General features: G+C 43.1%; 5 protein-coding genes across 8 annotated transcripts; 2 read left to right on the top strand and 3 right to left on the bottom strand.

The window, feature by feature from the left end:
• Window positions 1-16,403: 16,403 nt before the first annotated feature.
• LOC115685029 (uncharacterized) lies at window positions 16,404-18,467 on the top strand. The gene is made up of 8 exons (XM_030610007.2): window positions 16,404-16,595; window positions 16,711-16,776; window positions 16,910-17,007; window positions 17,151-17,188; window positions 17,315-17,402; window positions 17,499-17,708; window positions 17,819-17,884; window positions 18,274-18,467. The coding sequence occupies exons 1-8, from the start codon at window positions 16,535-16,537 to the stop codon at window positions 18,445-18,447; spliced, it is 801 nt and encodes a 266-aa protein (XP_030465867.1). The 5' UTR covers window positions 16,404-16,534; the 3' UTR covers window positions 18,448-18,467.
• Window positions 18,468-24,051: 5,584 nt separating this feature from the next.
• Window positions 24,052-25,080, bottom strand: LOC115685030 (photosystem I reaction center subunit II, chloroplastic-like). Its single transcript, XM_030610009.2, has 2 exons — window positions 24,640-25,080; window positions 24,052-24,514 (listed from the first exon to the last, which is right to left on the bottom strand). Exons 1-2 carry the CDS (start codon window positions 24,931-24,933, stop codon window positions 24,167-24,169), a joined length of 642 nt encoding a protein of 213 aa, XP_030465869.1. The 5' UTR covers window positions 24,934-25,080; the 3' UTR covers window positions 24,052-24,166.
• Window positions 25,081-25,355: 275 nt separating this feature from the next.
• LOC115685028 (probable linoleate 9S-lipoxygenase 5) lies at window positions 25,356-30,623 on the bottom strand. Its single transcript, XM_030610005.2, has 9 exons — window positions 30,144-30,623; window positions 29,158-29,447; window positions 28,249-28,489; window positions 27,818-28,156; window positions 27,639-27,724; window positions 27,457-27,564; window positions 26,735-27,039; window positions 26,382-26,645; window positions 25,356-26,282 (listed from the first exon to the last, which is right to left on the bottom strand). The coding sequence occupies exons 1-9, from the start codon at window positions 30,415-30,417 to the stop codon at window positions 25,511-25,513; spliced, it is 2,679 nt and encodes an 892-aa protein (XP_030465865.1). The 5' UTR covers window positions 30,418-30,623; the 3' UTR covers window positions 25,356-25,510.
• Window positions 30,624-45,320: 14,697 nt separating this feature from the next.
• On the top strand, window positions 45,321-50,968 carry LOC115685064 (vacuole membrane protein KMS1-like). Its single transcript, XM_030610062.2, has 8 exons — window positions 45,321-45,502; window positions 46,864-47,075; window positions 47,645-47,723; window positions 47,907-48,206; window positions 49,207-49,364; window positions 49,618-49,734; window positions 49,957-50,136; window positions 50,407-50,968. The coding sequence occupies exons 1-8, from the start codon at window positions 45,481-45,483 to the stop codon at window positions 50,575-50,577; spliced, it is 1,239 nt and encodes a 412-aa protein (XP_030465922.1). The 5' UTR covers window positions 45,321-45,480; the 3' UTR covers window positions 50,578-50,968.
• Window positions 50,969-61,402: 10,434 nt separating this feature from the next.
• LOC115685041 (protein TIME FOR COFFEE) lies at window positions 61,403-68,589 on the bottom strand. 4 transcript variants are annotated; one of them, XM_030610029.2, is made up of 13 exons: window positions 68,155-68,589; window positions 67,619-68,047; window positions 67,311-67,480; window positions 66,891-67,200; window positions 66,327-66,738; window positions 66,168-66,228; window positions 65,978-66,070; window positions 65,580-65,856; window positions 65,305-65,374; window positions 65,121-65,190; window positions 64,671-65,033; window positions 62,222-64,574; window positions 61,403-62,012 (listed from the first exon to the last, which is right to left on the bottom strand). In XM_030610029.2, the coding sequence occupies exons 1-13, from the start codon at window positions 68,246-68,248 to the stop codon at window positions 61,996-61,998; spliced, it is 4,719 nt and encodes a 1,572-aa protein (XP_030465889.1). In that variant the 5' UTR covers window positions 68,249-68,589; the 3' UTR covers window positions 61,403-61,995. The 4 variants fall into 4 exon arrangements, with proteins under 4 accessions (XP_030465889.1, XP_056176272.1, XP_030465891.1 ...); XM_056320297.1 differs by having other exon boundaries at window positions 67,362-67,480; XM_030610031.2 differs by having other exon boundaries at window positions 61,403-62,043; window positions 68,155-68,588.
• Between the last annotated feature and the right edge of the window lie 1,384 nt (window positions 68,590-69,973).

The raw sequence follows: 69,973 nt of genomic DNA, 5'->3' as shown, positions 1-69,973 counted from the left end.
AAGCAATGAACTAACAAGATGAGAATGGGTGGCAATTGCCAATGAGTGTTTTGTGTTTCCGTGATAGAATTTTTTGTTACATACTTCGGCTATGCAGTGTGGTGTCTTTATATAATACAAGCTAGGGGTACAGAATTAATGAGGGACACAATCATGATCTATTCTCTTTGGAAAGAATTGATCTTGCCTGATGAGCAAGTAGTGGAGAGATTGTAGCTGAATCAAGACACGTCATAGTGATCTTTTCTCTTTGAAAAGAATTGATCTTGCTTGATGTGCATGTGGTGGAGAGATTGTAGCTGAATCAGGACACGTCATCGTTTCCTTTGACAAAAACAAAGCCAAATCCAAAAAACAAGGAGGATCAAAATAGCACCAACAGGATTAAGCACATACTCATTCCATAAAAATGGATCTGTCAAGCAAAATAATCGGCGGCCGATCACTAGATCTTGAATCATCATCAATGAGGAGCATACGCCGGAAAGTCCTTCTCCAATAACTACGGCGTTGATGTTGCATGTTGGCAGTGCACGCCTAGGTTCAGCTTCCTTTGCACCATCGCTGGACGGAGACAACCAAAACTGATTGAGAAAACACATATCTAACTTTCGGAAGAGCAAATCTTCGTGGTTCAGCGAGACGCCAAAGCTCCTACGATCATTAATGAAATTGGAGGCAGAGAACACAAAGCAAGGGTTTTCGAATCCCAAAAAATATTATTAAACTCACAAATCTAAATCGAGAAAGAAAAACTCCTAGATCTATAACTAAATTAGGAGTGTTCAAACTCTTAGATCTAGAATTAGACCGAAAAAAGAGAGCTTCCAGATTTAAATCGGGAGAGAAGAAAAACAAGAAAGAATAAAAAGATTCAAATAAAATCAAAGGGAGGGGAGGGTGAGAGCAGCTCAAACCCTCCCCCATGTCTGAAGCTTGAAAAAGACGATGGAGAGAAGAGAGAGAAAAAATTTTCGGCTTCTGATTCTTCAGGTTATAGTACTCTACATTTGATAATCATTTCTCTATTTTTCATTACAATTCCTAACTTCGGTATTAGAGCACGTAGGACTTGTTGTCAAGCAATATTGTACAATATTTCAACATCCTCTCTCACATGTAAGCGGGATTTGGAGCGGTACTTGAAATTTGACTGATGGGTGTAGACACACATACGCGAAAGAGATAGCACTGGCTCTAATATTATGTCAGAAACCCAGAAGGGGTGGACAATATTACATTTCTCTCTTTTTCATCACAATTCTCAACTATACCTTAGCTCTATCATGGCCCATAATTGTCGGCTGAAATGGTCGATCAATCCATTTGCACGCCTAGTAAGAGAGCATGAAATATGGCTTATTTTGAGGAGTTAGACTTGTTTGTGCATGTGTCCACATGAATCGGGTCAATTACAATCAGTAATCATGTAAAGGCTACGTGAGTCCTATATGAGTCTCACTAAAGCCAATGTCGTTCTAATTGCACATGGTCCATTGATTGTGGTCCATACAAGTACTTTGGCCCACAAAAGAAAATAATTTCAAGGTCTCTAGTTTCTTCAAATGGCTATTAAATTGTTAAGTGAAAATAAGGTAAAACATACTTAAGTTTTTCCCCATAACCATTTTAAACCTTCAACTTAAAAAAAAAAAAAAAAAGAATCCATTTCGCACCTCGAATTTTCAATTTAGACTCACGCGAGTTACCATTGTGACTTCATCTACAAAATCACCATACTCTTTCAAAAAAGCCCATGTCACAATCTAAATCCAAACTCCCAAAACCTAGACCAGCTACCACCGGTGACACACCTGCCGCCAAGGAACTCGTTGCCTCTTCTCCTAAGAGACTCCGTCCATCGCCAACGACAAGCAACAGTACCCAATGACTCGTCGCGCGCTGCCTCTATTTACGTTGCCGCCGCTAATATGCCACTCTCTATCTCTCTTTAGGCCACCACAGCAACCTCGGATCGATGTTGCACTATTTTAGGTTATGACGGCCGTGGCAAGGTGGTGACAACCACGGCAACCTTAATCTGAGGTCGCCGTGGCTGCCTAGGAAGAGAGAGAGAGAGATAGAGAGTTGTGCAGGCGGTTTGGCTCCATAGGAGGGCCAAACAGAACCTCAATCCCTAATAAGATCCAAATCATGGGCTGCATGTCACGTCCCGACTCGGAATCACGATCGATATTTAGTGACCGAATATAACCCGAACGGACCCGTGACTCGCGAAAATATATTAGTTCGTCCCGTTTATTTTAAAACAATCATATGCGCACGCGGAAGCAAGTAATAAACAAGACAAACAGGAGTGATATAAGCAAACGACGCACTTTGTATTTACAAGATAAGTGCTTATTTTGTCGAGCCCTTCTTTACGGGCCCTTACAAACCACGTACATATTTTACACGCCCATTCCAAGGGCGGATCCGACACAAGCCACTATCAAATAACAAAACTTGGCTTGGGTTCCTAACTTCGCTATAGCTTATCGTCCTCTCGCTCCTCCCGCTCCTCCCGCTCCTCGTCCGGCTGGCCATCTCAAGCTCCAGCCCCAGTTTGCCCCGGAAACGACCCACCCGGTCCTCCAAATGGCCCGTTGAACCCGCGAAGGGGTCCAACCCATTCTCCGTTCGCTAGGCGGTACCACGCCTCGTACGGGTTAGCGACCAGCTCGTCGCGGCCTTCGTCGACCATCACGTAGGTTATGATTCGACGGTAAGCGCGGTTCTCCCGGGCATTGATCACGGTGAGGAGTTCGGCTCGCATCTCGATGGGGTTTCCGAAGTGGGTCGGAGGAGATGCCATATCATGGACCTGAAAAGAGAAAAACAACGAGAGTGAGTCGGGGAATTCAGTAAGTAAAAACTCTAATATCAAGCGAGGACGAGACAATCGTCGTTCACCCAAGTCAACTCTTATCGTACTGGCATCGATGGCAATTCAAATAGCAAAGTCATGCTACGAAACCAACAAGAATAAACATCAATCGTGAGTATCACACATGAACATCATTAGATGAGAAAGAACAAATAACTATGAAACTAGAAAACGAGCCAAGTAAATCAACCACGAAACCAAGAAACGGGCCAAGCGACCCACGTTACAACGCATTGCAACTTCCTTTCCCGATATTAGGGAATTTACTTACTCAACAACTAACAAACTAGAAAACGGACTAGAAACGGGTGAGCTCGGGAAAATTTCGGGCTTCCTCCTTGCGTGGCCGAGAAAGCCTAGGCCTACAAGGGCCAAGCCGTGGGCTCTTTGGTAGGAAACGAGATGAAACACGGGCCGGTTCGAGGTTGATTTGGGCGTGAGCTTCTCGGGCCGAAAGTGAGAAAACGAGAAACAAAAGAAAAGGAAGAGGATGATGAAGTTGGCGTGAGGTGATGGTGGCGTGAGAAGAGAGGGAAGGGGGGGTGTCTCACTTTTTAAAGAACTCTTGGAAGACACTAGAAAACCCTAGTCTTGAGCCAATAATGGAGGGCTTCTTAGTCAAATTTCATGATGGCCTTTGCTTGGGTCATGGCTTAGGTCATCAAGGGATTGGGTCATTGCTTAGGTCATCAAGGGATAAGGTCATTTATGTTCATTTATGGACTATGGCCAAAAGAAATGATGCATGGCCAAAGCTTATCCCTTCCTCATTGGCTCTCTCTCTCTCTCTCTCTCTCTCTCTCTCTCTCTCTCTCTCTCTCTCTCTCTCTCCTCTTGGCCGAATGGCCTTCTTGTTCGGTTCCCTTGGCTTGGCCAATTATTGGCCTTGCCTTGAGCTCTATTATTGGTGACCAATGAGTCACCAAGGGGCCTTAATGAGCCATAATTGGAGGGGGCACAGCTCAGCTTGGAGACAATAATGGAGGGGGACACCTCATGGGGGGTCCAATAATGGAAGCTTAAATGGCAATAATTGCACCTTTGACCAAGTCAACCCTTTTTGTCTCTTTTCTTTAGCCAGGAGTAAGTACAGTGCAAGTGTCATAACTTTTGTATGGAGGACACTTAAGTGCCATAACTTTTTTGGCTCACTTGAGTGTCATAACTTTCAAAAAAAAGATCACTTAAGTGCCACTTACGAGCTGGTTGTGAGGGCCCGAAACCGCGGCTTTTCCAGCCGAACGGTGACCTTCCCGGTGAGGCGAGCACCACCAGCTTGAAGAGGGGGTGTCGGTGAATCATTTCATGGCCTCCGTTCGTCTCGAAATTTCCGTTTTAGCCTCCGTTGATGAAGGTAAAAATGCTTCGTAGTCACACATTTATCAAGCCGATTTGTGTGACTACGAAGCATTTTTACCTTCGTCAACGGAGGCTAAAACGGCAATTTCGAGACGAACGGAGGCCATGAAATGATTCACCGACACCCCATCTTCAAGCTGGTGGTGCTCGCCTCACCGGGAAGGTCACCGTTTGGCTGGAAAAGCCGCGGTTTCGGGCCCTCACGACCAACCCCTCTGACAAGCTAGTCGTGAGGGCCTGAAACCGCGACTTTTCCGGTCGAACGGTGACCTTTCCGGCGAGGTGAGCACCACCAGCTTGAAGAGGGGGTGTCGGTGAATCATTCCATGGCCTCCGTTCGTCTCAAAATTTCCGTTTTAGCCTCCGTTGACAAAGGTAAAAATGTTTCGTAGTCACACAAATCGGTTCGATAAATTGTGTGGCTACAAAGCATTTTTACCTTCGTCAACGGAGGCTAAAACGGAAATTTCGAGATGAACGGAAGCCATGAAATGATTCACCGACACCCCCTCTTCAAGCTGGTGGTGCTCGCCTCGCCTGGAAGGTCACCGTTCGACTAGAAAAGCCGCAGTTTTGGGCCCTCACGACCAACTCGTAAGTGGCACTTAAGTGATCTTTTTTTTGGAAGTTATGGCACTCAAGTGAGCCAAAAAAAAGTTATAGCACTTAAGTGTCCTCCGTACAAAAGTTATGGCACTTGCGCTGTACTTACCACTCTTCAGTCAAAACCCGAACCGTGGGAGGCCTACAAACTAGTTGGTTCCACTCAAAACCTCTCGGGCCAATCGGTTTACTCGAAATTGGCCAACGGCGCTAAAATCGCAACCCCGCATCATATTAAGTCTCATAATTTTCCGAGGGTTTTCTCGCAACAAATAATTCTAATAATTCCATTTAAAATGAGGTTTAATGTGGAAAAGCCCCCGCAAGTGACCAAACATAGCCCTACAAAAATCAAAGCCAAACTAGGCCAAATTAGGCTTCTTGGGTGGCCTAGGCGCGTGGCCGGGTCACCGGGCAAATGGCCGGATACGTCGCCGGCCCACACGGGCACATGACCGGGCGCGAGGCTGGGCCGCACGGGCAACGTGCCGAGCGGCTTGCCTGGCCGCACAGGCGATGTGCCTAGTGCCTTGCCGGCCGTATGGGCAGCGTAACGAGCACCATGCCGGGTCATACGAACGAGGGGTCGGTTCACGGTCAAGCACGCACAACGGCCCGTGAATGGCACGTTGTACGACTCATGGTCATATTTCTTGGGCACGAGACGAGACCGGAACCGGATCTTATGGGCACAACTCGTGGCACAAGGGTAGGGGACAATGGCCGGTGCACGACCGGGCACGTAGCCGGTCTGTGACCTGGCTGACAGGCACGATGGCCGGTCATGACCGGGCACATGGCCTTAGCCGTCGCAACCGGAAATTTTGCCGGGCCGGGACTAAGCCACTTGGCACATGTCTCGTCCATGGCCTACCCGACTCGACGCAACAATCTGTGGCCGATTCGTGATCGAGCCACGTTCGAGTATCCACGTCCCGTGGTCGACCCTCGGTTGTCATGTAGCCTCGTGGAATCTAGTACCCCGGAATTAACTCATGGTCACCCGGGACTAATTCATGGCCGTGCGGTATTACCCGCGACCGACACATGCCGACACCAGACTGATCCACAGTTATCCCGGACCGTTCCACTAACGGCCCTTATGGTCGAAGGGTCGTTCCACGGTCATCTTACTCTAATCATTTGCGTAGTCATGGGTCATTCCACTGTCGATCCCTAGGCCAATTCATGGACAATCTTTCGATCGAACCATGACCAACCCTCAGTACACTCATTACGATCATGCTGCCCATTCCATTACCGACCCTCGACTCGACTTACCCGCTCATCCATGTCTTACTAGCCCTTGGCTTCCTAAGCCCGAAATCGGGGATGTCACACTGCAATGCGAAAGCACATCCCCCTAACACATTCAATCAAGAATATAAAAATGATTTTATGATATGACATCAGAGTGTTCGGTTCCAATTTATTAGATTTGTGACCTTATAAAGTCAGTTCCATGTGTCCAAAATTCAAGATGGACCCACCCAAGAACCGTTACCCCTTATTTAATCATCAACACCTATGGAGAATTACATTTTGCTGCCCAAGTTTATGAGATTGTGGCAAGTTTCCCACCAAGTTTCAATTTTTGCAATATGCCTCCCCCCTAACTTTTTTAAATTGGTGGCAATATGCGCCCTAGCACTGACTCTGACCAAATTTTATGGCAGGTATGCTATCCCACAAAGAGGTACTAAGATGCAAATTAGAGAAGACGAAGATAAGGCTTGTGGCAGGTATGCTATCCCACACACAAACGGCTTTTCAGGCCTTTATAAAAGGGACTGCCTTTTAGCCACCAAGCCCTTCTTCAAATTTGGGTTTGCACCTTAGAACTGCTTTATAGTAGCAAAATTCTGATGCACAGGTTCTATACCATGGCAAGTGCAAAGCATACTACCAAGACTAATCAGCACACGTTTGTTTAGAGAATCGTACCAGGCACAAAGGTAGATACAGCCCCCAAATTTTACAAGCTTGGCCTTTTATAGGCTCGGACAATTATACAAACGAACAATTATTGGTGAGGTTCTGGAAGTCACCAATAATTTAACACTCTAAGACTGACTCTAAAGACTTTTACAACGACATATGACTTGTTCAACCTACATATGACTAACAAACACATAAAAAGCTTTTGGACGACATTTTTCTTTATTGCTACAATGCCACTATAGTACTGCTACAGTGTCAAACAGTGCTTGAACAGAGCACTATAGTGATGAATAGTGCATGACCAGTGCATGTGACTAGTGCATGAACAGTATTTTTTAGGACTGATTTTTCAAACGCGCTTGTCACGATTTCAGAAGTCATATTTATGGATAGTTTCTTCGGTATTGCCATCATCAGAGCTGTCCGACCTACCTCCGTCCTTTTGTCTCCTGTAATTTCTGAGGATTCGTTCAGTTTCCACAGTTTCGATGTCCACATCTTCATGAAGTTTCGAAGACTTTTGCTTTTTTCGTGAAGACTCTGGAACGTCTACAGAACTTGAGGCGATATCAACGGAACTTGATGGCATACATGGCTGAGGAAAATTCTCTAATTACAGTGACAAATTATCTTTATCATCGCCTAGACTGAGTGTTAGTTATAGCTCACTGTAATCATATGGGTTTTGCAATAATAGTCCTCCCCATGGATCTTGTGACTAAGAGGCTTGGGATGGGGACGAGGCCTCTTGAGATGAGGATGAGGCAGATTTATCTGAAGCAGCAACAGCATCCATATCTGCTTGCATATTTATGCCATAATATTGTCCCAATGCTATATCAATTATCGCTTAGTAGCTGTGATCAGCTAGATGATCCCAAGACACGCTGGTAGAACTGGCTAGCCATACTTCTGGTGGTATCACATGGTTATTCAGATGAATTTGATTCCATGTCTTGTTCTAGTGGATCAGTCATGAAAATTGGAATCTCTGGAGTTCTCTATATTCCTGGGGAAGTGCCGAGATTTTGCATTGAAGGGTTTTGTAGAACTTTTCTGGAACTGGCTGAGGTTTGTAGGTAGTTACTCCTACATCAGATGGAGTTTTGCTCACATCTCCATTTAGACGAATAAAAACCCATGGCCTGCTAAACAAAATTGTTGTATGCAACTCTGAATTGGGTCTACAGGCTCTAAGCTACTCCTGAAACATGCATTTCCAAGCTCCCAATGGTTTGAACCAATTAAGTATGTCACCCAAATGCTTAAACTTCTTTTCTCCCAAGAGAATTCTGCCAATAATGAAAATAATTTTAGTTGTTGGAAATTCAATGGCTATGGTATAAAGATTGAACAAATACCAACAAAACCACTTGAATTCCTCTGAGAATTAGTCTTCAAGATTGAGGGAGATAGGATGAATGAAAGGATATTCTGGATACAGCCCGCTGGGTCTGAGACTTAATCCTCCGAACCTGCTAAAAATTAGCAGTTGATATTTCCACATTAATGCTAGCAGATTTTCATAAAGGGTGTTGTTCTTGATGTATTCAGGAACTTCTGGCGGGTACTGCCTGCTTGGCCAAGAAGGTTTCATCTTGGTGAGTTTGAATCCACCAAATGGATTTCGAGATACATACATATTTATAAATGAAACTGGTGAAGCAAATTCTTTTGGCCTGGATAAGAAATCAGCAAGTACATTCTTTTTTCCTATTATATGCTTGGTTTCAAAGGAATATTTTGAAAACCATTCCGCCCATCTTAGGAGTTGAGGATGAGGAATTTGTTTTTGTTTGAACTTCAACATATGGAAAAATGAGGACATATCTAGTTCCACTAGAAAATGATGTCCAATAAGGTGAAATTCAAACTTCTTGATGCCATATCTTACCGCTAAGATTTTCTTGAAGGTTGAGTGATAATGCATTTCACTTGGCGTAAATCTTCCACTTTTATGTCCACAGATTTTACGCTTGCCATCAATTTCTTCAAATAGGACAGTAGCCCAATATTCATCGCTTACATCTGTTTGCAAGACTCTTTTCCCAGTAGAAGAGATTTGCAGAGGAGAGAGATGTTGCAAAATTTCTTTAAGGCATTTAACTGATTTAGTCTGCTGAGGTCCCCATGAAGGGGTATCCTTTTTTAGCATTTGCTGTAGTGGACTCACCAAGTTAGTGATTTTTGGAACAAAGTCTCTGAGACAATTGACTATCCCATGAAACTGTTGGATCTGTTTGAGAGAAAGATTTTCATCAGGAAATTTCTGCAATTCTTCAGCAATATGGGGACCGGGATAATATGTCTCATCCTTAAGATGCATTCCGAGAAATTCAATTTCGTGTTGGGTAATAATCATCTTCTTTTGAGATAGCATGAGGTCATATTTCTGGACCAGTTGAACAATTTGGCTTAGCAATTTACAATGAGAATCCTCATCACGGCTGTAGAGGAGGATGTCATCAATGTAAATTTGGGCATTGGCAAGAATAGGCTGAAAGATTCTGCACATAGCTTTCTGGAATAATGAATGAGCTGTTTTAAGACCAAAAGGAAGTACCGTACACTGGAAGTGCTGATTGGGGATGCAAAATCCAGTTTTCTGTCATGAATTTCCAATTGCCAGAATCCAGCTTTGAGGTCAATTTTGGAATAGACCTTAGCTTGAGTAAGGCTGGAGAATAACGAATTATGGTGGGGTAATAGGAACTTATCATCTTGCAGGAATTGGTTGAGTGGCTAGTAATTGATGACCAGCCTCATTTTTCCTCTGTTCTGCTCAAAACGCTTATTCACATAGAATGCTTCACAAGACCACTGAGAATCGGATGGCTCGATTAATCTTTGGTGAAGTAAGTCTGAGCATTCCCTTTGGGCTAAGATCAAATGATTTGGATTCATTTCCAAACGAGTTGCTTTGATGGGATTGATATCTTCATTTTTCTTGAAAGGTAAATGGATGAAAAAGTCAGGATTTTTCCACAAAGGGTTTGGACATTTTAGGACAAAGTCTGAATGAGATTCTGCACGTGCTCCAAAAAGGGTTTGGATGATGGGATCTAGTATATGCATATGGATGGCAAAAAATTGTTGGATATCCACAAACTCTTTGAATTGTCCTTTGAACCGAAGTCCATTAGACAAAATTCTAAGTTTGGGAATTTGGGTTAGAATATCACATCCAATGATGATAGCTTTGCCTGGTGAACTAGAACCAAGGATTTTAGTGGTGAGGGAACACTGTAGGAAGAACTTAAGGGTAATGGGTTTGCTTCGAACTCTTGTAGCGAAAGTGTCTCCAGAAGCAGAATTAAAATACCGAGTGTATGAAGTCCAGTATTCTTCTGAAAGAATTTTTGTGTCAAGAATCGAAGCATTAGCTCCAGTATCTACAAGGGCTATAAGAGAAATGGGTTTAGCATATTTTGAAAGATAGATTTTGATGGGAAAATAGGGAAGGGTGGAAGGTGTGTATACACAAAGGTCTTGGATTGTGGGGGGTTTTGGATTTTAGGAAGAAAAGGAGTAAATTGCCTTTTCTATTTCATCAAATGAGTCTTCAGAGTCACTAGACTGAGACCATATTTGGATTGCGCATATGGTGTGCGTTGTAGGTTCATCTTCTAAAGAGAAAACAAATTCGACATCATCATCCTGAAGAGAAACTCCAACTTCTTTTTCAAGTTCCTAGATCAAATGAGAATTTCTTTTTCGGGCTTTCGAACAATTCTTTGCAAAGTGACCTTTTTTGTTGTAGATATAACACCTGTCGGATTTCTTGCGTCTTCCGAACTGGTCTCGTTTGGATCATCTTCTTCTTAAGAAACGTCATTTGCGCTTTCTTCTTAAACCAAAGGAGAAACGTTTGAAGTGCTTTTTTCTTTTTGCACCTATCTCCGCAAGAAGGGTCATCACATGACTCTTTATTTGCACACTTGATTCTTAACTCTGGCCTTCAGCAAGCTCGATCGAGTTCTTTGTTGCTTTTAAGATAACTTCTCAATGCCTTTCAGCGTATACAGAGGTCATCAAGAGCTAAATGTATCTCCTGTTGCAATTCTCCTATTGGGACATTAGCAATTCTTCTCTACTTATTTTGAAGGGATCTTTCCACAACTTGACCAATATCCTTCGAAATAGAAGAGAGAAATACTTGCTTCAGGTTTGGATCAGCTTCAAGGGCGTAGAATAATTTAAGCATTTCATGAAAATGCTTATTCAAATGTTTTCGGCGCAAAGAGCAGTACTCTCTGTCAAAGAACTCTCTTCTTTTTAGCTCAAGAAGGTCTTCTGGCTTACTAATAAAGAACTGGTGGCTGACTCGAATTAAGTGATGAAAATCTATTTGAAGTAAGAACGTCATCTGATCTTGATTAGAAACAGTTTTCCATCAATCCCTGAGGCTACCAGTAAATCTGCTGACGAACTTGGTCAGTATATTATACCGACTTTCAACAGTGAGAGTTCTAGTGCTGAGCCAAGCATGGAACTCCTGTAATCTTTCTGGCCATTTTGAACATGGAATATCATCAAGAGTGAAATAGTATTTGGAGGTCGAAGATTCAGAACGAAAGTTCTGATTATGGATGTTTACTACTTCTGGCTCAGATGTTTGTGATTCCATATCTACCTCAGGGGGATCGGCCATAAGAATAATAGGTTTGGGGAAATTTGATGTTTCAAGGTTAGAAGGTAAGGTTCTTTATGAAGAAAATGAGGCTGTTTCAGAGCTGGAAGGAGTATTTTGCTGGGATGGATCAATTGTAGCAATAACTGGCAGCTTTTGTTGGCATTGATCTCGCAAAAAGGCCTCTAATGGATTTGAAACCGTGTGGGAAGAAGGAGGTTCCTAAGAAGTATTGAGGAAAACTCCTAATGAATTTTGAAGCTGACAAAACTCTCTATGTTTATCTTGTAAATCTGACATGCACTCCGTTCCAGGTTAATATATTCTGAAAGTTCAGAAGGAAATATTAGATTTTACAAGTTTTCTGAAAGTTCAGACTCAGAACTAAAAGTTTAGACTCAGATCTTAAAGTTCAGACTCAGACTTAAGATATTCAGACTTTACCATAAAAGTCTTTCAGACTCTAAATATTCAGATTTTACTGAAGACCTATGCTAACTCAAGTTCTGAATTAGAAATTCTTCAGACACAGTAGTTATGCAGACGCAGACGCTGAAGTTTTTCAGACGCAGAAGCAAAACTCATTAAGAAGGAATCACAACAACTAGTGATCTGGCATGGATTTCACAAAAGGAAGGTTTTGATTGACTCAATCTCAGTCTAATTGATTGACAATCAAACATTATGACAAGTATGCATTACAACGGATAAAGCTCTACTTATAGAAACCAAGATTCTGATTGTATGGGCGACCAGAATCAGCGGGATTCAAATTTTGTCAACCAACGGCTACTCAATCCATTTTATACAAATCTATCCAAGATGAAGATTGGAAGATGATCCTCTGAAAACTATCCAACGGCTAGTTTGGTAGTGGAGGAGTATAAAAGGAGATCTACGAGGAGCAGAAGGTAGAACGAAATTAAGAATCAACAAGTCCAAAGTCTGAGCATACTCCGATCCTTTCTCTTGTCTTTCTTGAGCGAAACATTAAGATCTTGAGGGACACTTTGTAAAAGTGATTGTGTGAAATAGAGAGTCATATCATACACAAGAGTGCTGTCACTCAGAAGCTGTAATTCCTCTTGATTACATAGTGAAATCCAGTCGGTAGGCTGTCAGCGTAGGAGAGTGGACGTAGGCTTGCTATAAGCCGAACCACTATAAACTTATGTGCAGTTTTTCTATCCCTTATCACTTACTTTACATACTGCACATCAAGAGAAACTGTTTTGAATCTGAATTAAATTCAGACTCAACTGTGATCATTCATTTCCGCTTAAATATATAAAAATTGTTTAAGATCACCTATTCACCCCCCCTCTAGGTGATCCTTGCTAGCTACATCAAGAAGGCTCGGGAACATTTGACTTCTTCTCCTGCTGCATCTTCTTTTGTTTTTCTATTTCGCGGATACGATTTCAAAGTGTAACAATATCACTCCGACTTTATTTTGGGGCTTTCGCAATGATTGAGGCAATTGAAATAAATTTTGGAGGAGAGATTTCCATTCGAGTTGGATACAAAGGTTGAAAAAATGGATCTAACGTAGGAACAAATTTTCCTTCTTGAAGGAGTTTAATTTGCCTATGTAACTTTTCCATCTTAGCAGTTTGATCTTCCAAACAGTGATGGGAAATATATTTACCCGTTTCCATTTGCTACAATTTTTTCTGGAATGTCTCAAGCAATTTGTTTGTGACCAAAGCCGTTTGATCAACCTTCTTATCCACATGATCAAGACGGGCTTGGACAGTTGAAAGTCTTGTATCAATTGTCTTGAGAACATTATTTTGCGCCAGAGCATTTTCTAACTGCCAATTCAGAACAGCTTCTGCGGCAGTAACTTTCTTTTGTCTCCCATGATCATCGATATCCGTAGTGTCTGGAATTTTTGGCATTTGTCAAAACTGATGATGTGCGTCTGTAAATTCTTCTAATGCCGAGAAAGAGGCACTAGAATTGGTCATTTCCAAAAGCGAAAAGTCCGAGGGTTGGAACATGCAAATAGTTGGGAGTACTGGCGATGGTTCAGGCTTTGAAACACATGAAAGCTGGGGTGCTTTAGGTAATTACAAAGGATATGAATTTTTCCTAATCCATTTTTGGATAAGTTTATAGAAGGGTGAAACAACTGGCTTTTGTAGTGGAGCTTTTCTGGGTGATGATTGTGGTGGTGAAGGAGGCTCACAAGATTCAGGAATTGGAGGAGTCTGTGACCGGAGTGGTCCTTAAGAAACCATGAATTGGTATTTTCCTCCATCTTCACCAAGGGTTCCCACAGTAGGATCCCCATCAAGATATCTCTGGTAGAGAATATCTTTGGATTGTTTCTTTTTCTTTTTGGATGGTCTGTCATCTTCTTCATCATCAGGAGGGTTTGTACAGAGGGAACATTGACAATCAAGATCCCAGAAACAGTGGCCTATTCGTGGATGCTTGTAATAATGAATGGGTCATCCCTCTTGATCAAAAAACTCGATCATAGTCTTCGGATCTGAGTCACCTTCCTCAATTGGAATATCGGCATGACAGGGTTGCATCATAAAAATAGTAGGAAAAATAGAAGAAGAAGCTTCCTCCTTTTCCTTACTAAATTTAATGACAACTGTACCAACTTTCTTTTTTGTGAACTGGGATTTCATATACTGGATAGGCCTGGAATTCTAGTTGAGCTTTTCATAGTTAGTTACCCAAGTTTTAGGGAGTAACTTAACTAGTTGATCTCGAGGAATTTGTCCGGGTAAATGGATACAGGAAGTCTGATCATTGTCCACTGAGATAAAAAGGGCGTCCTTTGTACCTGAAAAGTTGAGATCAATAGCATGGTTATGGACTCGGTAGACCATCTGGTAGTGTAAAGTTGCAGCTATAGAATCAAGAGTCTGAGGAGCTCCGGTGAGTTGTAGCTAAACTTTAAGAGCAAAAAGGAGTCTCGGATCCAAAAGGGCCATATTAAAATTTGGAAACAGTGTAACAAACACTGTTCTGGCATTTAGGGTGGTTTAGATTGTACCAATGCAAGCATGTTGGTAATCCAAGAAATGAGTGTCTAAAAAGGCCATGCGAGCAACAACAGGTAATCATTTTCGACCATGGAAAGAGAGAGCAAGGCGGATAGCACCAAAGTGGAGATGCGTATACCCTTGTTGTGCCCATTGACGTGGAAAGTCAGAAGGTATCTGGAGGGTAACGAAATGTTCTTGCTGAGTAGCAGGAATAGGATGCTGGTCAAACCGGGATGACTGAATATATTCTTTAACTTCCCGGGATGTGTGTTTGATAAGTTGTTTGATGGAACGGAGAAAAGAAAAATAAGGTGGTTTGGAGAAAACAGAGTAGGGATTAATAAGGGGGAGATGAGTTTCCGAAATCTTACTATCTTCATTAAGGTATGAAACCTCATAAAGATAGTCAATTTTAGAAACATTTGAAGTACGAAGATCTAAAGGGGCATTTACAGTGACTGGTGGAGTAGAATCAGTAGAATCACTCATGATGGAATAAATCTACCTTTTCCACCTGGTATTTCATCCAAAAACAAACAAGTAGGCTGAATAGAACGCTAGCTCTGATACCATAAAGAGGTACTAAGATGTAAATCAAGGAAGACGAAGACAAGGCTTGTGGCAGGTATGTGACTGCACATGATAAGTTTTAGAAGGCAAGTTAGTCATATATCATCTCTATGAGTGAGGAAAAAAAGAGAACTACTACTTTATAACTATATTTCATAACTATATATGGATGTGCATTTGACATTAACTCTGGTCAAATTTTACCCGAAACTATAGTCACATGCTCTCACATGCAATACATACTTGAAAAGTTCATCTACTCTTTTTATATGTATATACTTATATAATCAATCACGTACTGTCACGTGGTTGGAGCTTTGAGTAAAATTTGGTAAGAGTCCATGCCAGGGGACAAATTATAACCGATTTCTAAAATTTAGGGTGGCAAATAGCAAAAATTGTAACGTGGGGAAGTACTTTGCAACAATCTTAAAAACTTTGGAGGCAATTTGTATCTTTGCTGTCAAAACCTGTGTAGTTGACTATAGGATTTGACTTTTGTACAACTGATCAACTGAGGAACTGATCATCAATCCATGTAATTGTCTTTAACTGAGTTCCCTCTACTTCAATCACATCTCTCTCTCTCTCTCTCTCTCTCTCTCTCTCTCTCTCTCTCTCTCTCTCTCTCTCTCTCTCTCTCTCTCTCCAAGTGTTGCGTGGTGATGAAGTCGCGCTCGGCTCTGACACCGTGCCGCCTTCAGGCCGAGCCACCACCATTCCTCTAAGCCGTGGGGCTACCGCCGCCTCCCCATGCCTCTCCATGTTCGTGCTCCCGTATCCTCGCCACCATCACGTTACCCTCAACATCTTTTGTGGCCATCAAGATCTCGACCTCACGGTATATAGCCTCAGGGCCGTGCAAAGAGGTGCCTCATGCCTCCAAATCTAGAGGTCGTCTATCAAGTTCACGGAGAGAGATTAATTTTTAATTTGTCCTATCTCTAACTCTCATCACTCTCTAATTTTTGTTCTACCGGGCAGAAGTCGAACCCTGCATTTGTGATATTAGTATCTCCACTCCTCAATTCCTATACCAACATAACCGCATGCCTATTGGCGTTCTTCGTCCCTGTGGAGTAGTGATAAAATTGCCAAATCTTCTGCAATTGGCACGTTGCAAAATTGGGGGGGGGGGGGGGAGTCAATGTTCGGACATCTCCTCGAAATCTACCCTCAAGCGTGTTCCGTACTCTCTGCTTTTAATTTTTTTAAGCTTCATATATTTCGGAACCGTGAAGCACATGAGCATATATGATCATCTGGTCTTTTTTTGGCTATCCCCAAGCGCGTGGGGCCCACTGTCTACTCGGCTCGCGGTCCCGCCTCGTTTTGATCGTGCAAATTTTGCAAGTCTGACTCGGACACACCCGACACCCTCCTCCTCCTCCTCCTCTCTCCCTATAAATATCTGCGTCCCACCATCCGAACTCCGCCTTCGGACATCCTTCCGTGATCGATCATAGCATTCGGACAACTTCCTCAGCATCTCTCTCCCTCTCCCTCCCTCTTCGCCTTGCTCCATCGCAAGCGCTCATGGATTCCTGCAGCAAGTCAGCCCGCGAGCCGTCTTCCCCCTTCGACTCCCTCATCTTCGGTAAACGCATCAATTTTAACATCAACTCCGTGATTCTTTTCTCTTGAATTAGCGAACATCTCTCGCCTTACTCAAATTCGTGTGTTCCGGTTCGCTTTTGGCTGTCTGTCTGCAGACTTGGACGACACCCTGTACTCTTCCAAGACCGGGATCGGCGCGGCCCTCAAGCAGAACATCGACGGTGCGGCCCATCATTTTTATTCTTTTTAAGCCGGAACCGCGAAAAAAGCTCGCATTTTCGAGCTCTTCGCGCTACGCGAATGGTCGCTGATCCTCTTGCTCTCTGTGTGTGTGTTTGCTGATCCCCTGTGCAGATTTCCTCATCGAGAGATGCGGGTTCGCGCCGGACCAGGCGTCGAGCCTCCGGGTCGAGCTCTTCAAGACTTACGGCAGCTCCCTCGCCGGCTTGCGAGTAATCAATCGACCCCTCTCTCTCTCTCTCTCTCTCTCTCTCTATCTCTCTCGTGCCATTTCGGATTCTCGAAGACTTCTTGTTGAATTTGGAGCAGTTGATCGAATGACTGACTTCTCTGTCTTGCTCTGTGATGCTCGCAGGCGTTAGGCTACGACGTCGACGCCGATGATTACCACAGGTGTCCTACTTCTCTCTCTTTCTCTCTCTCTCTCGCGCTTTCCCTATCTTATTTTGTGAATATTCTTGGAAACAAACACAAGTTGAATGTTCTAAGCCAAACTGTTCTTCGTCGATCATCAAGCAGTGTCGTGCACGGAAGACTGCCGTACCACTTGATCAAGCCCGACTCGCAGCTGCGCAATCTCCTGCGCAGCATCACGCAAAGGAAAATCGTGAGTTCCAATGTTCAGAAAGTTTTCCTCCATTGGTTGAGAAAATCTCGGCTTTCCCTGAACTGGTGCGCGTTTTTTTTTTTGACTTTGCGGCAGATTTTCACGAACTCGGACAGGACACACGCGATGAGGGCGCTGAGGAGGCTGGGGCTGGAGGACTGCTTCGACCAGATCGTGTGCTTCGAGACCATGAACCCGAACCTCGCCGAGTCCTCCCGACCCGGCGAGTTCCCGGTGGTCCTGAAGCCGTCGCCGGAGGCCATGAGGATCGCCCTCCGCGAGACCAGCGTCGATGCCCGTCGAACGGTAACCGCCGCACTTTCATCTTCCGATCAAACTAATTCGAAATTTCGCGTTCAAGTATGTCAATTAGAATAGAATATCGGCTAAACCCGCGTTTGTTTGGTGCTGAGCAGCTGTTTCTTGACGACAATGTCCGCAACATTGCTGCGGGCAAAGCTGTGGGACTTCGTACCGTTCTGGTAAGACTCGCCTTTTCGTCTAGGACATTGTTTTTTATTACACCAATCGGACGAATTTGTCGTGGCCTTTTATCGCGACGGTTCGAAAACATCGACTTCGCCAATCGATTTAACAAACTTTCGTTAGGTAATTTGTACTTCTAATTAGGAATACGTTACACTATTTAGTGTACCGACTTAACGAACGAAACTTCTCGCGCTAAAAAGGTTATCATGTGACAATCAGTTCGTGGTAGTTACTAGTTACTTACGCTTGAAAATATCCAGCAATAATGTTATGTGAATAATTGAGAATGATTGGATGGTTTGGTTTCGAAGAGATTTCAGGACAAAAGCTTGCTTCGTTACTTTGACGAATTGGGTTTTGACTTTTGTTTTATCTCCTGAAGGTTGGGAAGACTGCGAAGACCAAGGAAGCCGACTACACGCTGGACGCCGTGAACAACCTGCCGAACGTCGTCCCGGGAATTTGGGTCAACCCCGCCGCCGCCGGCAGCGGCGATCAGGTCATCGGCGGCGCCCGGAGCGAGATCGACTCCATCCTCACCCCGGTTGGAGCGTGAACCGTCCACACCACGTCACCCCATGTACAAAACCAACCGCGCAATGTTCCCTTAGGAAATGTGAATTAAGTCTTCTCAATTATGTGAAGGAGATATGTACAGTTTGGGTCAATAAATAAATATCCAAAGGGAGTTATCCCGTGTCCCCGTCAGTCGAATAATACAAAACACGGAGCATCACGATGTCGTAACGCTCGTGGTGGTGGGTACGAAGGTTCGGTTTTGCTGTGACGTCCAACCCGACCCATCCGGGAAGTTTTCGGATTTGACCTGTAATTGCGTCTTGGAGCAACGAAACGTTAAATCAAATCGGACGATTGATATTCCAAAGTGGGTACACGCATGCACATCTTATCTTCGGGGTGATCCCAGCTCACGAAGGCATCGATCCCGTACGCACTGTTCTTCTTTTTTAATTCAAACCTCCTCTTTTTAAATTCTTTAAATTTTGGGTTGGCGATAAATAAGGGAAAATTTCAATTAAGGACCCTAAGTGGGGTCAAATTCTCAAAAAGGGGTTCAAAGTGAATATTGTGTCGAATAAGGGCGCGAAGTCTTCAATCGATCCGAATAAGGCCAGAAGTCAAAATGTCTCAAATAAGGACCTAGGTCCCTAGCAAAATACTGCTTGGCGTGAGAAGTCTTGTTCCGACCTAACAGTAACTTTAAATTTTTATTATTTTCTTTCTTTTTTCCTTTTCTGTTTTTGTTCTTTTCCTTTTCCTTTTCCTTTTCCTTTTCTTTTTCTTTTTTTTTTATTTTCTTCCTCCGCTAGGCCATAGCCGCCGTGAGGTCGCCGGCCTCGAGCGAGACCGCCCTCGCCGGCGTCGGGCGAGGGCCGCCTCGCTGGGGCGGGCGAGCCCGGCCTCGCCGGCGTCGGGCGAGGCCCGGCCTCGCCGGTTGTCGGGCGAGCCGGCCTCGTCCGGTTGCGAGGCGAGGTCGAGCCTCGCCCGGATCTGGCTAAGGTCGACCTCGCCCGACGCCGGCGAGGCTTGACCTCGCACGCAGGCCCAGCGAGGCCCGGCGAGGTCGAGCCTCGCCCGGCCGGCGAGGCCGAGCCTCGCCGGATCCGGCGAGGCTCGACCTCGCCTGCAACTGGCGAGGCCGGCCTCGCCGACAACGGCGAGGCTCGACCTCGCCCGCAATTGGCGAGGCCGGCCTCGCCCAGACAACGGCGAGGCTCGACCTCGCCCGCAACCGGGCGAGGCCGGCCTCGCCCGCAATCTGGCGAGGCCGCGAGGTCGAGCCTCGCCCGGCGGCCGGCGAGGCCGAGCCCTCGCCGAGATCGGCGAGGCTCGACCTCGCCGCAACCGGCGAGGCCGCCTCGCGCCTCGCGGCGAGGCGGGCCTCGCCCGGCCCAAGCGAGGGCGGCCCTCGCCCGACGCCGGCGAGGGCGGCCTTGCCTGAGGCCGGCGACCTCCGCCAACCCCGGCTATGGCCGGCGGAGAAAGAAAATAAAAAAAAAAGAAAAGGAAAAGGAAAAGAACAAAAACAGAAAAGGAAAAAAGAAAGAAAATAATAAAAAAATTAAAAAGTTATCGTTCGGCTTGCCGAACAAGATTTATCTCACCGTGGCAGTATTTTGGCCTACGGATCCAGTCCTTATTCGAGCATTTTGTGCACTTCTCGGCCCTTATTTGAGACGATCGGACAGCACTTCGCCCTTATTTAACACAACGTTCACTTCTGACCCCCTTTTGCACTGACCCCACTGATCCTTAATTGAAATTTTCCCGATAAATAATGTTGGCGAGGGCAAAGATACAGCGAGGAGGACACGCGTAAGCATGCTCGTGCACCTTGTAGCCGATGGTGGTTGTGCGAGCGTTGGCGTTGTCTGTGTCTTTCGTTCAAATTATGAAGAAAAATCTCAAATCGATAAATCTGTAGCTAAACCTTTAAATTCATATAATTATGATAAATTTATCTTAAAATAATTTTTTAACTATAAAAAATCTCAAATTAATATATTTATAATAAATTTATTCTTTATTAGTTTCCGTTAAATTAGATTAGTATCATGGCAAACCACAAATTATTACACATATAACAAACGGAAGGTAAATGCTCAAATTGGTGCATCCATAAATTGACACGTATCATCTAACTCAGTAATTTGATGGTAAAATTTAATGAAAACTAACATATACTAAAATTTATCTCAAATATATCAGTTCAGGATTTTTCGTGATATTAATTCAATCTCGAAACTCGAGCAAACATAAACATAACCGCCCACCGAAAACCGTTTTAAAGAAATCAGGCGATGGGGATGCCTTTTGCTTCCCGGGAGGAGTCCCGGTCGGCCGCCATCGTCCGGAATCATGCAAAACTCATCAGCCCATCGAAAGCGCTCATCTTACTCTCTAGCCATACGTGACACGCACCATATACTATGATTAGTGTTATCGCGTCGAGCGGGACCATCCAATTATCATAATGTCGCATCGTATCGTCATCGTGCACATCCACATCCACATCCAGATGCTACAGCACGCGTCACCATCCTCGTTGCATTATGAGTGTACCCTCCTCTGTTCGCCTCAGCACCATCTTTCTGACGCAGGGACACACCACGGTTCGTTCGGATTCGTGAAATTGGACGGACGCATCGCGACGAAATAGATAATTGGACGATCGCGTAGCATCGACTTGCGCTCACGTCGGATATTTTTCGATCCTACGTTTACGGGTAAGAGACGGGAAGTAGAGATTCCTGTGCTTGTTTGGAAATGTTAGTAGGACAAAAGTTCCGCGCCTGATAATTGGCATGATAAGAAGCACTCGATGTAAATATCTAGAACTTACCCATCGAAACAGATTTCTAATTTTATGAAACGTGAAATCTACTATGCATACATTGAAACCTAAAACTTATCATGTCACAGATTTCAGGATAGATTTCAGGGTCAACCCAAGTTCACCTATATTATAAATTGAACGACTGCAGTGAATTATCACTTACAATGACCATCACTTGCTGTTACAATTTACTGACCACGACTTATATTTAGACACACGAAAAATATGAAAACATTAACAAAGCGAAAGTCTTAATCATAAAATAGAAGCCCGGACTCATGGTTCCAAACTATACACTCGTCATCGGACACCATAGAATACCGCGGGATTGCTCGAAGACATAGATCAAGAAAAACACAAAAAAAATTGTTCCAGGTTCCAAATTCTAGGCTCTAGGTTTCAGGTTCCATTTACCTAGAACCTGTAACCTATCTTGTATATCCGGACAAGTTCCCACCGCTTCGATTCTCAGGTTTTGTTCGATTTGAGAATCCGGAATTTACCCTAAAATCATGCTCACTCCTAAAATATATACTACGAGTTTGAAATTGGACTCTTTCTGCTGCTCATCCTCTCTCTCTCTTTCTCTAAATATAATAAGAAAAGCAATGAGCTTAACCTTATGGACTAGACTTTAAACAAGAAGCGGATTCGTTCAGTGGAAAGAGGAGATGCGCACCAGTTCAATCCCACGCACCATGATTATACCACCCACAAAGCTCAACTCAAATTTTGCTTAAATTATGAGGTCATAAAGGAGTTCTGTGGGCTTCCCATCCTAAGGTGGAGCTTCGCGTCGATTGTCACATCCGCTTAAATTTGTCGGAATTTGAAAAGTTTTACAAGTTTTTAATTAATTGGTTAGACAAATTAGAAATTTGAGGACCATATTGAATAATAAGTGCAAGTTCAAAAGATCAAGGCTCCATTTATTTCGCAAATAATGAATGATCCGAAAAGTATTTTTCTAAATTGATTGTCCGTATCACTTGAAATAGTTGGTCGACGAAAATATTTTTATTATTAATAACGATTTATGTATTAACATTTCCGCGTGCAATGAAAATATCTTTCGTTTATTCATTTTTATAGGCGATATGAGCAATCATTTTCTAGATAAATATTTTTCGAATCATTTGTCGCGAAACAAACGCACTCCAAATATGCATTTTTTTTCCACGAAAGTAAAGATTAGCGTTGATACTTTTCTTCTATTTTATAGAGTGTACGAACTCTCCACCAATTCTATCTTATTCTTGATCTTTTTCAAAAGGGAATTAGAAGGGGCCGCTAAAAAAATTGAAAAGCCATCGGGTGCCATTTCCAAGTCCATCCAACGTGTCGGTTCTATCTTTGTTTGTCATATGCAAAGGTTGTTTAATATGACTTTTTCGTAGCAGCTCCAGCTGGCGCCGCAACTTTTATAAGATGTTTGATAAATACCTGACAACTAGTGCTGCAATGATAACACGTATCACCAAAAATATGTGTTAAAAGCAGTTCACGGCACAATTATGTCGAACCGTAGCTACAATTCAGCCACCAGCATACCAAATGAACTCGTAATCTCGTGAAAGGTATGTATATTACGCAAGCCAAGTATAGGCAAATAGTGGATGTGGTGGCGGGCCGGCTTTATCTATCACCTTTTACGGATGTCGCTGTGGCTGGACCGACTTCAGCCTACGGTCATGGTTCCAATTTTATCTCTCATTCTGTCCAACTTCAAGAATCATACTCAAAACTCAAATACTCCCTTGGAGAAGTTGGGACATGGGCAACCTAGCCAGGCCCAACCGGGCATGCAAACGATCTTTTTGTCCGAACCCTTTTCAAGCTTCCTGTTGACACCAAAAAATGCCCGAGCGTTTAGTTGACAGTTTGATCGGCAGAAGCCAAATAAGAGGGTGACAGGGGCAAAAAAATCGCCAAGTATTGGGAGCAATTAGTCGACAAAGTATGGTTGGCAGATATGAAAAACCAGTTTTAATTGATGGAGGTGTCAGCGAAAACTAGCAAAGCACTGGAGCGAAGAGTCGATGAATGGAGACCGACTTGGTCCACTAGTTGGAAGCGCAGAAGGTAACACTCGAGTAATGGAATCCATGTAACTGTCAATTAATAGAGTGGACGATTGCGGATATTATAACCGTTTGTTGACAGGTGTTGCGACAAAGTAGGAGCCACGTAGAGCACGTTTGATTTCTTAGTAACCCCGTCTACGTAATTGTCGATTGCGGGTATAAATATTCGAATTGTAATGTTTGTAAGAGACCGCCAATCAATCCGAGAAGACCTGATATTCATTTTTACTTGCAACGTTTTTACTTTTTCAGTACCGTTTACATCACCGGCAACGATTGTCCCCAGTATCCGCACTTTGAAAGGTATTTCGCCCTTTCCGGTGCAACGCTTCTATCAGTGCTCGAGACGGTCGGGTTCCGCCTATGGAAAGAGCTCAAGCCATTTAAATTATGGGCGGGCCGATCCACGTTAAGCCCAATAGTTGCAATTGGGCCTTAGTTTGGACAGCCCATATCTGGCATGGGGGACTCAAGAGGATGCACACAACCTTAGTGTTTAGCGTGTTACGATATGCTCCAATCCGAGTTCGGTTTATAGAGCTCAACTTCAGATTAGTTTTCTTATGAATGAAACAATCGAATCAATCTGCTCGAGTCTACATGAATCATCCAATAAAGTTGAGCCTGATTCACATATTGAGCCTCCGATACTGGAGGTGGAGGCCAGCTTGACTCTATCCGGCTTGGTTAATCGGAACTTATGTAACTTACTCAAAAGTTGTAAAATGAGGACAGGTAAAATAAATTACAAGAGTTTGCAAAGTAATCTCTCAGATAACAATAACATAAAGTTTACAGCACATACACGGAACAGTTTCTTATATGCATGTGACTCACAGATCGTACGGTTGCTTCCCAGTGAACTTGACCTCGATGGGGCTAACATTTTTCCCGATGGATCTGAAGTTCAGACCCACGCCCTGGCGACCCGGGTTCACCTTCTCCGGGTACACGCCGTCCTTTGGGTGAAGGTATTGGACTTCCCCGTTCGGGAACACCCTGTAGAATTGGTACTTGATCTTGTATTTCGACCTGAGTCTCGTTCCAAGAGCCAAACACTGCTCCTTCCTCGCCAGCTTCAGCAGGTTCGGGCCTTGCCGCATGATGGCGGCGCCGCCCGTCGGCATCTCAAAGATCTGCTCCTTCGGCGAGTCCCAAGTGATCACGTAAAACTCCTCGACCTAAGCCGCAAAATCATCATTAGCTATGCTCTTTATAACTGGCATGACAAATTCGGTCAATCGCATAGGATGAAAGACTATACAAGCACCAGGCTAGCTTAGTTAGGTGATTAAAAGACTCGCACCTGTGCCTTGCGTAACAAGCCACCGGTGCTGCCACCGAAGATTGGAGACGGGGTGTTTGGGTCCAGCTCCGGCGGCGTAAACCCGACGGGCGCCTCCTCCTTGGCAGGGGCTACGGCTTTTCCCTCCGCCGCAGCAGCTCTTATGGTCGTTCTTGGAGAGAACTTGAGCTCCTTAGGGTTCGGGAAGGACAGAGACGACGAGGCGGATTGTTTCCATGCAAGAGCGCTGCGGTCGCCGGATCTCGGGCCGGTGAGGGTTGGGGTGAAGAGGGAGGCTTGAGTTGCCATGGCCATTATTGGTGTAACACTTGGGCTTATGGATTATGTCACAGAAGAAGAAGAAGCGAAGAAGAGCTAGGGATGTGTGAGAACAATTTGGGTGAGCGAGAGAGGATGTGGGTATGGATAAGGTGTGAGATGTGTTGGACCGATTAGAATGTGTTATTTTGATACGTAGTCTTACTCTTACCCACACATTACCTTCTTCAAAATATTTTCCTACTTGCTTTGGTGACTTTTTCTGGTTTTTTGGGTCCACTAGTTGTTGCAGTACTTATTGTTTCCAAATGTGCTTGATGGAAGCTGAATTATCTTGAAGAAACAAGAGTAATGTTTAGTTATCTTCCGAGTTTTTCTATATGAATCTTCACGAGTAGTTCATGTGATTAGTGCGGCATTTCATTAAGGGAAAAAGTGCGAGTACGTTGGACTAGATATTCCTGGAAACAAGGCTTAGGGTATGCACATTTATGCCTCTTAGTTCTGATACAAACGAAAAATTTTCATGTTACATACAGGATCCTAGCAACTGAGAAAAGCAACCACCAGAGAATGCTATTACTACTTAAAAACTTCTCACGCTTACAAAACCTCAAATTGAAATGCTGTTTGGAATTCCCTTCCCTGTCAACCCCGCCTCCTTGGAGTAATCCGAGGCATTCGGATACAGCAGTGTGTAAGGCACCTTAACTGGCCCAACTCTGTTCTTCCGACTCTTGTCCTGGTTCATATCCATGATCCTGTTCTCAATATTGATCAACCGGTCCGTGAATCTCTGGAACGCTTGTTTCGGTTCTTCGTCTGATGTCCAATCGGGAGAGTCGTCTCTTTGGCCAAGGTAGATCTCGTCCGTCGAATGCCTTGATAGGATCTCAATCAGGGACACTCCTAGGAGCGTCTGCAGCTGAGCCGTTATGGTTTTCAAGTATGCCGCGTCAGGGTTTTTCTCGAGCTCTTCATATTCGGCAGTCCCCAGCTCGGGCATGAACCGGCGGCTGACAGTTGGGCGGTTCGGGAGGTACCCGGCGTAAGGGTACTGCCCGAAATTCACGGCCGCATGAAGGGCAGAGGCCACCCAGATGATGATGGTGCATGACTGGATGAGGTCGGCACACGTCTGCATTGCGGGCCACCAGGGCTCGTCTTTCTTGTCCCCATGGCCCTCGTTGCGGACCTCTGTCCACCAGGATTGAAGCTCCGAGTCACCTCGGACCAGGTCATCATGAGAATAATAGTAAGAACAGTAATCTTTCACCCAAGTCTCTATCGCGGACCATATTTCTAGACCATCAACTGCGTACGGGTAATCCTCAATTAGGAGCCTGAGGCCGTGGGGGCATCTTGAGTCCGGGATCGCCATTCCCCTGAAATGAAGCAAAAGAAATCAGAACACTTCTGTTCTTGATGAAGACCAAGAACAGAACGAAGACATTTTTAGATAGTCTTAAACGCCATTTAAATACCTTTTGATAAGGTCAGCAGGTAGTCCCTGCTCTGTGAAAACCCATTTCTTGTAAAGTACAGCAGACATTTCCATGGAGTATTTCCCAGGAAATACGGTCAATTCGAGCACTCCACCAGCATTGATCAAAATCTGTCTCGCCAAAGCGTTTATGTTCATCGTGTCACGGAAGTGGGGATGCAAGAGCTTGTATATCGGATGGATCACACTCAGCTGCCGGTTTGTCGCAATTATGAAGGGCTCTATCACGGCATGTGTGTTCAGCCTAGTGAAGACAGAAGATTTATAGCAGTCCGTCAATCATACACGAAGAGAAAAGCTATAATGTACTCACACAACTGTATGATGTTTTACCAGTGGCTGATGAGCTGGTGGTAGCCAGAGTCATTTACAGCAACATAAGCCTTGGCAAGCTGCCAGACCGAGCCCTCAACTCCATTTTCTGCAGGAGTGAAGACCTTGCTGACGGCTCCGTGATAATCTCCTTGCGCATGCGGTAAGCTCAACTCAATCGCCAGCGGCTTCAACGTCTCGTCGTCTTGCAGTAGCAACAGTGTTCTAGTCGCATACATCTTCGTGGTGGTTGAGTTTATAAGCCTCAGGTACGGCATCAGCGCGTCATGGTGGTCCAGTATGAACATCCTGTTCCTTCGAATCGCCTTTTGCAGGGGAAAAAATGAACATGATGAATAATCACTTGCACTCTTTTTGTTTGACAGAATTAAAATGGAAAAATAAAAAAGCATGCCCAAGTTTTCATCCAATGTCAAAAACACACGTGCATCTTTCAAAACTACAGATTATCGGACGGTGTTGGCTGCGTGGTCAGAGTCGACAGAGGTGGTGGCCGATGGCGGGGGAGGATGGCTGCTGAGAAGACCAAGAGTTTGGGCATGTGAGTAGTGTGAGGTTAGTGTTTTTGAGATGTCTACACAAGGAAGAGTAATTAGGTCATTTTAATGGCGCAGAGACATGTAACCTGTAATTTTGAAAAAACAGATATGCTCTTGGCTATGGTTTGAAACTCAGGCATGTTTTCAAAAACATACATGCATCTTCCAAAGACATGCTCTTACCTCATCTACTGTGATTCCATTCATGTTCATTTCTATGTGTCCCTTTCTTATTGAACTGCGTTGGTTACCATATTTTGCAGGATCAAGCTTGCTTGTTGGCGGAAATTCCTGCACACAGTTCATGATTGTTGAGTTACATGAGGAAAAGCCAATTTGATTAATTTTTCACATGTTGCGCTTACTTGGAGACGGCTGATAATGACGGGGTTCACTCCGGCGAGCATTTCGCGCCCGAATTCTTCATCGGTTCTCCAGGCAGATTTATCCTCTACAGTCACTCAAACGGGAAAATTAAGTTGTCAACTAATGATGAGATTATTAACTCGATTTTAAGGAACCAAGAAAGTGAGAGATTATCCACCTCTGATGACATCGGGCATCGGGAACTTGAGGAGCTGCTCGCCATCATTTCGGACAAGTTCCTTGATCAACTCCCACGGGATGCGGTCCTTGAGCTTACCAAACCTTGGCCCGCTGGGCAGCTTGATGCCGCCTTCATAAAGTCTAAGCACGTCCTCAAACGAGTCGAACTCATTGAAAGTTTTGTTGCCTATGGAGGTGATCTCAGGGAGCAGCACTTGACCCAGAGACTTCAGAGCATAAGCCAGAAAGTCCGAGAACTTTATGTGGCTGAACCGTTCGTCTCTTGGAACGTAAATGTTTAAACTCAGCAGAGGCAGTCTGCTCTCGCAATTCGGATCTGTTAAGACAACATAATCTGTCTAGTGCTGGAAATCAATGGGAAAAAATGTTATGGTATCTTTGAATATAGATTGTACTAAGAAATCTGACCAGCCTTTGTTGGTTTTCGACCAGTTCGCCCTCTCCTAGGATATGGATAGTCCTCGCTTCCGCCTAGGACTTGGCGTTTGTGGTCAGGACCTTTATCGGGACTTCCTAGGTCATTGTAATAAGCATAGTCATAAACTCTGTCCCATTCCTTGAGCTCACCGGAACCACTTCCTCGTAGGTTAACAAGTTCCTCCTCCCTGTACTTGCGTAATGGCACCGGCGTCTGACACGGTAGGTAGGTCTGAATTTGAAAACGAACAAACTCATCATTAACATGTAAGTTCGATTCGCATATTATAGTATCAGCAGTATCATCAAATTCAGAACTATTAGAAATGAAATTTCAAAACCATTTTGTTCTTTGTTCCTCGTACTGTACATTCGAAACTAATCGAAGTTTGTCCTAGAGAGTTGGTATTTTGAAAGAAAAATCTCCCTTGAAGCAGTGAATAGTGGCATTTCTGAAAGTGCGGTATCTAATCTGGAAAGCACAGTAGTATGTCGATGTTCCATCAAACAAAAGTGTCTACAATCCATAAGCTTCCAATAATCAAGGACAAAGAGTATAAAAACATGATAAAAGCACTCTCGCAGCAGGACAAAAAGTGTGCTTTGATGGTAACATCAATTTTAGGCGTCATCAAACATTACTTGATAGAAGAAGTGCCATCATCGGTCATGAGCAACAAGATTGTCCAATCTGGTCCATTCACGAGCATGATCTCAGGCGGATAACCGATAGGCCCCATGCTCATGGCCGTGAATGAGATGCTACGACTTATCTATCGACAGTGAAATTTATCCCTAGCTATAGGAGATTCGTAAACTGACCGCAGTTGTTCAGGTGCAGAGTGACACTGGTAAATGGGTACTGCTTAAGCTAAATCACTTGTGATAAATGAATGTTACCTTGTTTGAGAAGAAAACTCTGTCATACTTGTATCTATGTGATGGGTAAACCCAAGAATTGCAGACGAATTTGACGGTGCCATGACCCGGGACGTCTTCTAGGGTGACCGTCTTTAGGTAGAACTGGCTGTGATGATGGTTCCTGATGATGAACGCCCCGGGAACACCCATCGACTTGTCCCACTCGAACATGACGCCAAACTCTGCCTCTCCCGCTGTCAAGGAAGTGATCTTTCTGATCCATTTCTCCAAGTATGCCACTTTTCCAAGCTTTCCTCCGACCCCGTTTGCTAAAATTGCATTAACGAGGGTAAACTTCGGTCACAATCTTTTGGCAAATCATTTTGGTGCGAACGGGAAACTAAACAAGCAAGCAGGGTCTTGGCACTCCTATCTTCCAGTTTTGTTAAAATTAAGAATTGTTCATGAGAAGACATTGTAGAACTACAAAGTTCTGTATTTGTTAATTCTTTCAGTTTTCTTAAAATCAAGCTCGTGTTCTGAGCTACTGTCAAATGAGAAATTTAGGGGAATGTGAAACGCAAGAAGCGAACGAAGTTCAGCAGACATACAACGAAAGAAAACTCCAAAAAAAAAAAAACCAGATGTGCACATTCAAGTAAACACCAAGAAAACAAATATCGGGTCCCAGCTCTTATTATAAGCCTTAGGATAACAGCTAAATTACGAGACTCTCCTAAGAAACCAGTGACGGAAACTGATTGCATTGTCGACATCACTCAAACACACTGACGTGGTAATAATTATGCAGAAACATCAATCGCAAACCAGAAAAAAAAAATGACCCTTCTTTCATTTTGCTTAGCGCCGAAGCCAACCAATGCATCGCTTTCTCTATATTGTCATGCTATCTCTGTCATCGGTACAGTACACGAAACTTCGAGTTTGAAAGAGAGTGAGAGAAGGAGAGAGAGAGGGAGAGAGAGAGAGAGAGAGAGAGAGAGAGAACAGAGAAGAAGACTAACATGGGTCGGGATGGACGGCGCTGACGAGTTGCAAGGACACTCCTCGGCCGAACAGCTCGTGGATCCGATCGAGCAACGAGGCCTTCATGTCGTTCATGTCCAACACATTCTTCTTCATCAGCTTCACGGTCCCTCTGATCTTCTTGACACTACCGTTGTTGTTACTGTTGTTGGTGGTGGTGGCGGCGGCGGCGGTGTCGGCGCCGTGATCCTCCTTCTCAATCGCTTTCCTCTTCACCTTCACGCAGCACATCTTCGTCACCCTCTGCAGCATCTTCGATCTCGAACCGAACCCCGTGAAAGCTCCCGATCAAGAACAAGAACAAGAAGAAGAAGAAGAGGGGGAACAAAAAAATTTGGAGTGGACAGAGGACTGAGGAGGAGCAAATGGATGAATATGGAGATTTGTGAATCTTGTTTTGGTTGGCTTGACTTGGGAAGGACTTGGGGGTCTTCGTCTGCATGTGTGTGGTGTCAGGAATTATTTATAGAGAGTTTGAAAGCTTGGTGAGGTGCAACCTCCATGGTGGGGGTGGGGGTGGGGATGGGGGCCTTCCTATGGAACTTCTTGCTCTCTTTATCAGCTGATGAAAAGGACCAGATTCCATAGCTGTTATTCTTTTTTCTTTTTTTTTTGATAATCGAGGTGTCCGCGCGGCCGTGCCAGAAACAGCTCAAACCAGGCGGTGATGATGCCCGATTAGTCTCGAGGGCTAGCGCAGATCCCACCGCCACGACCCCCACTTAAGTCACCGATGGGCGAGTTTTGAACCCAGGACCTCTCGTGAAAGGAACTGAGCGCAAACCAACGCGGTCACCGATGGGTGGGTTCCGTTATTCCATCCTTCAAGAACAGAATAAACATAAATTTCGATTTTTTCACGGAATTCATTTATTCCGTCCACGGCCATTCGAAGCTAAAAGTGCATCGCGACGCCGTGTGTATACGTGCCTAAATATGTTTCTCTAAAGTTCTTATGGTATCTAGATGAATGGTCTGACTTCGTCGCGTGAATTTTACCGTTCAGTCGTGAATGAATCCGGTCTTTAAGAAATGGTTTGAGTTTTTGCAAGATGAATTATAAAAATCAATTGTACCAATTCTTATGATTTTGGTGTACACATAAAAAAGAATTTTGTCATGTTTCCGTAGATTGTGTATTTCGATTTTAGGTTATATAGAAGCATGGGCTTTACTACTCTAGATTCTTAAAGCAATGCCTTTTTTGGAAATTCGAACAATTCCAAATAGTTACTCCCATCTTGTACATTATTTTTGAGTTCTTATTACAACATTATTATTTCCAATCGGACCCTTAATTTATTTTGTTGAATCCAACGAAATAGCATCGGTTAGAAATTAACCATAGTCAAATGCAATTCCTCGGCCATTCTAAGATAAATAAAAAAATTAGAAAAAATACGTATTGAGCTGTTATTCAGCGAGTATGATACTACACGCATTATTAAATCTGACGGTCCAGATATAATTCTAGTACTTATGCTCCACTCATTAATTAACTTCTCCCGAAAACGAGACCTGACAATATTGCGACCCGGAAGGTAACGTCTTCTTAGCACGATCAACAACAGAAATTGCAGGTAGCATTGAAAGCACGACAATCGGACGCTTCAACTACCTCAATCCCTCATAAATCCCTAGATATGACTGCAAGTCCTTTCTCACTAGTTACCTTGACCATTGGATCAGATGTAAATTGCCCATTTACCGGGACGGCGCTTGTGGGAAAAATATTTGACTATAACGTTAGATTGAAAACTTTTTGCTGTGAGTCTCATCCCACGGGGGTACATCTTGATTTGGTCGGACTCCTTTGTTCCTTTCTTGGGTGTTGGCTCATGCAAGAACGATTCATTTACATAAAAAATTTGCTTCTGTTCGACATCAAAAGAAGATCTACAGCTATGATGCCACCCAAACCCAATTAATTAATCACCAAACAATTTGATTAGTTTAGGGCAATCCGTGTGCTTCCGATCCAGGTCGTGCCATGTGGATATTGTAAACTATCAAAAAGGTGTTTGCAGATTCTGGAGCATTGAGCGTTTCATGTGTGGGACTGCCCAAATGGGTCAAAGCAATTTTCATTATATGCCCCTTAATCAATTGGGACTACTGCAGATAGGGTTCCCATCCCCTAGGCTGTGAGCTTAACAAAAAGATTGGTGGCCTCAAATCGATAAATTAATGCCAAACTACACAAATTCCTGTCTGTACCTTCTTGCTTTCAATAGCAATCTCGGATTTTTTTCTTATAATGTCTACTGCGGATTTCTTTTGACTTTCAAATTTACGAGTGATGTCTAAAAAAGAGGGTATTTGGGGCACGAAAATTTCTTGCAAAATAATTGCATTTTGTTCTATTAACGAGGAAATTTTCTTTTCTTTTCAAGATTGTCATTGATGCTTTTCTCTGCATAGACCAAATTTTAGGATATGATAAATGGCTCGCATCACATGCAAACAAAGATGTAGTTGTGCGAGCACATCAGTTGCTTTAAGAAATGAGATACAGGCCATCGGAAGCGACGGTCGAGACGTGAAGTTAGATGAGAAAGGAACATGTAATTACTCCGATGAAGACAGAGACATTAGGATCAAGGCTAGTGGAATGTGGGGGCTCAAGTTGGGCGGTATTCAATAAGGAAAAAAATTCAAAGGGCACGAAGCGACAACGGAAATGTACCACAATATCCTCGAATATTTTCCAAGTCCACTTTGCACCCCATTGTTTTTATCAGACTTTAGATCACGGTTTACATCAATTGATATCGTGATTTTATTTACGAAATCATTCTTTCTCTTTTGAAAAATGTTTTTACCACTCTTCTAGCTCCAATCCATGAAAAAACCCTAATTTTTTTTTCGGTCGAAATGGAAAAAACCCTAATTCACGAGTCCTAACCCTAGCAACTTTCTTTCTCTGCCCTCGCGGTCTCCGACAACAACACCGCCCCGTCACCACCCTCTACTCCTTTTTTTCATCACGCCTGTGAGATTTTATGGGAGTGCTGTCAACTATTCTAAAAGTTTAAAGCTATTAGATGAATGCACAATTTCATATTTAAATATTCTAACAACATCGCTTACAAGTAGGCTGCACTTTGGCCTAAAGCTTAAAGTGTAGAAATACGTGTAATTAGGAGGGCAATTAGGGGCCTGAAAATATTTCGATCATATGAGATTTTGTAAAACCGCAATTAACTATAACCCACGGAGGAATTATACGTTCAATTCAACCTAAGAAATGGTCGAGATCAATGAGTTGCCAAACCCCCCATGCACAGCATGGATCGGAGAGTGTAATGGCCATTGCGCTCCAGCCAGCTTGAGGGTTCCCACACACAGCATCATGGAACCCTCAAAACCAATACTTAATTTTATAGAAAGTAATGCTATTCTAACAATCACAGGACCTGTGGTCCCCATTCCGCTTTTTCTTTGATGATCGATTTTTTTAATTTCGTAGTTTTGTATTTGTTTAAGGTTTAAGAGCCACATCAAGCGCCGAAGCAGCATTTAATGGCCATTTTGGCTGTCAAATCGGCATTTCTGTCCAAACCATTTGACGGAGGGCCTAACATTGCATAAATTATAAAATTTAAAAGATCAATTGCACAAAAAAATGTTAAAGGACAACGCTGCACAAATCGAAAAATTCATGGGCCTCACATACATAACAATAGAAAAAAAAGAAAAAAGCAGGACAACGAATAAATTGGGGATACATTTTAAATTCAATAGAATGATTAAGAGCAATTTTATCTTCTTAGTGATTAGAGGTGAACTTAGTCTTAAAGGGAGCGAATGTAGCCTTGCCTTTAAATAAATAACATTGTAACATAATGCGTGATTGATCATTGAGAGAAGTAGAACTGTAGAAGTGATAAAGACGGTACCGCCAGACAACAGTCACTTTGATAATGAGACAATGGTTGTGAAATCACGTTTGCCAACCTTATGATAAACTTCCACTTAGATTAATTAGTTTAAAAGTGACATTTTAGTGACAAGGAAACCCACCATAAATGACAAGCGTGATTCATGTTTCTTTTCCTAACTTTACGAAAACTATAAAGGTAAAAAAAAAGTCAATCTGAAATCTTGGAGTCTTTGGTCGTCTCAAGAGGAATAATAACTTAGAATAAGCTAGCAACGGAGCAAGCATTATTGTGTAATTCTAATGTTTTCTTTAGAACTTCATGATCGATCATGACCGTCAATTGCACAACTGGATGATTATGGAACTCATCCGGAAATTTGAGAGATTGACGGCTCTGATCAATCTTGAATTACCAAAAAAAGAACTTTGCTTTAGGACTAGCTAAATTAATTTCGTAGATATAGGTCATTGGGTTTATTTATAGGTTATTACCATGAAAAACCCCAAACTGGTACATCCGTAATAAATTTACCCCCCGTTAGTTTCCGTTAAATTTTACTGTCAAATTATTTTGTTAAATGACACATGACAGTTTTACTTTCCGTTTGCCCCAAATGTACTAGTTTGTAATTTTTTTTAATTAATTCAATTTAATTAAGGATAAATTTGTCACAAGTGTACCAGTTTTGGATTTTTGATGGTCAAAAAATTAGTTTAGGATAAATTTGTCACAAATGTACCAGTTTTGGATTTTTTTATGATAAAAAAATTAGTTTGAGGTAAATTTGTTATAGGTGTATCAGTTTAGGGTTTTTCATGCTATTTGATTTTATTTATAATATTTCCTTGTCCTCGTTAATGGAGGCTGATGTGGCACTTTATTTATGCATGTCTCAGTGACATCAAGTTGAGATTTTTTTTTTGTCTAATACTTAATATGAACTTGTTGTCCAATAGGAATCGCACACCGATTTCAAAAGAATAATACAAATAAACAATCAATAAAAGCAAACTATTATAATAAAAGAATAGATTCGAAATAACACACCATAAATTTTTTTTATCGAAGTTCACCCAAACTTTGGTTATGTCTCTATGCTGAGGCACCATATAAATCAACTAGATTTTGAAGAAAGTTAAAATACAATAATAATCTTCTCTTAAAATCGTGACACAGAGATTGAGAACACTTACGAAGAAAAAGCCATTTTTTCTTCTCTCTTTGCCACACACACTCACAATTTTCTTTCTTTTGCCCGTCACGTCCTCTCTTTTTCTTTTCTGTCTTTTTTTTATCAACCAATTCACAACTACTGCCTCTCAATGGCTGATATATGAGATGTAGCTTTTAACCTAAAAGAAAAATAAAGATAAAAGAGAAAAAAGCCCTTGATAAAATAGTTTGGCTTCACCCGCCAACAGTCCACTCCTTTAGTAATATAAGGGATAGAAATTATTCAAACGTGTATATATCATTTTTTTCTTAAATTATACGCAATGAAAATTTGACATTACTATAATACCCATGAGTTTATTAAATCAATTGTACGACATATTAATTGCGAATCAATATACATAAAAAGTTCTATACACACGTTGCATCTAATAATTCAATTTCGTTACTAATTCGTCTTTTTGATAAGAATCTAATCATTATTATATTTATTTTTGTGAAGATGATATCGTATAATCATATTTTTGGTATGTGAGGGACAATAGAGATGTTACATCATTAATTTGACTGATTAAAGGATGGTACGCAAGTTGGAAAAATGAAATTTTTTTCCCGAGAATAATACGGCATGTGTTCTATCCGTGTACAATACATTTCACTTAAAAGAACGAGTAATTTTCCGTAAATTCAATAAAATTGCTGGTAGACAAAAATTTTATCGAAAATGACGTGCATTTGAGTATCAAATAATATGAAAATACGAATATTTTATCAAGAGACGTCTCTAAAAGTTTAAATATTTGTGACAAATGATTATCTCCCAAGGCCTCAGAGCACATCTCATTAGCTCGAATCCAGCACTCCCCTTACTTTTGGAAGGGCAAAAGTACACCAGAAGTGCCATAACTTGTGTACAGCGATCACTTTGGTGCCATAACTTTTTTTCGGATCACTTTGGTACCAAGTTGGAGGAAAAGAGATCACTTTAGTGCCAATTTGGCCGGAAATCCGACGTGGCATTTTTTATTAATTTTTTACGCCTACGTGGCTCGCCGGAGGATGAGTCAGTGTGTACAGTCAGCATTTTTTATTTTAAATATTTTTTTCCAGTGTGTACAGTCAGCGTTTTTAATTTTAAATAATTTTTTTCTTTTTTTTTTCCTCTTCTTTCCTTTTTCTTTTCTTTTTTTTTTCTCCCCTCGCCGGCCGGTTGCCGGTGGCCGGCCGGCCACCGGCGAAGCCCGGGAAGGGCTGGGTGAGGGCGGCCTTGCCCATGGCCGGCGAGGGGCGGCCTCGCCCGGATCCGGCGAGCGACCCTCGCCGGCGACAGGCGAGCCGCCTCCCTGATCGGGCGAGGGCGACCCTCGCCGCGTCGGGCGACCCTCGCCGGTGTCGGACGAGGAAGCCCTCGCACAGGCGGACGAGGGAAGCCCTCGCCTGGGCGGGCGAGGGTCGCCCTCGCCCTGAGTCGGGCGTGGGCAACCCTCGCCCGCCCAGGCGAGGGCTTCCCTCGCCCGACGCCGGCGATGGTCGCCCTCGCCTAAGTCGGGCATGGGCAACCCTCGCCCGCCCGGCGAGGTTTCCCTCGCCCGACGCCGGCGAGGGTCGCCCTCGCCATCCGGCGAGGCGGCCCTCACTGGGCCGGCGAGGGCGGCCTTGGGCTGTCGCCGGCGAGGGTCGCCTCGCCCGGATCCGGCGAGGCCGCCCTCGCCGGCCATGGGCAAAGCCGCCCTCGCCCAGCCCTTCCCGGGCTTCGCCGGTGGCAGGCCGGCGAGGGGAGAAAAGAAAAGAAAAGAAAAAGGAAAGAAGAGGAAAAAAAAAAAGGAAAAAAATTATTTAAAATTAAAAATGCTGACTGTACACGCTGGAAAAAAATATTTAAAATAAAAAATGCTGACTGTACACGCTGACTCATCCTCCGGCAAGCCACGTAGGCGTCAAAAATTAATAAAAAAATGCTACGTCGGATTTCCTGCCAAATTGGCACTAAAGTAATCTCATTTCCTCCGACTTGGTACCAAAGTGATCCGAAAAAAAGTTATGGCACCAAAATGATCGCCGTACACAAGTTATGGCACTTCTTGTGTACTTTTGCCCTTTTGGAAGAGAAGATTGTGTTGTAGCACCAACAAGAAGCATGTTGCCTTAAAGCGCCATCTCTTTGAAATCACCCCAATCGGGAACTCAAATGAGAAGCCACCAAAAGAATAGGGAAAAAGAGTGTGCATTGTCTTGTGCACAAAAGAAAAAAGGGTATGAAAGAGTAGGGAACAAAGATATGTAAATGCATAACAACGATAAACTAGTAAAAGCAACTCTTGCTTTTTGCTCCGGCCTGTGGATGCCTTCCTTGGTAGCAATGGAAGGAATCGAGAAAGGAGTAAATGGGAAAGACCAACGTATAAAGATGCAAAAAATTTTGGAGTTTGTTTTTTCGTAAGAAAAGAGATGGTGATTCACTTGAAAAGATCTGTCCATTACCGAAAGAGATCATCCCCCCATCTTCTCTTCCCCGAAAGTGCATCGGAACTCTTCTTTGGCAACAAAAAGAAGAAGAAGAGGGTGATGGAACCCTAAGAGGAATATGGTAAACGAACCCAAAAGCAAATGAGAATTGCAAAAGTGGATGGATCGTAGTAGTTGGAGCTTTATTCTTTGCTTAAAGGAGGACTTGATTCTCATTTGCCGAAACATGGGATAAGGAACTTCTAACATCCATTGAAAGTGGAGGTGCGAATCTAGGATGAAAATACTCTTACTTTAATGAGGATAAGCTGACTTAGATTACCCGTGTGTGTGTATGTATCTATATACACACACACACACATATCAAAAGAGTGTTTTGACTTGAATATATAGATGAACGTATTGAATCATGTCAATTTGTATAAAATCGTCAACCCTAACCAAAATTAGCACATTTTAATTAGTGTCTAATCAAGATCCGGAGAGATTGCTTTTATTTTTCCATTTATAAGGAAACGGCATAGTTTAGATTAGTATACTTTTGGTCATGTAATGCCCACTAAAGTCCAAACCATAATTGATATAGTGGTCGTTTTATTATTACATGAGTCAAATACGTAAGTCTCATTCTTACGTGAGAATTGGTAAATCCAACAGCATAGTTAGCTTAGTCCATGATGGATTGCGTCCAAATAATAATTTTCCATGGTCTAATTATGTATTATTTGCACAGTGGTGGAGAAACAAAACATGCTTCGAATCCCAAAATCATGTATATACAAAAAAATATATTTGTTTAAACACTTACCAATCACATGAGGTGTTAGGACGGTACGTCATTGGGCATGCGACCCCCAAACAATTGTAGCAGTCGACAATATGGGTTATAATGTGAACATCAAACGATTGCTTTCTCTCTTTTCGCAATGTTCATCTCCGCTTGTTTGATTTCGAAAAATATTTTCGTCTTTTACTAAAATAAAGTATGAAAAAAAAAATTATCTTCAGTTTTTGTTCTCTATCGTATTTAAAAACGTTTGTGGCACATGAAGAGCGACGATTCTCTTTGTTTATCTTCGATTACAAATATTTTGCTGGAATTTCGTGTTCTAAATTACAACAAGAAAAATGCCGGCAGGGGCAATCAAGAAGGATTAAAAAACTGGACTTCAATTTGATCATCGATCTACTTTCACAATGGAGCTCTAACACAGAATAAATAAAAGGGAAAAAAATTGGAGAGCACTAAACTTTTGGGGATCGAGACATGAATAGGGTTGTCATCTTTTCTTGTTCCTTTTCATTGGGAATCTTTTTGTGCTGCATGAGGTTGTACACTGATTGTTCGCATTCCCAATTCATATTTTTTAAGCTGACGTGCAGATTATGGACCATCAAGAAAGGCAAAGTCCCTCCCATTTGCTGAAGAACGGACCAAATGAAACGATGGCCCAAGCTTTTCTTTGCGTTTCTGAACTATGGGAAAGACACTGGGAGAAATAGACAGAGAGATTTGACAGGCACCCCATGCAAAGATTATCATTGGTGCTTATTAATATAAAATCGTCTCACGTGAATCACATTTGGAACCCACCTGTCTCTGCTTTCGATCCTACCAGAGATCGCCTCCTGTTTGTGCATCTTTTGAGCTTAATGAAGCACCCGCCACACTTTTAATCGATTTTGAGGCAAAAAATGTTAGGAAGTTCATGGACAATAGTGATGAATGATAATACCATTTTGAGAGAGAATTTTAAGAAAATATGCGTTACTATATTCCATGGCATTATTAATACGAAAAACCTCAATATATCTTGAAAGTTGTGTTTTTATCATAACAAAAAAATCATGATAGATTTGAGTAAGTTCAAATCGATTTTATATATGATAAAGTCAGGTATATTGAGCATGATCATCCATAAAAATTACAAAGTAGCGAAAGACTCCCATAGTGAGGGTTGGCGATGGTCCCTAAATGTCAAAGTGAATGAGATCAAATGGAGCATGAGAGACAGATTCACTAAAATCAAATGGCATTCCAACTTACAAGGCATGCAACACAATGTTTTTTTTTTTTTTGGTAACCGAGGTGTCCGGGCCATCTTGCGCGCACCTCGACTATTTTTTTGGGGAGACTAGCACAGCAACCCACCGCCATGGCCCCCCACTTAAATCACAAGTGCTCAGCTGGGGAATCGAACTTGGGACCAGTATGCCTAACCACACAATCCCAAGTACACCCTAACCAACTGAGCTACCTATGGGTGGGTAACACAATGTTTACGTTTAACTAAACCTAAATGACCACTTAAATTCGAATATTTTAATCGAGAGGAAGAAGCATAATCTTACTGAAAATACCAAACTTTATATTACACTGTGGCAGCATAACCAACAAAAAAATTTGGGAATATTTAAGGAAATGAGCTTAAATAGGCATTCAAGAAGTGTTCTTCTTGCTAGTTTGATTTCAAAGATATTTTCGCCTTTCATAGTACTGAAATAAAGAAAAATAATTTACTCCCAGTTTTTCTTCTCTGCTATAATTTAACAGGCTTTTGGTACGTGAAGAACGAAAATTTTCTTTGTTTATCCCAATTATGAATTTTTTGCTGGAATTTCGTGTTTTAAATTAAATTAAGACAAGAAAAATGCCGGGAGGGGCACTCGAGAAGGATATGGTGGGACACTCGGTAAAATTATTTTTTAAGTTATAACTTTATTGTTTCCTTCATTTTTGTTCTATCAATCATATTTCATGGACAATTTTCATTTTTAAACAGAGAAAAAAATTAGAAACTTCAATTATTAAGAACAAAAAGGGTCTTGATTATTCATTAGTTAGCAGTATATTTTGCCTGATCAAGTCGTTTATGTTACGGGGTTTTTTTCTCCTTTTAGGCCCCGATCGTTTACATCAAACACCCACATTATGTTCAACACTTTTACAAATCCCTCAAAATAGCACATACCCACATGAAAAAACTGAACTTCAATTTGACCATCGATCTGCTTTCACAATGGAGCTCTAACACAGAATAAAAAAAGGAAAAAAAAAAAGAAGAAGAATTGGAGAGCACTCTTAGACATGGGGACATGAATAGGGTTGGAATGTTTTCTTGTTCCTTTTCATTGGGAATCTTTTTGTGCTGCATGAGGTTGGACACTCATCGTTGGCATTCACATGCACATTTTCAAGCTGTCGTCCATATCAAGGACTATCAAGAAAGGCAAAGTCCCGCTCCAATTGCTGAAGAACGACCGAACAAAATGATGGTCCAGACTCCAAAGCTCTTTTGTTTTTTTATCTTATTAAATTATGAAAAGACACTGGAAGAAACAGACACGAGAGATTTGACGAGGACCCATAAGAAGATTATCATCGGCGCTCATTAATATAAAATCGTCTCGTGTGAATCACATTTGCAACACACTCGTCTCTGCTTTGGATCCTACCAGAGATCGCCTCCTGCCTGTGCATCATTTGAGCTTCATGGTGCACATGCCACATTTTTATTTGATTTCGAGGGGCCACGCAGAAGATCCAAAAGAGGCTTCTTTTGACCTTAATTGAAAAATGTATTGGTCATGCATTGCGAGCTCTTGAGAACATTGTTTAACTAGTTTGTAAGGAGATGATCTCAACAATAATATTGGGGCCATATGTCTTAGATCAAGAGTTAAATGTGAGTCTCGCCCTTTCTTATTCAATAGCTTAAATCTTAAATCTCGACGGTATAGGGGACAGCGGGGGTGTTGAGCGGGCAATTCGGCGATTGGGCAATGACAGGTATGAGAGAGGCGATGGAGGAGAGAGAAATGCATGTTAGGATTTGTAGATTTTTGTTTGTGGATGGGCAATTTCGGAAGCAAAACAACCAATTCTGTAAATAAGCGGGATGTGAGCGGGCAGGTTGATATGAAAGTGGAAAACTTAGGATCTTAACTATAAAGTTTTAAAAGTGGAGATGGTATTCGATACGCGGGTGTAAATCTCAAGAGACTTTTTGCAACTATCCCTGTAAAAAAAAAATTGAAAATAGAGATGATTGGGTGAAAAAGATCAGGTAAATGATTGAAAGGGAAGTGGGAGGAATTCAACTTAAAAATGATTGAAAGTAAACTTGAGTAAAAGAAAGGGGACACCTAAATGATTGACGGAGACGTGGGAGGAATTGAATGGTCGAGGTTTTGATTATGGCATCAATCTTAAACTAAGGGCACAAACCATATGAAGAACGGTTCTGTGGAAGTTCCTTTGGCGTAGCGCGCACAATGATCGTAAGACATCGATCGTTACACGATGCATGGGGACCCATTATTCCCTCTATGCATGCACGGTTCTAATGTTAGATACCTCTTTTTTTGGTTGCTATCAATGAGTTTATGTCCGTCATTGAGGAGAGATTAGCTGGCCTCAAGAAAAAGGCCACGAGATAGAGCCAGAAAGAGGAAGAGGAGACACTGGGGCATCGCGTCCATTGAAAGAGATCATAGGATAGATTTGGGAAGAGAAAATGTGTCTTGTCTTGATCATATCCACTAGATCAGTGGATGGTTGAGACATACATGGGTGACAAAATGAAGTGCAGCCTTTGATCGCTCAGAGCAAATTGGGGGTTTCCACTATGATCTGTCGGTTTTGGTGTGCTACCAATGACATGTCTCTTTAAGACCAAAATTGGTAGGGCTGAGGACTGTGAAGATGAAGAGCAATTCCCTCTTTCCACACCACCCCTTTATTGGGCCTTTCCGTGGGCCCAATTGGCATGGGCCGAGAGGCCTTGTTTGGGCCCAAACATAGAAAACCGAATCTCTTCGATTTGATGCTTTCCTTAGATTGTTGTTGTGGGTCAAATCTTATCTTTGGTACGATCGAGCCCGTCTCGTCTTGTCAAAATCAAAGGCACTTGCGGGGTCGCTGTCTATGCAGCTTCCGCCGTGTGCAGGACTTTGGCCGGTGGTGGTTGGAGGTTTTTCTTAATTCCAATTCTTCGATAGGAGTTTGACCCCACCAAACGAGTTCTTTTGGGAACCAAAAGGGTGAAAGGTTGATATCGAAATTGGGGATGGATTCCCCATTTTCCAGCACATTGACAAAGACCAATTTCGTGTCGGTTAACGATCTCTTTCGACCATTAATTTCACAAGCATTCAAGGGACATACGTACAAAAATTGAGTTTTGGGACTTAGGTAGACTGTCATGCCGACCTCTGAATTGTTTGGAGGTTGCCCAATGTTTTCGGGGTTCCCTTCGAACAAACTTAATGCTTGTTATTACGGAAGGATATGTTTGTCATTTAAGAGAACGCTTACTTTTGGTTAAGAAAACGTTGATGTTGTTAACCTCACTAACATCGCGAATCAAATAGGACATATGTCCAAACCTAGATCGGTGGCCTATATAGGAGATAGCCCGAACTTATTAGTTTCATGAGAATTTAACATGTGTTGGTCACGTAGGCCACAACATCCTAGTTTATTAGATCAACCCGAAACATGAAAGTCAGTGAGGTACACAAATAAAAGTTAGAAAGTTATGACAAAAGTTTATAACTTGAAATGAACGACATAAACATTGGTAAGTGACTCAAATAAAAGTTGGTAATCTAAAACTAATTGGTGACTTAATCCACGAAAACAAAGTTAGTAAATCACTCCAATTAGGGTTCATAATTTCGAGAGCCTGTAATTGCAGCAAGTTGGTAAGTTACGCAAATAAAAGTTAGCAATTTATTGCAATGGCCGGTAATTTCGTAATTAGCAAACTAACGTTGGTAATTTGATATAAGAAATTGATAGCTCACTAACAAATGACTACACAAGCTATTTTATCAAAAAAAAAATTACGGACAATATTTTAACTTACGGACAATATTGATAGCTAAAGTGCATAAACCGTGGAGTTACAATTTTCACCTAACTCGCACCCCCATTTCTCTCAATATCTCAGACTTCTTCGGGAAGACGAAAAACCTTCTGGAAATTTTACATTCCGGCGATCAAGAGATCCAGACGAGGACCAAGATGAAGTCTTTTAAAGGCTTGCTCATATCCAAAAGTACATAAATTATCTAATTCATTGCTTTCCCTAAGTGTTATATGTCCACGGGCAATATGGCATAAAAGCTTCATTACCCTTTTTTATTATTCCTTATTGATTGATTGAATGGGTGATCAAGTACTTAATTTAAGCATCGCGAATTTCATATTTTAATAATCACTTCACGAGAAGGGACATGTTGGGCTCTACTTGGCAAAATAAAAACAACCGAATCATTTTCTTGAAAAAGGATAGATCCATTGAGGTCTGTAAGTTGGAGACCTGTGGAATACAGAGCAGGATATCTTTTTTCCAAGGAGAGAATATTCTCTGTGTATATTGCAGGGCTTGGAAGCAATCGTATGTTCATAGGAAAAACTGGCGATCATTGCCATGGATTCTGTCCTCGTGAACGTATACAAGAAGGTCTTTGCTGATTCGTATCAACATGATGCACCTCGTATGGAAATCATTCTTTCTCTACATCTTTATTTTTATAATTTTGTTTTTGTTGAATGAGCCCTTTCGCTCTCGATTTTTATTTTCAAAAAGTATCGAGAAAATTCGAGAAAATATATTCGGCGCGCCGATGTTTTCCGATTTTTTTTTGAAATATTTTAATGTGATAAGACCATTCGAACAACAATAAGCACTTACCAAACAGGAGAGCACGCGATATCCATGTAACGAGACGGTGATTCAGAAATATAAGGTTTTGAGTAAAACCTCCATTTTTCATTTCTCAATTATAATCTCTCCGGTTATTATAAACACTCACTCGATCCATTCGATTATCGTATAAAGCCCCTGCGAGGGCCTCCGCGGCCTGTCCGTTTGATTTACAGGCACGACGCACTCCATTGACGTATTCCTCATTCTAACGTACCGGTGCCCGCACGCCCCGCACCCCCAATTGGGAGAAAAGTCCGTCTTCCCTCGCCCCAGGAAATAATTCGATGTTTTACGTCTCAAAGTTCAGACGAAAGGTCATGTACTATCATATATAATGCGTGCCTAAATATTAGCAGCTTCGTTGCCAAACGTAAATATTAATAAGGAATAATGACACAAACGGTCCCTGAACTTTGCCCTAATGTGCAATTTGGTCCTTGAACTTTTAATCTGTTCAATAGAATCACTGACCTTTAGGCTAATGTTCAATGCGGTCCCTGAACTTTTAATTTGTTCAATACCGTCCCTGAACTTTTAGTACGTGTTCAATTCAGTCCCTAAAGTTCAAGGACTACATTGAACGGATTAAAAGTTCATGGATCGAGTTGTATGTTGGGCTAAAGTTCAGGAAACGTTTGTGTTATTATTCTTTATTGATAATTTGTTATATACATTCAAATATATATATATATATATATATATATATATATAACATTCCAATATATATTATATACAAAAGTCATGGAAGAAGCAAGGTAGGCCAGGCCGGGCCGGGCTATCTCGGTCGTTGGGGGGGGGGGGGGGGGTCCACGCAAACTCCTCGCTTCGTCTCGTCCTAGAATCCCCTCCTCTAAATTCGGGGTCCTCTCCCTGTCTCTCTCTCTCTCTCTCCCCTGCAAGAGATCCCACCGCCCAATCCGACCGTGCGCGTTTCGTGACGAACCGAAACGCAGGGGAAAAGGTGAAAGCTTTCGCCACATCTTCCCGCATCGGCAATGCCCCCGCATTCGATTTGAGCGTGCTCGACGCGGACCCCCGATTGACGCCTGGTGAAAGCTCCCGCTCCCGCTCGCGCCATGGATGCGTCGTCGATCTCAGGCAAGTTGTAGCTCCCCCCCCCGTTCTTCGTCTTGTGGTTTTCTTTGATTGGTGTCCGAAAGGGGTCATCGTTTCCGGGGTGATTTCTTCGGGTCGAGAGAGATGACCCCCCGTGGTTTATCCGGGCTTGCGGATGAAGCGGGAGGATTGTTAATCTTGCTAAGCTTCTTCTAGTTTTTCGGTTGCGCACGCTTCCGCCCCATTTTTATTTTTTTTTGGTCGAATCGTATCTGGGTAACGATGCTTGGATGTTGAGTAACGAGAGGCTGAAGATTGGCTGATTGGCGAAATGGAAATTCGAAAACTTGGCCATTGTGAAGCAACCTCAATGGGTTCTCTTTCAAGAAGTTTACTAATCAAAATGAAAAATAGAAAAGAACAACAGACAAGAATAGATCTCCTTCTAAATTTATTTTGAAATGGGTAAATTTTTTGTTTTTTTTTTTTGAAGAAATAGGAGCTGATGAGTACGAGGGCATTCTAACTTACATCCCTTAGATGCCCCAAGAGATGGGAATTGTGTTTTTTTTATGAGCTTTGACTTGTGATTCAGTTTCAACATGCTTTGGTTGCTGAGTTATTTTACCCTCTTTAAGGTTGGAATCCTTTGCCGTTCTATCTCAAACCCCTGATTTTTCAGCCAGAAAAAAAAAATGGGATGTTCTGTAGATTGATATCAATAATATGTTTGCTCAAGATTTATAAGCAGTTGAGGCCTTAAGACATGTATGGTCAATGTACGTTTTCTGTTACACACCCAAATAGCCATTTTGAGAGAAGTGAATGGTGTGGTCTTCGTCATGAATGAAGGATTTTTCTTAATAACCACCCATTGCTTCTGCTTTTTGCGGCTTACATCGCCATGAACTGGTATTTTTCTGTCATAACTGATATCTTATATAAGCTTGTGGTTAAATGAAAGCTCCAGAACAATCCACTTCTCAGTGCGATTCTTTGATGTAATTCTGTAATTGCTTTCTTTTCATTTTTTCCATCCTTGATAGATACTTTTCCTTTCAGTAGGTTCTTCATGTTCTTGGAATGTTTGCGAAAATGATATTGTCTTAGTACCGCACATTATTATGGGCGGTGATACTCAGGCAGAAGTGAACACTATTTAATTACTAAGGAAAGGGCCGTTATATGTCCAATAGTGCTATGAATTATCTGTTGGAAGATGAGAAGCGAAATATATATGAAAAGGCACTTTTTATCTGTCTTGATGCGTGGAGGTCTATTCATTGCATATCACCAAGTTATCTATTCGACTTAATAACAAGCTGATAAGAGCTTTTAGAACTTATCTGCCAGATTTTTAAGCTAAGGAAGTTGTGTAGCTAATAGAGTTGTTCCTCCTTCAGGACTGCAACAGAAGCACCAACAGGATCTGGAAAATTTGACTCTGACAACACAGCCATACAAGACTTTGAAGTTCTTTGTTTTGGCCACTTTTCAGCATTTCAAGCATTTGATATCTTACCTATTGGGGAAAGGGGGCTTGCTTCTGTTTCTAAGCGCCATTACTGCGGCCCTCAGCTTTTTGCTGGTTACAGTTGATGGAGCGCATGATAAGGTTTGCTACTCACGTTGGTTTGAAGTGTTTTTTGGGCACGATAGTTTACTGTCGGGCAAAGGCACCATGTAGATGTTAAAACTCTCGTAAATTGTGTGGATAGCTAGAATTTAAGAGTATCAAACTAGGACTTATTACTTTTGATTGGCATGCATTCTGCCACTTTGTAGCTCCTGTGTATAAGTGTTGCAGGATATTGGTTTGGCAATGAGTGCTTAAAACTAGTATGCTTCTTTAAGTGTCTCCCTCTCTTCAATATTGTAATTATCTGTTTAAATGTTTTTGTGTGCTAAGAATTTCTTAACATGTGAGTGTGAAGATAATTACGCTAGTTGAATTTTTTTCATAAGGAACAATAAGGGTACTGATTTGGTGAGATTCCCTGATTTGTGTTGCTTAAACTTTTATTCCCATGAAGTCCTTTGCCAGGAACTCTAACTCTGTTCAACTTCAAGACACTAGGCAGATTATTAGGCTTAGATTTGATTTTATTAGTAATTTCATAAAAATATCTGAAAATTGTTTTTTTTGTGTTGAGGATTTTAATTTACCTTTTCTGCCTGTTTTAGCATGTCGAGGAGCTCTACAAGTACATGCAATTTGGGTTATGGTGGATAGCACTTGGTGTAGCTTCTTCAATTGGTCTAGGTAAGTAAAAGTTTGGCACATAAGCATGCTAAAGTAGCACTCATAGTTCTTTTCCTTGTCTTTGTTTTTCCTGCTTTGCTACTTTGCGGATTCCTTGTGTCTCTTAGCTTCATTCATGTGTTTGATAGCATAGTCACTGATAGATTTTTTCTGTTCCCATTTTCATATGATGTGCTCTTCCAGGATCAGGTTTACACACTTTTGTCCTTTATTTGGGTCCTCACATTGCGCTGTTCACTATTAAAGCAATGCATTGTGGGAGAGTTGATATAAAAACTGCTCCATATGACACGATTCAGTTAAAGAAAGGTCCCTCATGGCTTGATAAGGATTGTTCTGAATTTGGACCTCCATTATTTGCACCTTTGCATGGTCTGCGGGTACCTCTTAGCCACATACTGCCTCAAGTTCAGATGGAAGCTGTTCTATGGGGCATTGGAACGGCACTTGGAGAGCTTCCACCATATTTTATCTCCAGAGCAGGTTTGGGGCTACAAACTAATTCCTTACTTTGGCACATTATATTTTCAATACATCATGTCTCTGAAAAAGCAAAGTGGACTGGTAAATACTAGTTAGCTTCAGGATTTGTTTTTGACTAGCAAAAGTATGGGGTAGAAAAAGAAAAGTTGCAGAGTGTTTGTGTTGATTTTGTCTTTCCTATTGTCCTTCAACCAAGAATATACATGATTTCTTTTGGCAAGTTGTGAACATTGTAGTTTTTGGGCATAGGGAAACTTTTTTGAGAACTCCATCGCACATTGGTTCTTATTACTCTTTATAGGTTCTTCCATGAGTTCACGAGCCCCTGCGTCCTGGATTCTATTTCTTGAGAACAATTATAGAATTCATAGTCTTTGATGAATTTGTTTCATTCTTTGTTTGATTCCAGCAGCGACCCACTTTTTTCCTTTGCGAGGAACTTGTGATGGTTACCTGAGTAAATGTCTACATAGTCTCCAAATTGTGTACTGAACATTGTGGATGACAGATCTCATGTTTAGAACCTGTGCAAAACGATGTTTGACCGTATCGTGGCTTGTTGGAATATCTCCACCTACTTGTTAAATGCTTCCTCCACTGGGCATGCTAATGATAATTGTTATATTTTATCATAAAATTCATGCTGGTAAAATCATTCAGACGTAGTGCTGCATAAGTAAATAGTTATAAATCTGATAACCTGCTTGAGGAGAGAGTTCGGATGCATGTTGCCTCATGATTATGTATTTATCAGTTTCTCCTGTTCCTTGTGATCTTTTGCAATCAAATGTTACTGACAGAATTTGCAGTTCATCTTTGTTTTTGGTTTCTTGTGGAGAAATGAATGACTTGAAATGTGATAGCGAAAATTTTCATTCCATGGGAGTAAAATGTCTAATGTCTGTCTATAAAAATTAACTCCCAGAGGATTAACAGTTTCGATGTGCAATTTGCTTCAATAGGTGATTAAGAATTTTTCTTTTCCCATTTGTGTTTGCAGCACAGCTGTCAGGTATCAAGTCAGATGCCATGGAAGACTTGGGTGGTTCCTCAAAGAAAGAGAATGGTGTTATTGCAAACCACTTCACACAAATTAAATACTGGCTCCTGTCACATTCTCAATATTTGAACTTCTTCACCATTTTGGTGCTTGCTTCAGTGAGGATCTGTCCTATTACCTTAGTATCTGAAGTTTTCAAACCTGTTTATTGTGGATAAATCATCTTTTTTTTGGGTCCCCCCCTCCCTTTCCAAAAAAATTAAAATAAAAACCACAACAGTGTTGGCCAGAGAATCCGTTTATTTGTTGTTTGAACAGGAATAGACATTCATGAAGCAACGTACTTTTTCAATCAGTAAATCATAGCTTCTTCTGAATATCTAACCGTTCATTTGCTGCAAATTCTTTTAGGTGCCAAATCCACTATTTGACCTTGCTGGAATCATGTGTGGTCAATTTGGGATTCCTTTCTGGAAGTTCTTTTTTGCAACAGTGATTGGAAAGGCGATTATCAAAACCCACATACAGGTACTAAAGTCATTCGTTTCTTTATACCCCAGAAAGAAATTGCAAATTTCTAGGAAGGTAAAGGTCTTTATCAGGTGACATTGGTTCAGAAGTTTTCTGGAAACTTGGTATATCATCAATAGTTTTGAGAAGTGTTTCTAATTTGTACCAGGAAAAATGATATATTAATCAGGGATTGGCCTCTAATTGGGCTTGCGTCTGATTTTGTTGCTTCCATTGCAGACGGTTTTCATAATATCTGTTTGCAACAATCAACTCCTTAACTGGATGGAGAATGAGTTAATTTGGGTTTTCAGTTTTGTACCTGGTCTGGCTCCAATCTTGCCCGACATCATTGCCAAACTCAATGCAGTGAGAGATAAATATCAGGCAGCATCCCCTCCCGTGACTTCAAATGTAAAGGTACTCTTTCAATGCTCCATATACTACACCATCCATCATGCTTTTGCTTGTATTTTGCTCTATAATGGTGCTATGTGTTCAATAACCCTTTGTTCTGGATTTTGTTTATAAGTATCATGTCAAACTCTCCAACATCTGTATCTGATTTGATCGAGGAACTAACTACACATCTTAGTCCTATTGTTGCTTTTTGTAAAATATTACGTAGTACCAATTGCATCACTCTTCTTTACTATTACGTGTGATGTTTGAATGAAACCTATTTTTTAGGTGAAGAAAGGGTTCTCATTTGCTTCGATATGGAACGGCATCGTGTGGCTCATGCTCATTAACTTCTTTGCGAAGATTGTGACTGAAACTGCCAAGAGCTATCTCAAGAAACAGCAGGAGAAAGAGCTTGAATCCTTGGACAGATCATCCGCATCAAGCACGTTGAGGTAGGAACCCGACCGAGTGCATCGACAAAGCGGCAGCTTTAATATGTCTGCTATGTGGCACTTTTACCTCCTTTCCAAGTGCAAGGTAAATAAAATTGAAGTGGTAACTCTTACAAGCCCGGGGTGATGCCGAAAAGTCTGCAGTCTTGGCACTTCTATAGAAGATTGTGCATAAATAGGATGATGGTAGGGCCTAATCAACAATTTGGAAATGAAATCTAGTAATTCTTTCTGAACACAGAAACACATTTGCTCGATTGTGCTGGAATTTCGATTCAGAGAATTCTTCGTCTTTCCTAGATGATACTCTGTATATATCAACATCAGTAATGGGATGCAACATCAGCCTAAAAGAAAATCTCAATATGCAATATAGACCATGTATTGCATGAGCAGCTAATTCATTTCACTTACTGCGGGAACATGATTAGCGGGCGCATTATTAGCAACATATCATGGTGTCATCAGATTGCATTCCAAGCTCTAATGCTCTTTTCAAATCGCGAATCTTCTTTCTGGTCCGGATAAGATAGATCGCGGAATTAAGTAATGGGTCGAGCCTTAAAATAGTGCGGATGTTCAGGTTAGCTCGCTCAAGCAAATCTGTAACAGTGGATTTGCATCAGACGTGTTCATGGAAGTGTAGGTCCACATATGCATATCGGACCTTAGTTTTTTTATTGATCATCATGCTCATCATTGATCTCAGCTGGGGCAGTCGATCCAAATTAAGAAATTTGGAGTCAAGCGCCTTGAGCGTGCAATGCACCACTTCACACCTTATTGATTGCATAGATTAATGGCGTCGAGTTCATTTATATGATTATTGAGGAGTATTGCATTGAATGAAAGCCTACGACAATAACTTGTTCGGATCTTCAAGGTACCTTTCGGGACCATATTGTTTGGATGTAGGCATATCTTAGAGATAGAAAGGGCCAGAGAGTATAGGTTTTTGTGGAGTCAATGATATAAATATTCATATGGAATATTGAGTGTCATATGGATGGACCACGCATTTATTATGGCTAAAGTTGGGCTGAAATCCTGTCCCATTAGAAAGGGATTATTCCTAATAAAAAATTGCCCTTAAATTAAAGATTAAGCTATGATTGACCTATACAACCAAATTATCAATATAATTATATGTTTGATTTTGCTGCAATTAATTATTTCATAATGCCAAGATACCCCTACTGCTTTTCCGCTGCCACCTCCCCTCAATCATCAATAATTTGCAATTTATAATGATCTGTATTTTTTTTTAATTAATCCGATGATCCCCTTCTAAGGTTGACAACAAATTTGGGACATTCTACATATAATGGCGAGAACGACTAGACATTAATTTAAATAAATCAATAAAAGTATTCTAATCAAATCTTTGACAAATGGAAAATAAAATTAAAAAAATCTGTTCTTGGTAATATGTAAATCCGAAGCATTAGATAATTTAGATGTGATTCAATGCATGGACGGGAAAAAAGGAAAAAAATCGAGATTTTCTCCTTCAATTACTTTATTCCACATGGCTTAGTGATAAAAGTCAAAGTTTGGGGCTTACACCGGTAAACACGAGGAGTTTTGTGGGTCAAAAGCTGGTACTCAAAACCATTTTGGCCTCTATATATTATTATATATTATTCCATCTAGGGTTTCTTTATATATATAATATAATATATATGTGTACTGGACATGGCTTTGAACAGATTTCTTGTATATCAGATCAATCTGGACCGAATCTGTGACAAGGAATCCATTCCTTCTCGCAAACCCTAAGAATAAAATATTAGGGTTTCCATTAATCTAATCATTGTGTTCTTTTATATTATCTTCTTGGAGTTTTCGTTGATCTGGAATATAAAAAACACAGATTCATATTCTTGGGAACCGAGAAACATATAGCATGTTAGGGGTTGTTTTTCTTCCTTTGGATTGCTCGCAAAAGTCAATATATTCTCGGGACAACGTTGATCAAGGAACAGGTAGTTAGAGGCAGTTGATCTCGACCCAAATGTGCGGGTGTTTCGCGATAAATAAATGATTTAGAAAATATTTGTCTAAAAATAATGGTGTATATCGCTCACATAAATGAACGAAAGAAGAACATTTTCATCGTCCACGAAAATATTTAGACATGAATTATTGTCGTGACATCCATAGATTAACTCACTCCAGATATTGTCCGCTTTGACCCGTTCAATACCGAGCCTTAGGGTTTCGTAGGGTCACTCATCCTGGGAGTGCTCCAAAGTTAAGTATTATCATTACGTCAAAAGGCGTCTCCGTCTGAGTTGATTTCAATTCATATATATTCTAGGATGGCAAAAGGGGCAGAAATGAACCGAACCGTGTATTGAACATGGGGAGTTCTGTCAGGAGCCGCTCTTTGTCCAGGCCCTCTGGCTCCGGCGATCACTCTCTGCCCTCATCGAACCGATTCGTTATAGTTGCCGATAACGAAAATATTTTTCATTGACTAATTATTTCAAGCGATATAACCAATTATTTTTAAAAGAATATTTTCCAATCAATTTTTACGCGATTGTTTTATTTTATTTTGTAATATTTCATAATCGGTCTCGCGAGATTTTTAGGGTCCAGGTCGATGTAAGAGTACTGTATAGTGTATAGTGTATGGAACAATCGTCGTAGGGTTTTCGTATTCTTGATAGGTAATAATGAATATCGAATGGAGAACGTTGAGGTTACTTGCCCTAGTTTGCGTTGAGTTCGCCATCTTTCCGAGACTTTTCAAAGAAGAATCTTCATCCGCAGACATCGCTAATAGCTTTGAAAATACAAGATTTCGACGACTTCCTTTTATGTAATCAAAAATAAAATAATGAAAAATCCGAATTAAACTTTTTTTAAGTAGATGATTTATTTATTGAATTTTGGGATGGTTTGGGTTGAAAAGAAATTTTAAGTTTACATGAACCCTCGATGGCCCAACTCTGCTGGGAGTGATACAACTTCTTTTGATCGTGTATTTAATGGGGATTAAATAACTGCAATATAATTTATTGATAATAGCTCGTGCATTATGCATAATAAAATAAAAGGTTATAACAGTTTAGTCCAACTTAGGTCACTTATAAGGGTTAATACCACTAAAAATCCCAAACTGGTACATCCGTGACAAATTTACTCCAAACTAATTTTTTGACCACCAAAAATCCCAAACCGGTACACTTGTGACAAATTTACCCTCCGTTAGTTTCCGTTAATTTTTACTGTTAAATTACTTTGTTAAATGACACGCGGCAGTTTACGGATATACCAATTTTGGATTTTACCCTCCATTTATCACAGGTGTACCAGTTTGTGATTTTTTTTGTATTAATCCAATTTAACGGAAACTAACGGAAGGTAAATTTGTCACAAGTATACCAGTTTGGGGTTTTTGGTGGTCAAAAAATTAGTTTGGATAAATTTGTCACGGATGTACCAGTTTAGAGTTTTTTATGGTCAAAAAATTAGTTTGGGTAAATTTGTCACAGGTGTACCAGTTTAGGATTTTTCGTGATATTAACTCCACTTATAATTATCAAATCAACCGTGATATGGACCATAATGAGACATTCGTCGAGTCGATAACGGACCTTGATTTGATTGAAAAATTAGGTTAGGATCTTTTTAGTTCACCATATTCAATTTTTCCAAAATTATTACCAACTTCCAACATGAGGTCGATTAAGTTAATTAACGTATTGTGTCATCCTTAGACACGAGTCAAATACTCGAATCCATTGGATTGTCTCTTACTCATGAAGGCTATGTTAGAGCAAAAACATCACAATGTGATGCTCAATCATTTGGGGGTCACCCCTCCGCGACATTATCGTTGTTTCACAACTCAAATCTCATGACTTCCTCGAAAATGAAGTGTTCAAGAGGAAAAAAAATGTGGTCCATTCGCCATGTGCCGGTCATCGTCATGCAAACCTCACGAGATCTTAGGGTGCACGTTTGTTTCAATAAAAACTTCACAATAAAAGAAAATATTTTCCATAGAAATCAGCTTTAAGAAAAATTGTTAGTTTTCATTTATTTGGTAATTTAGGGAAAGTGATTTCCTTCTCGCCAGAAATGAAAATCATTTTCCGCCTATATAAGCTTTATTGTTTTCAATTCATAGAAAATTTTTTCCATAAATCGATTAATTTTCCATCATCCAAACATTATAAAATTCAAATTTTTCTTCAAACGAACGAACCCTCAAATCAAAACCAATCTGAAATCCACAATGCACCGGACTCACATGCAAGATAGAAGAGGGCCGATTAATCCTTAGTACATAAGGGCCAAAAGGATACTTTTCGTCCTCCAACATATGAGTTTTGCCAGTCCTTGAAAAACACCCTTAGATCCTAATGGGTCAAGTTTCAGTCCGATTTTCTTGGCCACGCAACGATCAGTAAAGCTTCATGCTCCGATACTATTTTGAAAAATCCAACTCGAAAGTTTATACTTTCATGTCTAGAAAGACTATGTGAATATAAAAAACATTTAATTATCCGCTGTGAAGCGACACGGGACGACGCTCCACTAGTTTTCCTTATAAAAACCGATGATTCAGACCAAGTCCAAGGTTCAATTTAGTACGTGCAAGTAAGCTCATTGGAGAAAAAAAATTAAAAAAAAAATAAAAAGTCTTCTTTTCTTGAAAAGAGGCGAGGGAGGACGAAACGCAGATGGGTGGGCCCCAAGCGGACCGACATCAAAAGGGCCAATCAGGTTCGATGTCCCACCGTGGCGGGGGGACCCACCCCGTGAACGGGTCTCCGCTGGTCGGCGCTTCGTTGAATCCGGGCCCACTCAGAACCGAGGCATCTTCGCGCTCGCGTGTGCACCGTCCGATCCGCGTACGGCTTCGCCTGATCCGAGGGCGGACCTGCCGCCGAGCGAACCTGCACCCGGGAGCAGGCGATCGCGCCCCCGCGGGGTGGGGGGGGGGGGGGGGACCAGGGTAGGCGTTCAAATGGGACCCACGCGCTTCGGTTTTTCTACCGTGGTGTCTCTTTCTTTTTTGTCCTGCGCGGCTGAACAAACTTCTGATTCGTGGGGCCCCCCCCATCATCCCCTTCTCTCTTCTGCCACGTAAGCTTTTCGCTTTTCGGTTTTTTTTTTCTTTTTTTTTTTTTTGCGGGCAATTTTTCGTGATGTGAGGTGAGTCAAGATCGCGCTCCGCGTCGTCAACGTTCTCATTCATTTGCAAAAAGGTCATTCGAGAGGTTCGAGCGCAGTTGCGAACACGGTCGGATGCGCCGACAAAATTGTCGAAAAAGAAAATTCTAAGTTCATCGCACCTTTTATCAATTCGATTCTAAATCTTTTAATTTTACTAATTGAGTCATAAATATTTTCATATCTTATCAATTAAGTCCATCCCGATCAATTTTAACCGTAAATCGCTGATGTGGACATCGGTAATGCCACGTAGGACGACCGGCGTCCACGTCAATGATTTTCAAATAAAATTAATCGGATAGACTCAATTGATAAAGCACGAAAATATTAAGCACTCAATTAATAAAATTGAAAGATGTATGACTGAATTAACAAAAATTCGATAGGTTTATGACTTTTTGGACAATTTTTTTTGAATACTCGCTTCATGAGATTTATTAAATTTAACAGCTCGTGTTTCTCGACCCTTTCGATAACGCTAAAAGGATGAGATTCTCTACCCCTCATCGCGACTCGTCCGAAAACATTCCGACAAGGAGCCCTCGAGCTTCACGCCGCCGGAGGACGAGTCCGAGTCGCCCTCGAGAGCCACCCCGTGGGCTGCCGGCAAATCGGCAGGAGCTCGACGCTACCGCCAGCTCTGCGACGTCGAAATCTAATCTCGGGTTTCGCATGCGGACGATTCATGTGAGTTCGGTACACGAGAGCCGGTAAAATTTTGATATGACCCGCGTGTCATACATATCCGATAATGACTGGTTTTGAATTGGACCCACGTTTTGTAGCCTCGCATTGACACGGCATACAAAAGATGCCACGGGTCGTTGTCCTCGGGCCATCTCAAAGATGCAACTTGGGGGGGGCGACGGTCTCCATCTCCAACTTGCCGTGCATCATCATCACCAAATCTAGAAATACAATTATTATTGCGCGCAAATCTTTGCCCAAGAGAATATCCTAAGCGAGGGAGACAAACAGCTTAGCGAGAATATTCTCTCGCACTTTACTGTCAAACCCTTATCTGACTCGTTCGCGAACTTGACGATGCATTCCGTCTTTTACTATAAATTCCGCTCTTGCCGAGAAACCGTTGTGCGTGGGAATGAGGTTCATGGTCGGCCGATGTATCAATGCAGAGCAAGTTCTTCTTAGGTAGGGTTTGAGACCGCCTGAATGATGGGGCGCTTTTGTTGCTGATCACAGCTCTTGGAAACAGACCCTGAGAGGCAAAACCTTTCTCAGCTCTTGGCCACCGCTCGATGCCAGCTCCTGCGCAGCTGCAGTGCCACCCCTTTCGTCAACGAAGCTCGCCGTCCCTTCGTTTACAGAGTACGAAAGTGTGGAGGGTCTGTCTTCTCTCGTGAGTTTCCTCTCGCAAACATCGCAAACGCACGCACATCTCTCTCTCCCTCTGTCTCTCTCTGTCTCTCTCTCTCTCTGGGTGTGACATTTGATGAGGTTGACTACCTCTGTTAAGGTTTCCTCCGTGCTTTTACGAAGGTTGCCTGAAAGAGAGAGAGAGAGAGAGGGAGAGACATCGGTGGTGATGGTTGGAGCTGAGGTGAAAGCTTTGACGTGGCGTGGGCGAAGGTGGCGACATCGAGGGGTCCCTGGATCTGCGCGAGGGAGACGAAGAAAGGAAAGAGAATGCAGAAAGGGAAAGGGGAATAAAGGAAAACATGCTTGAACGAATGAAAGATATACTATCGTGCCTCTCCAAAAAATTGAAGATTCTAATGTGCCTGTCTTGATTAGTATATGTATTATATGTACATGACTTTCCTAAAAGTCAATGGCATCGGGTCCATACCAGTGGGATAAAAAATTCCATTGGGATAAAGACATCATCACCAAATTTCAAATTTTCTTTTTTTGTTCAATATCGTCACTGTATTTATTTATTTTTTTAATATTGTCTCCGAACTTTTAAATCTTTTATAACGTGGTCCTTTTGTAAAGAATGAACGAAATTTTCTTAGATTGATGTTACGACATCAAAGTCGCCTCATTTTGTTTGTTCAAATTCATCGCTGAACTTTGTTTGTTTGTTCGATTTCATGCTTGAATTATTTCTTTCTCCCTAATGGTCGTCGCTCAGAGTGTGGCAAGGATCATCAAGTATTCTTCAAGATAAATCTCGGTGACCCTTATCTAGAAGCTAGTCCAACACAACCGCTTCGTAAGACATGCACACTAAACTTGTCAATGTGTTTGTATAAGCTTTTAATTGCGATGAGTAATACATATGGAAGATATGAATTGACCCTTCCTCCCGTTTATAACGCGCTTGGGCTCGTTTAGTTAAGCAATTCAAAGCGTTACTTGTGTTAACTCGATTTATTTGGATACATTTAGAAAAGCATACGATATGTAAACACAAGTAATTATTTTTATACAGAAATGTACACATATTAAATGTTTTATATTACGCAATTCATTTAATTTACGTGTTATGTTTCGATTTTGAAGTTATGACATAGTTAACAAGTATTATGTGGTGGGATTAAAACTATATTTGGCATGGCCCAATGGAGAGACAGAATGAAAAATAGTTCACGAAATACATTGACGAATAAACAGAGAATGCAAACGACATTGAATGAGAATAATGACAAGTCATGAACTAAATGGAATACTTTATCTGCATCAGCAATTCCGTTGACGATTTTCATGGAAGGATTGCAATGAACCACTTCATAATAATTCGGGGACAAAATCAAACAAAAAAAAAATGGGATGATGACACAAATGGTCCAAGAACTTTTAAATTTGTTCAATATGATCCATAAACTTTAGTCCAAAGTGTAATGTCTCTCTAAACTTTTAATTTGTTTAATATGATCTTTGAGCTTTTGGTACATGTTTAATTTAATCTATAAATTGTATGAAAGTGTTTAATGCTGTCGTTCTATCAATTCAAGTTCAAGGACAACATTGACCATTTTCATATTATCTAGGGACTACATTGAACAAATTTAAGGTTTAAGAATTACGCTACGTATTAGGCCAAAGTTTAAGAACCATTTGTGTCATTTATCCGGAAAAAAAAAAGAAAGGAAAATGCCACCAAAAACCCCAAATTATGCCACTGGTGACACATTTACCCTGAACTTTTTTTTGTGACACGAAAAATCTCAAACTATGCAACTCGTGATAAATTTACCCTGAACTTTTTTTTATGACACGAAAAACCCCAAACTATACCACTTGTGACACATTTACCCCACAATACTTTGACCCATGAGCATTTTCGTCTTTTTTTCTTTCTTTCTTCTCCGGCGGAGGGAAGCCGGCGAGGGCGGTCCTCGCCGGCGGTGGGTTGGGTGAGGGCTGCCCTCGCCGGCATCGGGCGAGGGTCGCCCACTCCTGGGCGGGCGAGGGCTGCCCTCGCCGGATCTGGCGAGGACGACCCTCGCTCGACGCCGGCGAGGGTTGCCCACGCCTTGTCGGCAAGGGTGACCCTTGCCGGCAAGGGTGACCCTTGCCGGCGTCGGCGAGGCCGCCCCGCCAACATCGGACGAGGGCGGCCTCGCCGAGCCGCCGAGAGTCGCCCTCGCCCACCCGGGCGTGGGCGACCCTCGCCCGACGCCGGCGAGGGCGGCCCTCCCCCAACCCACCGCCGGCGAGGACCGCCCTCGCCGGCTTCCCTCCGCCGGAGAAGAAAGGAAAAGGAAAAAGATGAAAATGCCCATGGGTCAAAGTATTGTAGGGTAAATGTGTCATAAGTGACATAGTTTGGAGTTTTTCGTGTCATAAAAAAAAAGTTCAGGGTAAATTTTTCCCAAGTGGCATAGTTCGGGGTTTTTCGTGTCACAAAAAAAAGTTCAGAATAAATGTGTCACAAGTGATATAGTTTAAGATTTTTGGTGGCATTTTTCCAAAAAAAATGTATTCATGATATTAAGCAAAGAACAAAAAGTTCAAAAGACTATTTGGTACCCACTATTACCCATTCAAGCATGATTGGTGGTGGTGTTGGGCCAAATGGGGGGAGGAGGGGAGGGGGGGGGGGAGCATCATAACCTAATCTACCCCCGGTCCCTCTCTCTCTTTCGAGTGCGAAATTTGTGATAACGTAATCTTTCTTTCTTTTGCTTTCTCTCCTTTTTCTTCTCCTTTTGTCCTCGAGCTGGAAGGATGCAAAAAGTGGCACGGGTGCTTCTTCCTGTTCCTTCCGATTCTCTCCACTCGTGTGGTCCCCGGCCATGGCCCTCCTTAGCTTCCCCACCCCCCGCGCGCGCACATACCAACAACGAAAAGCACAAACGTTGTTTAGCAAATTCACGTGCTGCCCACCCCCTCGAAATTTCGGAATAGGGCGGACAGACCTCCCCCGGAGATTCCGTTCGCATAAACAGTTTCGTCCCCTAGTTCGTTTGATTCCACAATCTCTTCTAATCGGGGGGATTGGATTCCGACGCCACATCCGCGGAGTCTGAGCAATTCTCTGATGTCAGGTTTTTCTCGACGTCCCTCCAAAGGGAGTTCCCGTAAGGAATAAAAACGTGGATACCGTCGAACTCCGGCGGTCCTAGTGTTCAGGGCGAGAGACCGGTGCACGGTTTAAGTGCACACACCCCATCAGGGGCCATCGGGACCAGAATGTGTGATACGATCCGGAGAAGAAAAGGAGCAAAGAGAGGGGGGGAAAGAAATAGAACGGGGGGCGACTTTCTCGAACGGTGAAAAGGGAAAAGACCCGTATAGATTATGTATCGCGGCTTTGCTACGTCCAATTTGGATCCTTTGCGCAACCAACATCCAAAGTCGTACCCCCCCCTTCTCCTCTCCGTTCCCACGTTCGGCAAACAAAGGGGGCAGAGATCTCGTTTTCTTTCCCTTTCTCTTCCTTTTTTGGCCGATTCGCTCGGCAGGGGGCCCCTCCCCCTTTTTTTTTGGCTCACACAACGCACAAAAGAAAATTCCCCACCCACCCCTCTCCCTCTCCCTCTCCCTCTCCCTATCTATCTTACTTTCTTTTGTCTGCCTCAATCAACGTTGGCCCTACCAAAATCAGAGAGAGAGAGAGAGTGTGTGTGTGTTTAGATATCGATGGATCTTAGCCGGAAAAGAAAAAGAAAAGGAAAAGGAAAAGAAAAACCCACCGTTGAAAGATAGACCGTATTAGTAAAAGAAAAGAAGAAGTCTTTTCTATCCATCCAATCTCTCATTGATGGCGATGGACCCCCGCCTGCCCCGAAAGAGGAACAGATGATGGAGGGAAACCATCGAAAGCTCATTGGTGGGGCTTGCATATATGTTATCATTATTACAACATGTTGTGTGACGACATGGGCAATAATCATCTTCCCCCCCTCCAAGCAAAAGGATGAAAAAATAAATGATACCTGCAGAAGCAGACCGAGGCCACGTGTGTGTGTGTGTGTGTGTGTGTGTGTTGGAGTTCCACTCTTTCAGAATCTCCCCCGAAGTGTAAAGTGGTATCTGCACAATTAGTTCATTTATCCTCTCCTCCTCTGTATCAGAGAGGACTGAAGCATTAGGCCTTACAAGCCAAAGATCCTAGTTATGGAATGGAAAAAGGCCCCTGCTTTGTAGCAGCAAACATGCAATCATGACCTGTTAACAAAAACGTAAAGGGAAGAGGGAAATCCAAGTAGGACAGCTCTCGGAGATGAAAAAAATTCGGAAGGGTCCATTTTATATGTGCCAGGCATATACATATACACCCTTCACGGTAGTAGTAGCATATATATATTGTCAGAAGATGTTTTGCTGCACTTTTTTCCTGGAAATATCAAAACCCCCCTCAAGGAAAGAGGAAAGAGAAGATCTACAAAAGACAACAGAAAAAACCACCGGTACAACCCCAAAAAGAGGTGGGTCTTCCTCTTCCTCAAACGCCTGGACCTGATATGGGCTCTTTACCTATCCCCCTTTCCTCTTTTCCCCCCTACAAAAACACAGATTCAATTGTTGCTTTGCACTGTCCATTCTCTCTCCCTCTCTCGCAGCTGTCTCTCTCACCACCATCAAAACCAATCAACATATTAGCAGATTTCACAACCAACCCGGGTCAGCAGATTAAATACAAAGGGGGGCGATGATCGAGGACGAATAAACATTTTGCAGGAACAGCCCCCACAGGGAACGAACCATCATCTCCCCTTCTTGCTGGTTCAACCTCCTCCAAAATTGTGGATCCCAGGTTGCACCATCTTGTTTCCGGCCACGTCCCTTCCCCGACAGAAGCCAAGCCATCTGAAACTCACGCTTCTTCTCGCGCTGCCATAGGGGGGTATAAACGATCAATTTCCTGAGCGAAAATCAAACGTAACTTTTCAAAAACTTATACATCTCTAATCCAAACTACAACAGTGAAGTTTTCCTTTTTTATGTCTTCTTCTCATTTATACATGCTGTGTTTCGCAGTTTAGTTGTTCCTTATAAGAGTAAAGTAACGCAAAAAGCTGACAAGGCATGTCTCTACTCACCAGCAGGCTGTTTTTGTTCGGCTGGTTTCACCTGCACCGCATTCGGAACAGGATGAATATACGAAAACCCAGCTGGTACAAGCTGATGCTGACTGCCGGATGGCGGCGCAACAGTGAACTGAGCAGCATGGAGAATACTCTGTGAGGGCAATCCACCTCCTCCCTTCATGTTACTCGCAGCAACAGCTTTTACAGGATCACAAGTACTAGCATTAGCAAGGGTAACGGGGGTACAGAGCGACAACATCCCCGATGAGGAAGTTGCTGCTGAGCCTTGTGGTTGCTGGGATTTGGACTGTTGGTCGGGTGGTCTTCTCTGATGATAATAGGCATTAGTGGCAGAGGCTGTTGAAGTTGAATTTGTTGAATGAGGAGCTTGAAGCTGCACATAATTATGAGAAAAGAAAAGCTGTGCCTGCTGCAATTGCTGCTTTGGAAGCTGTTGCTGATGTTTGGTTCCTCCACTCGAGGAAGATGTCACCTGCGAGTTCCCCAAGATCGACGGTACATTCCCCGTGCCAACAGGCGATGACTTGCGAGTAGGCAACGATGAGGGGTTCTTCACTTGTACTTGCAATGAGGAAGCTTGTGCAGATTTGTTGCCCGTAGAGGATGAAGTGGCAGTCCTTGGGCTTCCACCAGCGCTTTTAGACATTGAAGAAGTAGTTGGTGATCCAACCACCACAGGAGAAGATGGAGATTGATTACTATTAGGAATTTGTTGACCCTGTAGGGCATTAGGGGATTTGGAGTTGGCTGCGAAGGAGATGTGTGTCTGGCCTTGCTGTGTTCGGCCCTGCTGTTGCGGAAGATTTTTAAGGGATGATGTAGAGGTGTTGCCGAGAGAGGATGGAACTTGAGATGTAGCTGGCCGAATTGAACCCTTCCATTGCGTAGACTGACTTTGAGCGGAACTCGTTTGCATCAGATTTTGGGGAAATGGAGACAGACTGGGAAATTTGGAGGCAGCTGCGGAAGATGGATGATCACCATACACACTTCCATTGCTAGTCACAGGAGACTTGCTCCGAGCTGCAGCAGCAAACTGCGGATGCTTCTGGAGCTGAATCATCTGCTGCTGCTGTTGATTCCGCTGAAGTTGCTGCTGGGAAGTGGGTCCACTGTGGGTGCTCCCAACAGCCGGTATTACTGAACCAGAAGTTCGAGAAGCAGCAGAGCCAAGGTTTAAGGTTCGGGCAGAACTATCAACAACGTTACTGCCAGGTAATGCGGAAACTGAAGTATCGGCCAGATCGGGCCGAGAAAATGCAATAGATTGCCCGATTGTTGCCGGAGTCTTCCCAGCAAGTGGCTTTCTTTCATCTTCATTGGAAGCATCCATTTTGCCTTCATCAGTAGCCCGGTGATTCTTCTTCTGCTGTGCAGATTGTGTAACGGCAGGAGCAGCCATGATCTGATAATTATGCCTATTGGCCTCAGGGAGGCTCTGGAGAATGGCGTGATTCGGTGCTATCATGTCGAGGCCATGCGCAGATGCTGAACTACTAATGGAGGAGAATGACATTGCAAAAGCCGGAGATGGAAATGACTCCAATCCAGATTTTGGACCCGGCTGTTGTGGAAGCAGATGCTGCTGCTTCTTTTCACCGGGAGTGCTGCCGGTGCCGTTGGCTGCACCCAACTGAACAGGGGTCATCAGAGCAAAGTTCCCAGTAGGTATGGGCACAGTGAAATTCTGACCGTAGATGTTCATATTAGCGCGCGCGACTCGACTATCAGCAGTTGAAGGGCTATCTTCACCACCTTCACATTCCAGGGCGCGAACTTGATGAGGCGCATGTTGGTTGTGCTGCAGCTGCAGTTGCTGTGCTTGCTGGGTCTTAGCAGAAGGAAAGCCGGGCAAGTTTCCATTACTGTTATGCGGTCTCTGCTGCTGATTTTGCAAGTGCTTCTGGGTCGATGAGGAACTACTGGAAATGCTAGCGTTATGATGACCCGGTTGCGACTGTGGCAACTGAGCAGGCGATTGCTGCTGGAGCTGCGAAGGGTGGAGCATTTGAGAAGAGTAGAATGATCCATTGAAGAAGGGCATCGCCTGAGCATGGGAACCTCGGTAAGCTGGCGGAGCCCCAACATGAGCCGGCACAGGAAATGGATATGCATTATTCTGCAAAATTGCCAAGTACTGAGCTTCACCTCCAGGCATATTTGGATAGTTGAAGCTCATTGCTGTAGCTGCAGCTGCAGCAGAGCTGCCACTTGAGGCGGATGTGGAGGCGCCAGCTGCAGCCGCAACTACATTTGGGGACTTTGCGAGTCCGGGTCGGACAGAAGCGGCAGCAGCTGCCGCATGTTGCTGGTGGCTCAGAGGGAAGATGAAAGCAGGGCCGTGCTGAAACATAGAGAAAAGAAGAGAATGACTTTCCCCACATAACTCTCAAACCAGATAAAGATGAACATCAACACAAATCTAAAATAAAGTACACACCAGAATATTGCTAGGTGCTCCAGGAGGTAGACTTTGCTGGAGCAAAATTTGCTTTCTTTGAGAAGCATCAATACTATTTGCCGACTGAGATGCCTTCTCTTTACCGGGAAAGATGGCAGGATTTTGACCCTTGTCCGGGAGCGCATTCATATTTCTAGTGGACGTCAAATTTCCATGCAACTCAGGGGATGGAACCACATTGAGATTGCAGGGCTTGGCCCCATAAAGCGAAGCCGAACCAGCAGCTGCCGTCCAGAAGGGATTCATCCTCGTGAATTGCTGGTGAATATTAATATTCCGAGCAATGTAGCAGTGGTTGGCGCACCTCTTCGGACGGGGCTGACTAAAGAGCAATTGCGGTGGCTGCATGAGTAGAGAAGCCTATTAGCAACAAGAAAAGACCAACGAAGCGAGTAGATGCTAAAACGAATGCCCGGCATTTTTACTTACCTGGATTGCAGCAGAAGCAACAGTACTCCCATCCATGGATACAACTCCTCCTAATGGTCCCATGTATCTGCTGATGACAAACATCAATTTCCCCCCACGAAAGAATCAAAAACGGAACTAAAGCTGCTCTAAGCCGTGGAAACGTTACAAAAAAAAAAAAACACAATGATCGACTCGATCGTACCCCATGGGTGGAAGCCCGCCAGCCCATCCAGCTACGGGCATTGGGAAAGGTAAAGAATTGGGGGTTTGAGCTGAAAAAGAAGAATAAAGAAGAGCAAGATCAGCATATCAGGAGGGCAAATTTTAGAAAGAAACACCGCGAAACAGAGCGCTCTCAAAAATTCACGCTTCCGTTCTCAAGGAAATTGGAAGAAGAGGAAGTAGAGACTGAATCAACCACATTCACCGCCCCCAAATCCCTTCAGAAAAGAAAGCAAGTGAAACAGATCTAATTACCAGATTTCTCGGTGAGGGACTGCTGCTGCTGCTGCTGCTGATGCTTATGGACAGGCTGATTAAGCTTGCTAACACTCGCATTGCCCGCTCCTCCTCCTCCATCAGCCTTCTCCAAATCGAACTGGAGATCAATATTCTTCACCTTATGAACAGCCGGCTTCTGCGATTCCGCATCCACGGCCATAGCTTTCGCCGCCTCGGCTTCTGCATTCACTGCTTCTTCCTTTCCGACCTTGGCTGTCGTCTTCTCATCATCCTTCAACGAGGGCTTCATGTCCTGCAACAAGAGAAATCATCAAAAGATCAAGACTTGTCCGCATTTTCCGTCTCCATACCCAAAAAAGGGGGCGGCCATCAAGAGAAAGGGTAAAAAACAAGGCTGGCCTACTACTACTCACAGTTCTCATATTTGACACCACAGACTTCGGATCTACTGCCGCAAAATCGATATCGCCGTCCCTTTCTGGAGATGATCTCGACGGAGGAGGAGCCTTTACTCGCCCATTAAAAGGAAAAAACCAGAGTCAGAAATGAAAAAGCACTGATGACATCTGACACAGAAGACGATGAAAAATTAGCAATCCTCACCATCAGATCTATCTGAAACTTCTCCTCTCGCTGTTTCTCCATCTCAGGAATTCCCGAGTTCCTAATGAAACGGCCCCAAAAGAGAAGGGTCAAGACTGAAATCCCATGAATCGAACCCAGAAGAATCGAAAAACAAGTGGAAAAATCTGGGATGCTCACGATTTTGTCGCTGTCTTATCCACACGGTCGTCATCCAATTGGAGACCGGAAGATTCCTTTTTGGGCGATGGCGGCTCTTCCTTGGCCGCGGCGGTGGTGACCGCATCTCTGCTCTCCGTTTCTTCGGTCAAGTGCTTGGAATCCAGCGCCGGGAAGCCTTCCAGCTTCATCGGCTCCGGTTGGTTCTCCAGCGGCACCGGAGCAGGTTGAGATTTTGCCAAATCAACGGAAGCTCCATTTTCTTCCACCGTGAATCCAAGGGCCTTCTCCATATTGGGTGAGGCGGCTTCGATCTTGGCCCCCGTCTGGTCGATTTCGGCTTTGGTCGAGGAGATGGAGCTGCTCCTGACTGGAAATATCGATGGCGTCTCGTCCTCGTACTTCACTGGACGAGGCTTTTTCCTCTTGGGTGCTGCAGATTCGATAGAGCAAAACCCCCCAACAAGTCAGTAATCGCAAATTTCAAGCGTTCTTTCAGTGAAAACTCAAGCAAAATGACCGGCGAAAACCAAGGAATCCTCCGACAGGAGCTCAGACTTGACTGCCGGAGAAGTCGAAACCCACCGATAGCGGTCAGCGGAGGTGCAGATGAACCGGAGTTTTGGGGCAAAACCGATGACGATGGCGGAGCGCCAGATTGAGAGTTCGAGATGGGAGACGAAATTCGGGACTTCGCATCGCCGGTGGAATTGTTCTCTTCCCTCGAATCGAACTTCACCAAATCGCTTCCCACGGCTTCGTTCTTCGACGGACCCTGAGGCTGCCTCATCATCCCATACAAAACCTCCGCAATCTCGATCTCGATTTCATCTTGAGCTGAAGATGTCGACTTCGATGACGACTTCGGCGGCCTCTGCTTCGGTCCGTTCGGCTTCTGCAATCACAGAAACAGAGCATTTAGCTAAAGAAGCGAATCACAGACAACAGGAGAGACGATTAAAGAGTCGGGAAACTGGGTCAAAATGAGAAGAAAGAAAAACCCACCAACTTCTTTCGAACAGAGGCATTCGAAGAAAACGGCGAAAGTGGCCTCACCGGAGAGGCCGTCGGAGCTGCGAGAGTCGGCCTCACGGGCGAGGTAGAAGCCTGCCGGAGAACTTGGTCGCCGCCGACCAAATGACCTGAAACCCACTCGTGGGACCTCTTCGTCGAGACTGAAAAATCAAGCGAAACCAAGAAGACCCAACATCAGCACATCATCGAAAAGTCTTCAGGAAAATCCATCAAAAACACCAAGAAAAGCCTTGAACAAATTGGTGTCCGTTCCAAATCGAAGTAGCCCACCGCTCTACCTGACCGAGCCTTCCTTGGCACCGTGACGCCGCCGATCATCTCATCGGGCGCTTTCCACGGCGCCGTCCTAAAGACCTTCGCCGCCGGCGGAAAGCTCCGGCGGCTGTGGTTGTTCAGGGCCGCGGCCGCGGAAGAAGACGAGAGCGAGTTCGCCTGGCTCGACGGCGCAAGCAGCCTCACGTGGTGGCCGCTCCCGCTCCCGTCGTCCTCGTCCTCGTCCTCCTCGTCGTTCACACTCTCCTCCGAGCTCTCCTCGCCCCCGTCCTCCCTGCTCAGCATCAGCCGGTCCCCTCGCCTCCTCTTCCCGCTCCTCGAGAACCGATCCCTGTCCCGCTCCCGATCTCGATCTCGCTCCCGGTCCTTCTTGCCGCCGCTCCCTCGATCTCTCAGCCTCGCCGTCTCCGCGAGCTCCACCGGCCCGTCCTCCTCTGCAAAAAGCGACACGCAAAAGGAAGAAGAAAAGCTCAGTCAAATCAGAGATTGCTTCTCCCCAACCCCCAAATCGGAAGCCCGCTGGAGAGAGAGATCTGGGTACCTGGAGAGTCTCGGAGGCCGGTCCTGTGTCGTCGTCTGGACAGGCCATTAGAAGCCGCCATGGTACCTCGTCTGGCTTCTCTGTTCCTGTCCATGATAAAGGGTTTCTCGTGCGCTCCCCCTTCTCGTCGAATCGAGCCCGATACACCAGGGAAGATGAGGACACACCCTTATCTCATCGCCGGAGCCGGAGCATAATTCGCCCGGGGGCCCGGCCGCCGGAGCCCGAATAGGCAAAGATTCCGAGCAAGCACTCGGCCAGAAAGCACACTGAATCGACGGCAAGGAGAGATCTTTCGCTGTACCCTGCTGATTGTCGCAAGATCTCACACCTTCTTCCCCCTTATCTTCTTCTTCTCCTTCTTCCTCTTCACTCTCTCCCTCTCTCTCTCTCTCTCTACTTTCTCTCTCTTCCCTCTCTCTCTCTCTCTCTACTTTCTCTCTCTGTCTGTGGGAGTCCATTGTCCTTTTATTGTGCTCTCTCATCTCATCATCTTTTCGGGGGCCATCTCGCCGATGGCGAGAAAACCCACTCGAGGGGGCCTCGTGGACGGCCGCGATGGGATCCCCCCCCCCCGTGACATGGCCGCCCCTCGCCCGTCCGATCCCTCGACACATCCGACGGCCGCGGCTCCCCCACCCGTTTCCAGCATGGCAAGATCCGGGCCGTCGGATGGCCGGGGGCCGGGGGCGAAGGGGGGGAATCGTCGGTCGCGATTTCCTATCTCGATCCCCGCCTCTCTCGTGCGCGATGGGGACACGTTTTCTTTTCCTCCCAACCCCCTCTCGCCATTTCGTTCCGGTATTTTGCATATATTACCGCGGTCGTCCCGGAAGTCTTAGATATTCCCCTTTTTGGCACGCCCTATCTGAGAAACTTCGCATCTTTACCCAAGCGTCATTAGGAAGGGCATGACATAACATGACATGGCCATATCCGCACACTTACATCGGAAATGGAAGGGCTTCAATTCTAGGAAACAATACGGGAATTGTCCTTTTACACGGCAGCGCATAGTTATCTATACTTAGAAATAAATACGTGTTATCCATAATATAATGCGTTAGATGATCGGGTATTTTTTATCGACTCATTGAACGATGAAACGAAATTAACTGCCCGCCCGATCAACGACGAATTGATTCTCACGTCATCGGACGGTGAGAGCGCCGGCTCTGTCATTACCCGAAGCGTCACTTTACTCGCGTGTTTTTCACCTACACAATCATAAATGTATCCGAACTAACATATGGCAATGTTAATTTAAACCCGTGAGTAAATGCATTACCTTGAACATCGGATTGCAAGAAATCTTAGCTTTTTTTTAGAGAGAATCCTTTTATTAATTATAGAGCATCTTATGTGGATATCTTGCCTTGTACACGTCAACGTAAGGCATTGAAGCATTATGATGTTTCTCCATTCACGTATTGATACCACAAATACGTAAGGACCAGGCGCTTGTCCGTTTCCCACGCTGCACAAAACCTAATGGGACGTAAGTGCAACAATTCTCAGATTTCGGGGACCCCAAGCGCGATTTCGGGAAACCTGAGCCGTCCACGCGTCCTACCCTGCTGTCCCGGGCAGAGGATAGAGAGAGAGAGAGAGAGACAGGGAGCAGTGAGCAGTTCTTTGTTCATTGAATGGCGACTGGCTCGCTTCCCTGCTCGCACCGCCACGTGTCGGCCTCCCCTCGCCCCTACGGCCACGAGCTCCCCATCTACACTCGATTGCCCCCATTTAATTTAAAACCCCCCCTATCGAAAAATATATATATATATAAATAAATAAAGGAAAGATCCCACCCAATAATTAA

This window comes from Syzygium oleosum, unplaced genomic scaffold (assembly GCF_021117445.2).
Source record: "Syzygium oleosum isolate NSW1041296 unplaced genomic scaffold, Sole_v2.1 Sole_v2.01, whole genome shotgun sequence".
Lineage (NCBI taxonomy): Eukaryota > Viridiplantae > Streptophyta > Magnoliopsida > Myrtales > Myrtaceae > Syzygium > Syzygium oleosum.
Note: the sequence above shows the minus strand (reverse complement) of the source record. Positions and strands in the feature narration are given on the sequence as shown.

What these genes read in the sequence shown, in the direction of transcription:
- LOC115685029 (XM_030610007.2), top strand. Translation starts at nt 16,535, where the DNA reads ATGGATTCCTGCAGCAAGTCAGCCCGCGAGCCGTCTTCCCCCTTCGAC. An exon ending in CCTCAAGCAGAACATCGACG is followed by an intron (nt 16,777 to 16,909) that starts GTGCGGCCCATC and finishes TCCCCTGTGCAG; the next exon opens with ATTTCCTCATCGAGAGATGC. An exon ending in GCATCACGCAAAGGAAAATC is followed by an intron (nt 17,403 to 17,498) that starts GTGAGTTCCAAT and finishes ACTTTGCGGCAG; the next exon opens with ATTTTCACGAACTCGGACAG.
- LOC115685030 (XM_030610009.2), bottom strand. Translation starts at nt 24,933, where the DNA reads ATGGCCATGGCAACTCAAGCCTCCCTCTTCACCCCAACCCTCACCGGC. An exon ending in GCTTGTTACGCAAGGCACAG is followed by an intron (nt 24,515 to 24,639) that starts GTGCGAGTCTTT and finishes TTTGCGGCTTAG; the next exon opens with GTCGAGGAGTTTTACGTGAT.
- LOC115685028 (XM_030610005.2), bottom strand. Translation starts at nt 30,417, where the DNA reads ATGCTGCAGAGGGTGACGAAGATGTGCTGCGTGAAGGTGAAGAGGAAA. An exon ending in TCGAAAACCAACAAAGGCTG is followed by an intron (nt 28,157 to 28,248) that starts GTCAGATTTCTT and finishes TTGTCTTAACAG; the next exon opens with ATCCGAATTGCGAGAGCAGA. An exon ending in ATGGAATCACAGTAGATGAG is followed by an intron (nt 27,040 to 27,456) that starts GTAAGAGCATGT and finishes CCCCTGCAAAAG; the next exon opens with GCGATTCGAAGGAACAGGAT.
- LOC115685064 (XM_030610062.2), top strand. Translation starts at nt 45,481, where the DNA reads ATGGATGCGTCGTCGATCTCAG. An exon ending in CCATTTTGGTGCTTGCTTCA is followed by an intron (nt 49,365 to 49,617) that starts GTGAGGATCTGT and finishes AAATTCTTTTAG; the next exon opens with GTGCCAAATCCACTATTTGA. An exon ending in TTATCAAAACCCACATACAG is followed by an intron (nt 49,735 to 49,956) that starts GTACTAAAGTCA and finishes CTTCCATTGCAG; the next exon opens with ACGGTTTTCATAATATCTGT.
- LOC115685041 (XM_030610029.2), bottom strand. Translation starts at nt 68,248, where the DNA reads ATGGACAGGAACAGAGAAGCCAGACGAGGTACCATGGCGGCTTCTAAT. An exon ending in GCCAAGGAAGGCTCGGTCAG is followed by an intron (nt 67,481 to 67,618) that starts GTAGAGCGGTGG and finishes TTGATTTTTCAG; the next exon opens with TCTCGACGAAGAGGTCCCAC. An exon ending in TGGTGTCAAATATGAGAACT is followed by an intron (nt 65,857 to 65,977) that starts GTGAGTAGTAGT and finishes CTCTTGTTGCAG; the next exon opens with GACATGAAGCCCTCGTTGAA.